Source organism: Xenopus laevis, chromosome 9_10L (assembly GCF_017654675.1).
Source record: "Xenopus laevis strain J_2021 chromosome 9_10L, Xenopus_laevis_v10.1, whole genome shotgun sequence".
Classification (NCBI taxonomy): Eukaryota; Metazoa; Chordata; class Amphibia; order Anura; family Pipidae; genus Xenopus; species Xenopus laevis.
Window position 1 is genome coordinate 85,840,366 of NC_054387.1, and position 60,948 is coordinate 85,901,313.

The 60,948-nt window shown below is 37.0% G+C and overlaps 1 long non-coding RNA gene across 2 annotated transcripts; it reads left to right on the forward strand.

Moving 5' to 3' along the window:
* Positions 1-13,655: 13,655 nt before the first annotated feature.
* LOC108701426 lies at positions 13,656-60,715 on the forward strand. 2 transcript variants are annotated; one of them, XR_005964207.1, is made up of 4 exons: positions 13,656-13,747; positions 39,534-39,593; positions 59,357-59,463; positions 60,119-60,715. It is a non-coding gene; the product is annotated as an uncharacterized LOC108701426 (long non-coding RNA). The 2 variants fall into 2 exon arrangements; XR_005964208.1 differs by lacking the exon at positions 13,656-13,747 and adding an exon at positions 28,043-28,179.
* The last annotated feature ends 233 nt before the right edge of the window (positions 60,716-60,948 follow it).

The window sequence follows — 60,948 nt, forward strand, 5'->3', positions numbered from 1 at the left end:
TTAAAACAGTATATAAATAGATTACAATATGGGACTTTATTTGCTCAATGCTATGGATCAGCACAGCTCCCACTGACTTCTATAGGACCTTGATTACTTTTACTTGGTGTATGTTTGTATGAGTTTTTCGAGGGTTTTACACTTCAGAAATCTTGAATTTTTAGAGTTTTAGAGAAATAAAAAAAAAACACGATTTTTAGTTATATTTGTGAAAAAAATAGAAATTGAGAATATAAGTAAATTTGCCCTAAGAGTCACATAAATGTCCACAATAAATTAAAATCAATTCCTAAGTGGATATGTATTGTTCTGTGTTACATATTCACCCAGCCAGTCAGTTTAACCATGTGAAAAGAAGCTATCTCTGTATTTTTCTCTGCATCAAATATTTATTGTTATAGATAGTACAAAAAAAAAACAAGAACCCTTCTATATGGAATAAGTTCAGCCATATGAGAATCCCCCCAGGATAATTTGCATAATTCATATAAGCCATTAGTCCGACATGAGTATTTTAATTTACCAATGTGGAACAGATTGTACGTAGAGTACAGCCTAACTGATTGGATAACTACTTCAATTTTTCTTCATTATTCTGCGCATGCTGCTGCTCCTGTGCACATACAAAAGTCAGATTCAAATATCACATCAATCATGGGAGGAAAATCACAATTATTTTCAGTGGCTGAGAAAACAAACTATACAAATTGCAGCCATTTCCACTGTATAGCACAATGGAGTGTTTCTCATAAAGGAGCAGATTTCTCTAGTATATATTTTTTCATACGTGAAATATTTCACATTACATTTAAAATGGCTTATCCTGTTGTTCCACTGATTTCCCAACGAGGCACGGGAAACATCTCAGCAGCGTTGGTGGCCAGATTGAATTCAACTGAAGGTCACGTTTGGGCCGTGATGAAGCTTCAGTTAGACAGCCCAGTCTTAAATGATAAGAGAAAAAAGATTTACTTATAGCGTTCCTGGAAATGAAACCTGTTCCGTTTACCGTCACATTCAGGCATCACGAGAAGAGTGTGACATGGAATCCTTTCCAGAATAAAACCTGGTGCACATTGAGACGCCATAAGGAATTTGTGTTTCATTTGTTCTCTGTCAGTTAACATTAGCATTCATGCAAACTCTTCACATAAAACTATCATTGATTTTTCTGAACTGCATTTAAGCCTATACAGCTGCCTTACACAGTCCATTTTATGTTCTTATACCAGTATGAGTTGTAGAAAAGATGATGTGATGTTGCTTTTAAAATGAGGTGAAGGAGCTCTGAATCATACATGCCATAGGGGTCTATTCACTAACATTCAGTACAGCATGACAGAAATGGACAAACCTACTGCACCGTGCTCATTATTCCATATGTGAATTAATAGCCACAGAATGTGAGGTACTATCTTCAAAGCCTGTTGTTAGTGTACCAAGGCCAGGTCTAGTTTAAGGCAAAAGGCTGAAACAGGCACATTTATAGTACATTTAGAAATAGAAAATAGAGGATGTATTGATAAAGCACAAGTGCAGTTGCACAAAGTTTGCTACAGTTGCTGCATGAATGGATGCACAGTTACATTCTTTGACCCTGGGCCTTTCCCACTTTCTCTGTTTAGCGTAGAATGTTACATAATCGTTTATAGTTGATAACATGTATAACTATATTCCCGTGTCAAACACCCACAAATAAATATTGTAAGGGCTCACACACAAAAATTTTTCCCTCTCCCTTTTCTTTTTTTGTCTAACCCTAACCTCCTACCTCCACCTCTAACCTGACCCTGAATCCAAGAAACAAGAAGTAAAATCAGTATTGCCAGGAAGGTGGATCAACCAAGTCAGGGGGGAAATGTTTTTTTCACACAGGGAGAAAGGAGGATTGAAAATCTGCAATTGACCTGGGTACCCAGGCAGGGCTCCAGGAGATCACCCCCATGGTCAGAATATCAGGGACTTTTCGCCTGTAACATGACTGCTTTGCTGGTATTCTGCGGGTACCCAACCCGATGCAAGACTCTAACTCATTGTATAGTCTTCTCTTCCCTTTTTTTTGTGGTTACCCAAAAGGGGACACATCTCTGACCTTCATTAGATATAGCATGGATCGCCTACTTGGCTAACTGAATTTTTAGAGTTTTATGAAATAGTTTAACAGTGTTTTTTTAATTATATTTACTACCATAATTGATGCGACGCCCACCTTTGTAAATTTTGGTTCATACTGAGCAGTCCTATACAGGCTGTGCATCATCAATGGGATTTCTATAAACATTTTCATTTCAACCTTCTAAACAAAGCTCCATCATCTTACTCTACAGAGAGCACTAAACATGGGGACACATCTTGTAATGGTAATATATTACCATATACAGTATATTTGAAAATAATGATATTGTTTCAAAAATCTTGTGTAGTGGACATTTCCAATACCTGTTTACTTGTCAAATCCTTATCTGGGGGGGGGGGGTTTGGTTCTGGCCAGGATATTGTAATGAATCTGTTGTCTTTAAGACTTCACTATGTGGAGGAGTGGAATAGAGGATTTTAACAGTACAGATATAAGATCTATTATCCATAATTCATGAGACCTGGGGTTTTCCCGTATAAGGGATCTTTCTGTACTTTTTATTGCCATACTTCGTCTCTTTAAACTCAAACATAAAATAAATTAGAGATGCACTGAATCCTTTTTTTAGCAGGGTTCAGAGCCAAGTTCCTGGCACAATCATTGAAATCACGTGACTTTTCTTAACACGAACAAGAAAATTGCAGGGGTTTTTATTTGCAATTGTTGCACGTGTGGTTCTTTACAGCCCTTGTTTGTCCCGATTTAAACATGCAAATTAGGATTCAGTCAAATCCTTCATGAAAAGTTTGTGATTCGGCCAAATACCAAAATAGTGGATTTGGTACATCCCTAAAACAAACCCAATAGGATTGTTTTGCCTTCTATATGGATTCATGCAGCTTATTTACCATCAAGTACAAAGTACTGTTTCATTATTAAAGACTAAAAGGAAATTATTTTTAAAAAATTTAATTATTTGCTTAAAATGAACTGCAAAAAATAACCATATTTAACAAAAATAACAAAATTCTGAACTTTCTGGACAATGCATTTGCAGATAATGGATCTGATAATTGTACAATAAAAAATATATATATTACAGGATAAAACGACAGGGCCATACTTTCAGGACAATTTAAAGTTATAACATAATGCTAGCCTATTATGGCCATGGGTATTGGAGAACAACATCCATTGCTCACTATCCAATCTGTGCAATTACAACATTTATTAAATGCATTAAGTATGTGAAGAGTATTACACTGTAAGTAAATCATATCTATTTTATACAGCTTCTAGTTGCCACTGTTTACCTTAACCTAATTTACTTGATTTATAGGTGGGCTTATTCTTTTTCTATGGGATGTCTAATTTTATTTTTAATCATTTACTCCAAATCTGTCAATCCTGGAAATCAAATGTAATCAATTTACCTGTGTACCCCATACAGTGCATCTTAAAAACTCCTTTCCCATTGAATGGTTTCATTGAAAAGTATAATGATGAAGAAAGAACAATAACCAGTTAATTGCAGTTATTTATAATGCCCTTTTCTGAGCGCTCCGTGTCACAAAACTGGTTAATGAAAATACATCTAGTATACAGTTCCACATGAAGAGATTACAGGAGCAGAACATATCTGTTTTATCACACCCTCCATAAGGCAGAAACATCACATCCACAGACTACTTGGTTATTCATTTATTTACTGATCTATTCTCCTCCTGCCTAAAATATGTGCACATTCCCGCAGTCAGCCTGTAATTATATCTATTGACATTATAAATCACTTTCTTTTAATACTGCGGTACGATGTGGTTTCAGCAGTTCAGTAAGCTGAAAGAAACATGATATTTCATGAACCTATTGCTCAGCATTATACTCTGACAATGGCACTGTAATTGCTTGCTTTCCTTCTGCACACCAGATGACCCCGCTTCTGTTTTCTAGAAGATAACCAAACCAGTGGAGAGAGATAGAAAGAAAAAGATAAAGAGAAAGGGAGAAGGGGAGGGGGGGGAGAAAAAAGTAAAAAATAAATATAGAACAGTTTGAGGGTAAAAGGATTTAGCAAAAGAAGGCTGAAATAGAGAGCTAGTACGATTAGTAGGTATATTTATGGTGCATTTACATAAGTGACCTTCATCTGGCGTTGTTGATTTTTTCCCCCTCTCCCTGATAGAGACTACAGGGATAATGTTTAAAAAATGGAGATATAGCATAAAGGCAAGGTTAATGGGGTATTGGCAGCTGATGCAGTAGAACAGCTACATATACAAACTATAAGAATGCCCGAGGGGGGTGAGCAAGGGATATGTGGCATCACAAAGGGTTAAAGGAGGGAAGAAGTGAAGGGGTGTTCATTTTTTCCTTAAACAGTTCCCGCCCACCATCCCAGAGCAAAGGGGTCAGCAGTGTAGGGGGGCAGTATTGGTGTAGTGTCACAGTAGGAAGGGCTTCCCTGGGTAGGAGTCAGTGGTAGTGGGATCAAGTGTAGGGCGGAACAGGGATTAGACCTGAGGGCTGAGGCCAAAGTGATGGAAGGGACAGCTGCTACTAGGAGGGACTACAGGTGGGCTTGTCACTTTTTGGTACACGTGCAGCCTTCAGTGGCTATTGCATGTTATGAACGGTAGTGGTTAAATACTAGTTAAATGTAATTGTTTACATTGCCCTGCGCTTAACTGATGATTTGGTTGTAGGGTTGCCATCTCACCCCTATAAAACCGAACACATATGGATTACACAACCTGCATGGCTAATTAGCAATTCATTTAGTTCAGTCTGCAGCATGTATCTAAATGAATTGCTAATTAGCCATGCAGGCTATGTGTTCGGTTTGAAAGGGGTGAGTTGGTAACCCTGGTTGGTCTTTATTTATGTGAAGTTGTTAATAAACAAAAGCTGTAGCCTTTTCACCCAAAATATCTCATGTGGTTTGGTTTGTTATCCTAAGGAAGGGGGAGGAGAAGCCTGGTGTTGTTGGAAGGGGTGCATTGGATTGACACTATCAAGCACATCTACCAACAAACTGTACTCCCATATCTTTGACACCACTTGATATTACTACCACCATGCCAGAAGTCTAATGAGAACAGGAAAAACCATCTATGGAACACAATGGCAGGACAAACGGTCATGGTTGCACCCAAGAGGGATTAACATTCATGATCATGCTAAATAAAGAGGCATAATGGCATAAGTTATCCTGGTAAATTAAAACAGTCTCAGTGTTTTTGTATCTGAGCTCACACATAATTGTATAAAATATATTTGCATTTAGATCCATACGTAGAATGTGGTTGTTATAGTGTGGAAGACTAATCTAAGTCGGAGGTGAGAGGTGCATGCAGAAGGAAGAATTGAGAGCGAATGGAAAACAGCTGCATCCTGCGAGCATTAAAGCTTTAATTTCCAAAAGTGTCATCGTCCTAGCAAGGTGTGGAAAATAAATTTGCAGGCCGAACATTCTTTTTTTTATGGGCTAATACATAGATGGTGTGAGCAGAAGGACTGTATCGTAAAATTCTATTGACCTTATATTAATCCGCTAGCACAGGAGTTGAGTGTTAATAGCTGGCGGTGTTTTTCCCTGTCAACAACGAAAATTCTCTGACAAACCAACAGAGAAAAAGAACCGATTTTACATAGCTCATTGCTTTGAGTGAGCAATGATGAGTAAATTCTTGTACAAATCATACCTCATTGTTAGTGTATAGGAATAATTATGCACACCTGTCGCTTTTCAGAAACGATTGCATTGCTATTAACTAGTATACCAACAGTTACATGAATCAAGTTCAATGCTGGTGCTAGACTTTTTATTCCTTTATGGTCAGCAAGGCAGGGACCTTTCCAGTGCTCTGCCCCCCAAGCAGGGCCGGATTAACACAGAGGGCACACCTAGGCCTGCTGTCATTCGTCACCCCCGTCCCCTCCCTTTTATTCATACTCATTTTCATCGGAACTGGAGCAATGGGGATTGGCGCACAGGAAATTTAAAAAACTATTTTATCTCCTGCACAACCCCAGTATTTCTGGACCAATGTGGGTGTGGTTGGACAGCATGCCACCCCCTAAAATCATGCTGCCCTAGGCCCGGGCCTTGGTGGCATTTCCACAAATCCGGGCCTGCCCCCAAGCCATGTTTTTTTTTTTAATATTTAAATGTTTTATTAGTTTTCACTGTAACAACGAATTATGTGCAATAAATTACAATATGTGTTCAGCTACAAGTTGTCCATGTCTGATTATTTCGAGGTGTTCCATGCGGAACATTCCCTACATCCGGTCATTTCCACAACCTCTCGGGTTATTCCGTTTCATTACTAATCTTGCAGTTGACCATTAGGTAGGGAAGGAAGGATAGTTGGGGGGAAGGGGAAAAAGAGAAAAAGAGTAACAAATATAGGGAGAAACAGCTATTTTGACTTCAGCATATCATTACCAGACGACTTCTCTTCTGTTACATCGCTCAAACCGTTCCAGACTCATTGGGGTCAGACCCAAATTGTGTTCTTTCCAGGTATTGGGCCCACGGGTACCATTCCAGCTCCCCCTCATAGCTCCTATCTAGGAACTTATCTCTGATATTCTCCATCGCTCAGGTCCAGTTCACTTTGGTTATAAGCGGTTGCCGACCAGGTAGATTTGGTTTTTTCCAATTTGCTGCTAGGAGAGATCTTGTTGCTGTCAGGATGTGTGTAGATAGTTTATGGGATTGTTTGGAGTGTATGGCCCCAATTTTCATGCCTAGTAGAAATGTTTGTGGGGTTGCCTGAATTGTGCTGCGTAGAACCTCGGAGAGCAGAGATGCTACCATCTCCCAGAATTCTTGGGCCACTGCGCAGGACCACCATGTGTGTAAAAAGGACCCTAGTACCCTGCACCCCGGAAAGCAGATGGCATATTCTGGATTTCCACTCAGTTTCCTAATGCGTGTAGGAGTGAAGTACCAACGAAAAATGATTTTATAAGCTCTTTCACTAGAGGTTGCGCATATGGATGTTTTCTTGGCACTGTCCCAAATAGATGCCCATGTCTTATCTGAGATTGTGAGTTCTAAGTCTGTTTCCCATTTTGCCATATAGGGCTGGTGAAGATCAGTGGTATCTGATGACAGTTGGGTATATAGTGTCAATATCAAATGTGCTGGGTATAAACGTTTGAAACACATAGATTCAAAGTAGGTCATGGTCTGAGCATTCTGAACTTTGAGTTCTGTATCTATATAGTGTCTTATTTGTAGATAACGGAAAAATTGAGAGTGGGGAATGTTATGTTGCTCTTGGAGTTGCTGAAATGATACAGTGATTTGGTTTGGCCAATGTCATCTTTACAGACGCTATTCTGCCGAACCAAGAGAGGTTGTATGTGTACCAGACAGATAGGTCTTTTTTAAGTTTGTCTATCAATTTGGGGTAATTTGCTTTGTATAGAGTATCATAGGTGGGCGTGAGATTAATTCCCAGGTATTCTAAGTGTTCACTTTCCCATTTGTAGTCAAAATTGATTTGGAGAAGTTTTAATTCTAGCTTGGGTATTTTCAAGGGAAGGGCATGTGTTTTCGTTGAGTTTCGAGGAGCTCCAGAGGTCATAATACACTAGGGATCCCTGTACCTCCTGCTTACATAAATGATGGAGTCTCAACAAAGTCTCCTTGTACAGGCCTCTAGTAAAGATAGCATTACCCAAAAGTATTGTATTTTTTTATATTAAGTGGACTAATTCAAATCTCTAAAATGACTCTAGGTTCTTCAACAAAATGCAGGGATTGACAGCACTCCAAGGAATTACATCAAGTCAAAAATTCAAATGAAAGTGGAGATTTATTGGTGATCCAACGTTTCGGCTCCGCACAGGAGCCTTCGTCAGGGAAAGACGAAGGCTCCTGTGCGGAGCCGAAACGTTGGAGTGCTGTCAATCCCTGCATTTTGTCTACATACTTCTCAGACTAGCACCCCGGTTTCTGCATACTAATGGTTGTGTATTCCATTCTGTTTGATTATATATATATCTATAGATTTGTAATTTAATACATTCCTTCACTCTTTTACATTTATTTTTTTTATCGCTGCTTGCAGTGTTCCACAGTCTTTCTTTTTCTGAAGAACTCCAGAGAACAAACAATTAGTCTTGGTCTCTGTATTAAGAACACATAAAATGTAATCTTCTAAATAACAATGGAAAGAACATAACAACAATTATTCAAACATTCATTAATGAAATTACAGCAATTAAATGCAAATGCATCCATTTTTCTTAATTATTGTTGGAAAATGGCAGAGCTGCTTTGTAGTTGCATCTTACACTGCGTTTACCAGTCATGTTCCAAGTAGCATAAGGTCTTGTAAACTAGCACAATCACACTCCTAATTTATGTAAGTGGCCAGTAGTCACATTTAGTTCAGAAACTACTGGATATAAAACTGAATATTATCTACCACAGAAAAAAAACCAACAATGACCCAGTCTTTAGCACTCAGCCCATACTAATATAGAATATCATCCTCCATCTTTATCAGTGAAGAAAAGGGGCATATGTGCAATTAATAATATACCCAAACATCTCATATATAAAAAATTGCAAGATTTAGCCCAGTGTTCATTAAAGTTCATAAGAGATTAAAACAGTCCATGTATTCGAGATGTTCTGGATTAATACTGGATCAATGGTAACCCATTATTGTTTAAGGGGGTGCCTTCAAACATCAGCCACGCACATGAGGCCCTACTATACTATCCAGGTCTCACAATGAAGCACAACATTATATCGAAAGGGAAGTTACAGAAACAACTTTTTTAGGTGTTCCGTGGCATTCTAATACAGTGTTACAAATGTCATTTTTCTAAATATCTAAGTTTGAAAACCTACATCTTTAAGTTATTTTGAGAACTGGATTTGGAGCAAAGGAGAATTTCAGAAATGTATTATGGGAACAGAGTCCAAGCTTGATTGACAGTATATACTATATACTTGGGTGAAAATGGCATTTTCCAATGTAGGCATTTCAAGGTTATGTAGCTTTCAAAAATGTTACTAATGTAAAAAATATCAAAGAGAGAATTTTCTTTTTTCCTTTTAAATTCCATAGGCAAGGTAGATGAGCATAAATCAACAAATCAACTGTTAATTGACAATTTTATTGAAACAACATGATGGCTTTGTATATTCCAAAATATTGCTGATGGGCATACCCCAAATTTCAGTTCACTCATTTTGGGGGAAACTTATGAAGTGTTCTTTTGCCAATTTTCAGCCTGTATATCCACTTTAAGAAAAAAGTGCCACCTTTTTTCTTTTTTAAAAAAAGGTACATGAATACAGATGGTGTATAAATCTAGAACACATGTAGTCTTGCGCTACATTATATTCCAATTGATCTTTGGTTTGAGTAGCTTTATGTGTGCATTGACCGAAGAAGGTGACCTGCAATGTTGACATGTTTTTCCAACTGTGCCACTGGCAATGCCCAACCTGTGAGCATCACAAGACATAGCATGACAGGGGGATGGCAACCTTTAACAAAGCAGAATAATAATAATGAGTTTCTTTTCTGAAAGAGATACTGACACCAGAAATTGAACCCTTCTATCATAATATTGTCTACACATGCTATCTATAATTTTGCCATAAATGTATTCACAGATGCTTTTCCATTACCCATCTGATCCCCCATGTTCCTCTGTGACGGTGCTGCCATATTTGTGCTTCAGCAGTCTGTTCGCTTTATAAACTCGAAGTGACATGTTGAGAAGGGACAGTCAGGTTGGCAAAACAGGTTCAAGAACTTCAAGTGACAATTACTTCCAAAACAGCCCTATCAGTGAAAAACAACATGAGCTATTGGTAACTTTTGATGTACATTACTATTTTGAATAATATTTTTTTAGTTTCAGTATCACTTTAAGTATAATATTTCTACGATCTAAAAAATGAGTAACAAATGTATTTATCGAATATCTCAAATTTCCCAGTCCCCAAATTTGACATTTGGTTTCTGGGTTTTTTCCTGCCTTTCTGCTCCAGACAAAGAGAAGATTTTCCCAATTGTCTTTGAATGCCCTTCTGCCTAACTCCTATATCCCCCCACTACCACCATCAGAAAGAAAATCCTGGTAGATTTAGTCTAGGATAGAATTATTACAAATAGTTTAGAAAACCAATACACACATGCCTTGGCATAGAAATCTGTGAATCTTAGTAGATATTAAAGTTTTTGTTTTGTATTTGTGTTTGATTCCCTTTTTAGCTAAAGGTATTAAGGCAGAATCAATTGTTTAATACAGAAGTTGCTTTTGGGATATAAAATTAAGCCTAAAACTTAAAAAGTTATATAGTTATAGATAAAACAATGGGAGCAACTCAAGGATTAGATTTTTAAGCAATAATATTTTGAGCAAAAACATTTCTTATGATCTTGAAGGCTAATGGACAACTTAATTCAAAAACATTTACATTTTATACAATCAGCTCCCTTTCAGTATTTTTATGTGATCACATTTTCATTAAACACATTTTTCTTATCACCAAACTTCTAAACAGCACTAAAGCTATGCATGTTGATGTTTGAGTAATATTGAGATACAGAGTAATATTGACAAACTGAAATGCCCTGTGGCCCTGACTCTTGATGGATAAATATTTTTTATCTGTAATTAATTGGGGAAGATTTCAAGATGTGTTGTTACCTCTAAAGGGGTGGTTCACAATAAGTTAACTTTTTGAATGGCTAATTATAAGCAACTATTCAATTGGCCTTTGTTGAAAACTTTTGTATGAATTCGAACATGTGTAATTTGACAATTTCTCTTCACTTCCTGCTGTTTAAAACAATACAGAGTTGGAACAAAAATGGTGGCCCCTCTTGAATATGCTTATGATTAAGGGCGTGCAGCCCGAAACGCGTCAAGTGTGATGCTGTGTGTGCCTATGACTACCGTTTAATAAAGATTTTGGATCTTTAATCACCAATGGTGTGTGGAAAACTCCATTTCCTTTTTCATGTAATTCAACACGGCGTGGGACGCCAAGGGATTTCAGCACCCGACACTCCGTTTATGGGCAGCCTGCAATGTGGACAGCACCTGCGGTGAGTCTGAGCAGTATTTTTTGTATATACCCCTCTTGAATAAGCAAGCATTTTCTAGTAAATGCTTTCATTTCAACGAGAGGTGTCTTATTATCCAAGTTAATGAGCTGATGTCTTATTTTGGAGTCTTTTTCAGTCTAGGTAATACCTGACTAGAACGCCCTTAATGCTTGTTTTCCTGCTTTTTCAGGGGTTGTGTCGTAACTGTTGTTTGTTAAATTAAGTTTTACTATGTCCTTGAGTTCAGAACAACAAGCAGTTTCTTACAAGCTTATCTTTGTGTGCTGTGACCATAAAGTCTATAAAAGCCCTGTGATTGCTTTGGTTGAGATTCTGACTCTTGGTGAGTTCAGCCTGTGTTAAATAAACTTTGTTTATCCTTTTACCTCAATTGATCTCCAGTTCCTGAATTTTCACAACATTAGTAAACTTAAACTTTTAGTATGGTGTAGAGAGTGATATTCTGAGACATTTTGCAATTGTTTTTTTCATTATTTGTGGTTTTTGAGTTATTTAGCTTTTTATTCAGCAGCTATCCAGTTTAAAATGTTAGCAATCTGGTTGCTAGGGTCCAAATTACCCTAGCAACCATGCATTGATTTGAATAGGAGAGGGCCAGAAAAGAAACAAGAGTAATCAAAAGTACTGTAGCAATAACAATACATTTGTAGCCTTACAGGGTATTTGTTTTATTAGATTGGGTCAGTGACGAGAGTCAGAAGAAGGCAAATAGTTTAAAAACTATAAAGAAATGAAGACAAATTGAAGAATTGTTTTGAATTAGCATGTGTAGGGACCCTTAGTATTTAATATATCCCATGGCTTTAAATCCATATGTTTCCTTATGCTGCTGTTGCTGGTCAAAGGCCATTTGCATATTTCTGTTATTGGCCTTTAGTGTTATGACCACTTCCTGCAACACTTTAATATAGTGATTGGAAAGGGGCGGTTCTAGGAAAGTGAGCTAGATCAGGATTAGTGAGAAAGAGCAGCTTTTTTGGCTCCCACTAGGAGGGATAGCGGGAAGTAGACTCCTGACAGGCTTTGTTACCTTAGTAAAGGGACCCAGTAGCGAGTAGGGTATCAGGCTTAGATTTTATCTCGCTAAACCAAGCACTACTGAACGGAATTCAGGCTTTTGAAGGTCGAAATCTTGAGGAAGTATCTACTGCCTAACTACTCTCCACAGTGCTGCTCCGTTGTTGTACTGTGTCTTTGCTCCTCCAAGTATATGTCCTGCACTATCTCTGTGGATTTGTGAGTATAACCAGGGCCCCCATTAGAAATCACGGGGCCCTGTACAACAAATTTTTTAAAGTGGCATATTTAGTTTATGCTAGTTTCACCTTGAGATGTAATTTTCTTTAATATAATTTGCTGTGTTTACTTTTGTTTTACCTGGTAAATGCAAATGCATCCATTTTTCTTAATTATTGTTGGAAAATGGCAGAGCTGCTTTGTAGTTGCATCTTATACTGCGTTTACCAGTCATGTTCCAAGTAGCAAAAGGTCTTGTAAACTAGCACAATCACACTCCTAATTTATGTAAGTGGCCAGTAGTCACATTTAGTTCAGAAACTACTGGATATAAAATCGAATATTATCTACCACAGAAAAAAACAACGACCAGGTCTTTAGCACTCAGCCCATACTAATATAGAATGTCATCCTCCATCTCTATCAGTGAAGAAAAGGGGCATTTGTGCAATTAATAATATACCCAAACATCTCATATATAAAAAATTACAAGATGTAGCCCAGTGTTCATTAAAGTTCATAAGAGATCAAAACAGTCACGGAGCCCCGTACAACAAAATTTTCAGGGCCCCCTGGGCCCCGCCCACGTCGACCCCCAAGCCCCACCCCAGATCCCGCCCACTCCACACTACAGTTAAAAGACCACATAGACATCAGTGCTAAAAAAGGTAACCCCCCCACACACAAGTTATAAAAAGCTATTGATTGTCAGGCCCCCTTATAAGTTAAATAAAACATTGGCGCCAGGGCCCCCCATAAATATATATATATTTTTTTTAAATTGGTGATAGGGCCCCCTTTACAAGTGAAAAAAAAATTGATGGCCTAGCCCCCTCTCCGCAAGTTATAAAAAGCCATTGGTGACCTCGGCCCCCCCTGCAAGTAAAACAAAAATTGATGGCCTGGGTCCCCCCAAAGGTTATAAAAAGCCATTGGTGATCAGGGGCCCTCCTGCAAGTAAAAAAAAAATTGGCTAGATATCTGTATCCCCAAATTTAAAAAAAAATACTTGCCAGGGCTTTGTGTCTAAGGGGGGGCCCATGCTTCATTTACTTGATTAGCCCCCCCCCCCGCTTTTAGGACACTGCAGCTCTGTGCACGGAAGCTTTTCTCCAATTAAGATTTCCTGTACCCTCGTGGTCCTTTAAAATTAAGTCCCGGTAAAGCTGTACAGGGATTGGACAAGGGGATCCAATCCCAATGCAGATTTACTGGGACTTTTTCTTAATGGACCAATGAGGGTACAGGAAATCTTAATTGGGAAAAGCTTCCGTGCACAGAGCTGCAGTGTCCTACTGGCAGCACGCTGAGCTGAAATCAGGTAAGTGAGCATAGTCGGGTCCGGGACAACTGTGCCCCCTGTGTCCCCCCGATGGCCTCCCTGAGTATAACCCTGTGAGTTAATTGTCTTGGACAATAAAACTTTTTCTGTTATTGTTGCACTACACTGCTTCATGATTTACTTCCATATAGCGAAGGCCCATCCGGTGTTTACCGCATGCTCTGAACATTTCTAGCTGTACAAAGTGGTGTTTCAGCCAACAAGGGGCTACATATTCTATAACATAATGAAAGTTACTGTAAGGATTAACCACCCTTACATTAACAACTACAGTATATCACAGATACTGATTAGTTAAAGGTTTTAAAAGTGTATCTGTCATTTAACTGGTATCATGCATGATACAAAGCATAAAAGATATTGTTACTACCATTTGAGTACTACTGTTGGATTAGACGTCTTCATGGTAGTAAAAAATGTATACCGGTAATTCCAGAAGATTTCTAATTGACTTTTTATAAATATTATTTAATTTGTGTATTTCCAGCTTGATGTTGTAATCAATAGAAGATTTTGAGATATGGCAAACTTGTGCTGCCCTGCTAAAGTAGACAACCTGCGAAACACATCAGCTGTATTTCTTTTCTTTGTGGTACATTTAGGAACTCGTGTCACTTCTGAAATGAAATAGCAGGTTGATTTCATCAGTTGATTAGCCTTGACTTGCAGTATGGTGGGACTGGGTACTCAAAAATATAAGACCATTCTTTGGCTGAGACACAATGTATTTTGTATTTTCTAAAAAAAACATGTAGCAGCAAAGATCAAAGGCAATGATGAGAATACTTGTCCCTATGTCACATCTGTGTAACTGATGCCAAAAAAAAGTGGATGGACAAATTTGAAAATTCTTAAGGCAATTCTTATGCTTGCAACTGGGTATACAATAATGCATTAATGACTGGTACATTATATAGCAATATGCAGTTAAAATGTGCAAATATAAAACTAATGAAGGACTCTTGTAGTTTTAACTGGGATATTTAGTTTATGCTAGTTTCACCTTGAGATGTAATTTTCTTTAATATAATTTGCTGTGTTTACTTTTGTTTTACCTGGTACATGAACACTGCACTAAAATCCTGTTGCTAACACTATATAGTTAACAGTATCCAGACATGTTTTATGACTAATGGTATATGTGCACCCATTCACAGGATGATAAAACACTGACTACTTCCAAACCGTATCGGTAAGCAAAGTCAGCACAAGAACTGTTTTTCCATAAGCATGAGATTTTTATGGCCAAGCAACCAGACACAAGCCTAACATCACCATTCCCAGTGCCAAGCATTGGCTGGATTCTACCATTCCAAAAGGTTGTATGATTTGCTTAAGTATACCTCCCAACATTTTGGAAATAGAAAGTGGAACAAAAAGATTAGCCAACATGTTTGACCACGCCCATTTTTGTTGCCACCCCCCTAATTACCATGTTCATTTTACAAAATTTGGCAGGTTATGATAGTCTGAACACAGTTCTGTGGTTTTTTTTATGTGTTATTATAGTTTTGCTAATGAAGGTTAAATGCCCTTTAAGCTGCGTCACAGTTTCGCCAAGAGATCTGCCTATCTTAAATTGTTACAATTGTTTCTTTGCTTATCTTAAATTGTTACAAAAGTATCTAAGGGCACCTGCCACTTATTCTGGGCTCTCTGCCAAAAGCCAATTAATTTAGAAACTTTGTTTCTTTTTCTGGCTGTTCAGTGCAGGAGATCAAAGAGAGAGCAGGGACATTTCAGTAACAAACCGAGGACTGCGGGCTGAGCTGTCAAAATCGGGACTGTTCCGTGAAAAATGGGTCAGTTGGGAGGTATGCCTTAAGTGCATATCTATAAAATATATGGTGATATTTACATTGAAACCGCCTAGATATCACTTTGTATTAGTGATACAAAGTGATATTTTCAATGGAAAATCATTTTTTGAAACAATGAATTTGCTAGCTGGAAGTTGGTGATGCTGGGAGAATACTAGTAATAATGTTGTGCAGGCCACTTGGTCCAATAAAAGCACACAATGACATTCTTGGCAATTTGTGTTTCCTACAGTGTGTCAATGAATTTCCTGTTTCAGCACCATAGCAGTGAAGGAATTACCAACTTTATTTTTATACCCTTAGTTTTGAAATGAGGAGTTGGACTTCCATGTGTCTAGGTACATTTGGCCACATAGTATATAAACTGTTGTAAACATGGGCACTGTACCTTGTTTTTCAAAGATTCCTCGAGCATAACGTTTTCTTGTTCTAGAAAGACACCCTTTGCAATAGTTACAAATAAAAATGTTGCTGTGGGAAATATTGGTAGCTTAATTGAATTGTTTATTGCATATTACCTGAGCAAACCTGGTGTTTTGGAGATTTGCCTTCTTAGCCAAGTCTTTGGTTTAACTAGCACAAAAACTCTGACATAATGGTCATAATGTGGAAGCAATTTTCATGCAGATTTTTTTTAAATATCACTTCTACATAGACAATTTGCAAGGTTTGCAAGTTTCTCTGTGTATCACAGTTAAAAATGCAACATTAAACAAAATGAAACATGTGGAAATAAAAGGTTGTAAAAGAGGGTGGGGTGCTAATCAGGATTGGTCTTTCAGAAAACTGAAGTATGATGGAAGTATAATGTAAAAGCTGGACAGATGTTTGTATACTCAGTAACTGGTATTGTTGCTTATGATATTCTACTGTTTGCATATCAGGTTTTTGTTTGGTGGAGGCTGATTCTCTGTAGCCAGGCAGATGGTAATCCAACTTTAATTTAAGATTTGGGATTGTTACTGATGCAGAGAATTACAAACTGGGGATTTTTGTGTATAACAAGCTGTGTAACTCTAGGCAGTATCATTCAGTGGCTGCTAAAGCAAATAAAGTACTGCCTTGCATAAAAAGGACATTAACTCAAAGGAATAATGAATAATTCTGCATCTTTATAGGTCCCTGGTAAGGCCTCACCTTGAGTGTGCAGTTCAGGCTGCAAAAGCAGGAAGTAGTGTTCTGGCTATTATGTTAGACATCCAGTCACTCCAGCCTTTATACATTACATTTATGAATAACTATATTGCAAACATTTTTTTAATTTTGCACAGCCAATCTATTTACCTGGTTTTCATTTTTAACTTTTCCTTTTTATAATATTAACATATAATATTAAGCAAACTGTAATTTAGGCTGTGAGGCCAAGTAAGAATTTAACAAGAGACAACTTGATAAACTTTTGAGCCTTTATAATTACCTCCATTTAACTTCACAGACAGAAAGATGATAAATGGCTTTTCTTGCCACAATAAGTCCTTACTTGTGTAAGTTTTCCTTTCTTTCAAAGTTAAGCCTTATAATAGCATCAGTTCTGCAAGTTTGAGGTTTTGGCCTTAACAGAAGTTTTTTTAGGAGCTGGTCCTTAATTCTCACACCCAGCGTTTGTTCATGAAAACAGTTTATATAAACAAAGTAGGATCAGGTTTATCTAACTGTGCAAAATCACCTCTAATGGAATCAGACAGACATCTATAAAAATTTAACTTCTGAGCTGATTGTTCTAGTTTTTATTTGATATTCCACTAATGTACATCTTCTGCACATTGGCAGAGGCCAATAGCAGAAAAGCAGTCAGTTTTTGACTGGGGCCATCACATAACCACAAACTCTGCTGACACCCAGGTCAAGGCTTTCTTTAAGCAAGGAAATGATGAACTCCACTAAATGTTTTCATCTGGAAAACATAACTGCAGTATCTGGGAATGTAGATGACATTGCTTTAGATAAACTCTGAACTTTCAGCGACCACCATTGAACATTTCAGGCAACAGATTACAGTATCTGAAATTTCTCTTTGAATAAATGGAACTTGGGCATTAAAGAGTTATCCTTGAAATTAGATTGCTTGCTCTTATAACTATTATACCAAGCATTGTATCCATTTTTAGACTTTATTATTTTTTATAGTCCTGTAGAAGTTGGTAATTAGGCGGGAGCATAAAGAAAGAGACAACAAAAGCAGTTCATTCAGAATCCCTTTTCTTTTTTCTCAAGCTCAAGTCTTTTTTCTCAAGTCTGTTGTATTTCCAAGAATATTAACCAATTAAGAGGACTGGTTTCATCTCCTAAGTATCCCACTCACTCTTGCTAGATGCCAGAGTGTGACTCACTTGCCAAGACATGTATTCAACTAAAAAACTGTGTAGAAATAACAGATCTGGCAGTTAACTTAGCCTTTCTATTCCATGATTCCAGGTCCAGAATGAAACATATCTGTCAGCATCATTGACATGAACATGTAGCTACATTGATACTTGTAGAGCTAAATAATGCTGATTCCAGGAGAGTTCTCAGATCTGAGAACTGCAGATGGATGAGCATTTAAAATATGTTTGAGCAATCAGTTAATAAATATCAAAGTCTCCATGTGGTATAAAATAACTTTTATGTCATTTTGTTTTTCTTGTATGTCAATCTTATCCAGTATAGGCTCTACTTTCTTGGGTTTATAGCAGTGACAACTTACCTATAAGTAAAAAAAAGATCACATTTAGATAAAACAAAGAAATATGGCCCCTTTACTGACAAATAAGAAAAAATTGGGGCGAGGGCAAATGTGCAGGGGTTAAATTCAAAGCCAATTAATCTCTTTTATTCAAAAGCATTTTTTATTGATGCATTTTTGAGGAAATATATGCAACAATCTAAAAACAATCTAAAGAATTGTATTTTGTTATATTTTCTGTTCATAGAACGACAAAGTGCTACTGCATATACATTTTAGATGGCCTTAACACAATCTACCAGTGTCTTCACTACCTGAAATTAAACACTCAAAACAGGGTTTAAGGTCTGGTTACATCACCCCCTCCCCACATACACATCCACACACACAAACCATAGCAACAGAGAGGTTTAACAATAACAGTCACATTTATTACGCAAAAAGGAACATCTCACGGGGTGACCTCGTATTTTTATTTGCATCATATTTTGGAGTGAAGTCCAGTTTTTGTGCCAGCCTACCACTGAATCGAGAATGGGCAAATAATGTGTTCTTTTAGAATTAAAAGCAAAATATTATTGGAGATCTAATCTTCTAACAGTCTATTAGAATAAATGCTTTATGTTGTTCCCAAGGTCACAAGAAGCTGGCACTATGATCTGAAATATGTTATTTTGCCACAAATCATGTTTTCCTGGAACAATCCCATTTGGCTCTTTTCAGTGGAAGAAAAAGATTTGCTCCAGGGCAAAGTCCTATTTAGTATTTTTATCAAACATACAGTAGTATCTGTTCCTTACAACATGAGTAATATGAATCTGTAACAAATGCTAATGCTAGAGCTGGTGAATTGAAATAAAATCCATAGGTACTGTTTGACATGGAAATATTCCCTTTGTATCCATTATGTATGGTTCAGGTGCACCAACCAACAAGCCTTCATGTGTGGAGGGCATACTTTACAATTATTTACAAATAGAAGACAAATAGAACACTCCTATATTTTAGTAGAAAGTGCTACAAAGTGAACACTGAAGGTGGCCCAGGTGCACCTTTTCTGAGCCTGTAGCAGGAGGGAGCTTGGGCCCCCACTCATCATCAATCACCTACCCTGCTTGTCACTTTACTGGGGTAGTGGAGGGCATGGGAGTGCTTTGGGCACCACTGTCATATAAAGTATAATGCCACTGAAGTACCCTATTTCCAAATACTATTATTATATGCCAAAAAACTGTCATGAATTGGAAATCCTTTAGCATATGGTAAATAAAATGGTTCGCCTCTTCATACGTACCAGATAAGCAATTCAATAAGGTGCGGGGGTCCTGGTGTGATTTCGACAAACCTATCTATCAGAGGTTTCTCAGTGAACTGCTGATTTGTTTTGGTTGTGCTCATATGAGGAAGTACAATTTGACTTTACTTTCAATTTACGATTCTGCCTTGTTATGATATGAAACATGGTTTGACGATGTTTTGTTAACAAAACTCTTTGGGGAAAAGTAATTTAGGTATGTTATGCTGACCAGACAAAAGGGAAGGATGGGGCAAACCATCCTGGCCATCTGCAAATAGACAGTAATAGTGTTACATAGAAATGGCTTTCAATAAGGAAAACTCTCTGTTAGTTATCTTGTAGCTAGTATACTGAGAGCCCATTGAACTAACAGAGCATAGTTATTTAGGTATAAGAACCTTCAAATAGGAGTTGAGATCTTCTGATACCTTTCCAATTATTTTTGCCAGGGGCAAACCTCCTTAGAATACAAATATAAGGAATACAGCTTAGTGTATTTTTTAAAGAAGTGTTTAGTAGTGGGCTGTAAATAAATATATTTATAAACTTCTTTACTTTATTGTTCCACAGGCTTTTAAATTAAAAAGTATAAATTATGTTGTGCACTTCTCTGATCTTATATTGTGTGTAAAAAAGTCATCTCTATTCTACATTCTGTGCCACAAAACCGATACACTTGTTTTTTTATAAAAAACTTTAATGTTATTTTTTACATACAAAAATAAACATAAATAGAGCTAGTAGATCTTGCATTTAAGACTGTGTTAGGCTAATTGTGGTTAATATGGTATGATTGTAAGACCCTCCAATCGTATTCCTAATCTGTAACCCTTGTTTGTTAAAGTATTGTAAGGTCCGGTTTATAATAAAATGTTATAAAGAACTTGACTAAAAATAGCTAAAATTAGGGAAATGTTATATGTGTGATTAAATAAAAAAAAAAACAACAGGCAATGAGAACAAAAAGGATACAAAAGGTTGTGTGTATACTCTACACACAAGGTAAACATAGGAAAAATTGCATGCAAAACATCCACAAATATTTTTGCCCCTGTGAGGTTTATTATATTTACCCCTTTATCCCTTTGGCTCCAAGTAATAAACTATTAACTAAAACACACGAGCACCATGGAAGAAGCATTTTCTTTCACCTTTCAACATTATTTCCAGATACCTTTTTATGCCAATAAAGCTTCACCATTGACCTAAAGGGGAACTATCGCGAAAATGAAAATATAAGCTGCATCATACTAAAATAAGAAACTTTCTAAATACAATCAATTAAATATTCTGCATTTTTTCTGAAATAATCAAGTTTATCTTCACTATTACTCTCTCAGCATCTGTTTCTCTTCATTCTGTCTTCATGCAGCAGTTGGGTGTCAGCTATATTGACAGTTAGATCCAATATACTGTATCTTAGGGGGGTCCTTTTGCTTAGCTTGGCATCTGAATCCCCAATCGATATGTTTCCTAAAAGTCACTTGTAAACAAACACCCAATTTACTGTGATAAACCTGTTGTCGGTCCTTATAACTCAAGACAACGTTGTAATCTCAGCATGTCTCTGGTTCAGTTAAGGGATATACTTTTATCAACACCAGGGACTAAAAAGGAATATTAATAACCTACAGGAATGCACAGTGATTCAACCAGATCTTTTTGACTACGAGAGGTAAAAAAAATTGTGGTTGCATTGTTAAGACGACGGCGGAAATTTTCAGTAAAATGAAAACAAATTGCTGGTAGTAAGGCATTTGTCACAGTCTGATTACTTGGCAGCCACTGTGGGAGCTCCAATTTGTCAAGCTACATCAGGAGCACAGTAGACTGGTGCGGCCAGACAATGCTATTTGCATGCTCATTTCCAAAGCTTGAGGAAAATTGTCGGTGCTATAAATGTGTGCCCCCATTTCAGATATACCAGAAGCACCAGGACTTCTTGTTAAAAATGAAAATATAAATTAATGCACATGTTAGGCAACCAAATGTATCCATACTCTTTCATCTAGATTAAAGGAAGTGTTGCTTTGTAATGAATGTTCTGATATTTAATGTGTTTTTTGGTCATTGTGAAATTCAGATTCACGTATGGGTACTGTTATCCAGAATGCTCAGGACCTGGGGTTTTCCAGATAAGGGATCTTTCCATAATTTGGATCACAATACTGTAAGTCTACTAAAAACTCTACTTTATCTAAATATTAAATAAACCCAGTAGGATTGTTTTACCTCTAATAAGAATTAATTATATCTTAGTTAAGATCAAGTACAATGTACTGTTTTATTATAACACAGAAGATGGAATTATTTATAAAAAAAATAATTATTTGAAAGGGAGTCTATAAGAGATTGCCTTCCTGTAATTCTGAGCTTTCTGCATAATGGGTTTCCGTATAATGGATTCCATACTTGTTATTAACGTTTTATAAATGTGTATCCATTTTGAACTATACAGGGTTTATGAATGTAAACAATGAGCTGGAGAGAGTGCAGAGATGTGCAACTAAACTGGTTAGAGGGATGGAAGACTTAAATTATGAGGGTAGACTGTCAAGGTTGGGGTTGTTTTCTCTCGAAAAAAGATGCTTGCGAGGGGACATGATTACACTTTACAAGTACATTAGAGGACATTACAGACAAATAGCAGGGGCCCTTTTTACCCATAAAGTGGATCACCGTACCAGAGGCCACCCCTTTAGACTAGAAGAAAAGAACTTTCATTTGAAGCAACGTAGGGGGTTCTTTACAGTCAGGACAGTGAGGTTGTGGAATGCACTGCTGGGTGATGTTGTGATGGCTGATTCAGTTAATGCCTTTAAGAATGGCTTGGATGATTTTTTGTACAGACATAATATCAAAGGCTATTGTGATACTAAACTCTATAGTTAGTATAGATATGGGTATATAGAATTTATGTGAAACTAGGAAGGGGTGTGTGTATGGATGCTGGGTTTTCATTTGGAGGGGTTGGACTTGATGGACTTTGTCTTTTTTCAACCTGATTTAACTATGTAACTATGTAACTGCAACTGATTGTAGCTGCAACAATGAAGTTCCTGTAATATTATTTTGGCACAGTATCTAGGATCATCTAAAGAATGAGTTTTCTACCCATATATTTTGCATAACAGATCCATAACTCGATCTGTTCATGGCCATTGTTCACAGGTAGGTATTTTTAAAAGTTTGAATGTTAAAGTTTTTATACCTCAAATGAACTCTAATGAATGTAAAAGTGGAATGGTTTGTTATTTAAGAAAAAACTTAAATGGAAAAATCTCAGTTCTGCGACTTCAAGCTGTGAAACCCGAAAAACTCGAATTGATCAAGTTTTCGGCAAAAAAACTCAAATAGCTCGAAATTGATTGAGATTTTGGGCAAAACCCTCCAAAAAAAACTCAAACATCATATAGACTATTAACATCTTCAAATGGTTCAAGGGACCTCTGCCATTGACTCATACATGACCTTGACAGGATTTAACTGGTGTATTTTTGGATTCAAGAGTTTTGATAAAAAAAAAACTCGAAAACTCAAAATGGAAAACACAATTTGAACCTTCATAAATAATACCCATGTAGTATAATTTAACCTCCCACTCCTAATTGTGTAGGCAATAATGAATATTATATGGTGCCGGTTTCACATTGGGCTAGAAATTATTATTTTTTGTTCTTTTTTTGTTCCTGCCAGTAGCATAGTAGAAGATGAATAGCCAATCAAAGCCCAGTATAAGACACAATCTACCTTCCACTCAACGCAGATGTCCCTGATCCAACCAATCATAAGTGACTTGCTACATTTGTGCATTTGAGTGCCCCACCATAGCCACCTGCACAGGGAGCTCCATCTCACTGAGCGGGACAAAGTGCTTGTTGGGGAGGGGGTTCTTGAAGAAACACACAGTCCAAGAATTATAAAATAAACTAGTTTACAAGAAGGGCGTTAGCCAAAGCCTGGGTTTATGCTAAATGTATGCATGCCGAATATATTGTTAAATGTTTCCACATCAAGTTGCTTTTTTAAGCCTTGGGAGCACCTAAGAAGTGCCACTGGAAGGAGTACTGTCAGGCTCCTGAGACAATGGGCAATATGTACATGTCTTAATGCCTTTGTGTGCACCCAGTGCAGGTTGAAAGGACATCATTCTACTTTATCTATTTTTCTGTCAATGAATTTCCCAGGTTGGCGTATGCTTTGTTGCAGGACCTGCTAAAGCACTTTGCCTTTGGCAATCCTATTGTCTGCCTGTTTTGAGTCATGTCTGCATGTAAGCTGTTCATCAGGAAGGGAACTAACATTAGAGACATGAGATGCCAGGTGTTTCAGTTTAACCAAACTTGTTTTTCAATATTGTCACACTTGTTTAGCACACAAGCAGGAATACATTCACAGGACTCAAATCTCTTCTACTGCCTCACTTTTATAGTACCTCTGATAATTGCACTCAGTCAGGGGCATACATACACTTGGGCACCATTCCAATGTGCTCCTTAATTTCCACTGTGTGCCTTCCCACTCACACCTCAGCCTTCAGTGTCCTACCAGGGGGTCTAGTCAGCAAACCCCTCTCTCCAAGGGCTTTGCCCTGACAACAATTACATTAGGTGGTTCCAGTGGAAGTCTCACACCCTTCACTGGCTTCTCCTCTGGCTTTTCCTATAATCTTAAACCCTGACTGGCAGGATACCAGCTGGGTCACTATGCCTACTCACTTCTTGTTGGGGCCATAGCTGCCAATACTAATTACCCTGTCTCACCTCACACGCCTTTCTTACAACTTGCTAGGTTAAATTCAGTACCTCTCCTGGAAGATGACTGCTTCAGTGGTTCCTGCTTGCTATTCTTCCCATGTTGCAGTCCTGCTCTTTTCCAGGGGCCTTCCCCTTTTATAACTTCCTTGTCTCCACCGACTTGGGACTTTCTCTCACGTTTATGAAACTACTATTACTCTATAGCTCTGTCTGGTGACAAATCCAATTACATATTAAAGGGATACTGTCATAGGAAAACATGTTTTTTTCAAAATACCTGTTAATAGTGCTGCTCCAGCAAACGTCTACACCAAAGTCTGTTTTTAAAAGAGCAAACAGTTTTTTTATATCTAATTTTTAAATATGACATGGGGCTAGACATATTGCCAGTTTCCCAGGTTCCCCCAGTCATGTGACTTGTGCTCTGATAAACTTTAGTCACTCTTTACAGCTGCACTGCAAGTTTGAGTGAAATTGAATCATGAAATTGAAAAACAGTGGATGGACAGCCTATCAATCTAGATTTCAAATAAAAAACAATACTGCATACTGTAATAAGTAATTAACTTTTGAAAAAATAAGACCATCTGACATCTGATTTTATAACACATAATACAATTTAAAGCATTCATAAATGAGAAATGCTTCAAACCACAATTCAGGAGTGGGTAGGCCTACAGTATGTGCCACTCATCTCAATGAGCCCTAATAGCCAATAGGTACTGCTGAACTTTCTTACAATGTATTTGTAGTGCAGGCAAAGAAACAGTAACAGTGACAAGTACAGATTGAGTAATTAAATTGTAAATTAGCCACAAAGTTTAGCAATTCATAGTGTTTCCAGTGTCTGTTGGGTCCCAATTATTTAAAGAGAATTACTGTTTAAATTCTGGTTTCATTCTGTACTGTTCCATCTTCCTTTGCGTATGTTTTTAAGGAATAGTTCATGAAACAGTCAGTATTTTGTACATTATGATAAATGATCTCTATAGAATGATATGCTGACTTTTTGTTGATGGAATCCTTAAAGAAAACACAAAACATAGATCTATCATCAGTAGCCCATTCCCAGAGTGAAAATCAGGGGCTGCACCCTAGTGTGAGGAAATATTACTTCACAGAAAAGTATAAGAGTCATTGAAGAATCACTAAGAGAAGGTGGTACAGGGAAAAAAGACATGAAAGAAAATGAAGACAGAAGGCCGTCTGATAAAATATTTTTAAAGAAGGATAAATGGCTTTCAAAATTGTCAGCCACACAATCCTACTGGAAAGCTACATTATCATGCAGTCTTAAACACAGTCAGAGTACTTCTCAGTTTGTGATTTCTTTAATCTTTCTGTCATGTGCTGATCAAAACTAATTTCTGAAAATTGGTCCCTTTTCACTAGGGATCTTTCTGAAAATAAGTCCCTTTTCACTAGCGATCTATACTGTATGTATCTTTACTTATTACAATTTTTACTTATAGTATCTTTTAATTTCCTGAGAGTAACTGCTTCCATGTTCATGACTAGTAACACTAGTAAAGCACTTGCAGTTCATCTGAATAACTTTTTTGGTGACAAGAATAGGAAAATACCTGCCTGCCATTTACGACTTTGTCTATAGTGTGGAAAACGATTGCTTTGCGGTCATTTTGTAATTGAATATTGTAAAATGACTGTTTCATGAGAACAAGGAAAGCCCAATTCACTTGGTGTACCGTTGTGTTGGGAACCCACCAGTAAATCAAATTTTTTGCCTCGGCTGGTGCTCCTTTTGGGGCCAGTCTGGGGGAAAAAAGCACTGCATTGCCATTTTACTTTTCTCAGACTTGAACTTGAACTTGCACATGCGCAGTAAGTCTAGAATCTAAAAAAATATATATATATACTCTACTGCACATTATCTGAAGAGGTAAAGATGGCCACGCTATGTCATTTTTTTTCCCAGGACCAGTGTAGAAAAGTTTGGGAAAATATATTAAACAGTCAATGATATGTTAAAAAATTACATCTTTCTTTACAATGATGGTTAGTAGTTTGTTCTTTTTTCCACACTAGTGATATTTAGATTTTTCTACACACTATGACTGTCTTAGGAATGTTCTAGAACAAGGTCTCAAGGCTCTACCAGAGAGACAAATTTATTATGATGATATGACAGTAATGCTATGTGGAACTCTAATAACGACACCATGGTATTTTATAGTGGGAGCTCTGTGTGAACTGAACTTTATATTATCAAGGGGACTACTTTATTTGTACTTTGTTTTACCATAACATTATGTAACTATTGTGGTAGAGTGATCAAAGAAAGCACGAGTTTTGCATTTAATTTCTCCCAAATAGGAGATGAAAGCTGCAAGGGATATGTTACTAAATAGAGCATGGTTTCTCTGCTTAAAATTTTTGTTGCTGTCTGGCCCTGGAAGCTATAGTGTTCTGGAAGGAACAGGAAATCCATTCCAGTGGTCCAGTTCACATATGGGAGCTCACTTTCCACAGTAAGGCTGTAGTGAGAGTGTTAGGAAGCTCTCTCTGAGCAGGGCTTAGAACAGGAAGGTTACCTGTCTGTGTTAGGAACTCCCAGAGGGGCTGAGGGTGCTGTCTGCAACTGCAAGGAGCAGAGGGAGATGTGACCAGATGACTGAGAGTCAAAAGTGATTGAGGAAAGTCAAAAGGTGAGACAGGCCAGAGGCTGATGAGCTGGAATGCCTGGAAGGGAGAGTCAGCAGGGTTTAGGGGGAAGGCCAGAATATTCCAGAGTGTGGAAGCCACCCTGAATGGTAAGAACCCCAGAGTGAGGAAAAGTTTTGAATGTGTACTGTTGAAATGCTAATGAACTGTATTCCTGTGACTTTTTGTTGGGAACAGTTTGCCTGAATAAGCCTGTGTTTTTGCCTGAAGGTGCAGTGTCCCTGTCCCTGTCTTCATTATTAATGATGGGTGAACTTATTCACCAGGTGCGAATTCATGGCGAATTTCCGCGTTTTGCCACCGGTGAATACATTTGCAAATTTACTGCAAAAATTCGCCGGTGTCAATTTTTTTTTACGCCGCCAAATGGTAACAATTCGAATGCTGGTGAATTGTCGCCAGTGGCAAAAGCTGCTTTTCAATGCATTTTCGCTCGTTTCCCTGTGAAATTTGCGCATTTTGTGGCAAAGCAAAATTGGACAAATTCGCCCATCACTATGAATCATTATTACCTAGGACTTACTTATGTGAACCTTGCCTTAGGCCCACAACCCTCACACTATGTACACATTGTAAGTTATCCTGTGGCATCATAAGCGCCCTGTATACTCCACAGTATGTACCTGAGATTCAGTAAATGTAATTTAAATGCATGTTAAATGCTTGTGTATTTATTTCTATGAGGAAAAAGTCAACTATGATATTTTTGTGCCATTACCACACTTTATTAATGACATACTCTCTACAGTAGATGTTGACATCTTAAAAACAAAACAAAAGTTGCATTTTGTAAAAATACTAATAAGTGCCCCAGTTTGAAAGTAATCTGAAGCATCTCTTGAATTAATGGGCCCAAATTATTAATGAAAATAATGATGAAGATGTCTCTTTTGTCCTCTCTAATGCCATGTCATGAAAGAACTGTTAAATTCTGTAATTGCTATCCTGAATAGGCAGTTAAGCAGGTTATATATAGACTTAAAAGTTGAACTGGATTGACATGTGTCTTTTTTCAACCTAACTTACTATGTATGTTACTATGTATGAAGGGGATATACAGCAAGATGGAAGTAGAAAGGCACTGCTGAAGGACAAAATTTAACTTACTGCACCACAAAGGTTGTGGCCTTATTCCATTAAGGACTCCAGTCTGCAAAGAAAAGAAACACATTCACACAGTATGGACAAAGGTAATTACTTACATTATCTGGCACTTTTTAGAGACTAACATAAAGAGTTATCTTTCTTTGGCACATTTACCAAGATTATATAGTAGGAAATCATTTAGAATAATTTATAATAAGGCAATAAATGGTGTTGCCAAGGTGTTTTGCAGAAACTGAATAAGCTTCAGGCTTGTCACTGTCACTTTAATAGTTGGAGCAGGGAACAGCAGTGGCAAACAAATAAAGCCATGACTGGATAACAGGTCCCACACCTGTAGTACATCATTTAGGAGGCCCCACTTCATTATGCTATACGGTATATGCTTGGGAGAAAGTTTATCTTTCAGCAGAATGATTATACCAAACACAAGGCCACAGTAACACTAGAGTGGCTCAAGCGCAACCAAGTGAAAGTCCTCTAATAACTCAGTCAAAGTCCAAATCCACTTTGAAATACACAGAACTATTTTAAGAATAAGTGCACAATTGTCATCCAACTTATTTAAAGCATATATGTAAGAAAGAATGACGAAAATAATTCCCAAAATTCTGCAAAGCTGGAATAGTACATACTTACCTCAAAAGACCCAAAAAAGGTTATACAGGTATTGGACCTGTTATCCAGAATCCTCAGGACCTTGGGTTTTCCGGATAAGGGATCTTTCTGTAATTTGGATCTCCATACCTTAAATGGAAGACGGCCTTTCTGTAATTCAGACATCTCTGGATAATGGATCCCATACCTGTGCTACAAAATACTAAAATATGATTGATATGCTTGATTACTTATGGAAAGAGTGTGAGTGTGTGTGTGTGTGTGTGTGTTTTGTATATATGTTGGGGCAGACTTGAACCCAAACCAATGTTCTGGTGCCTAGTGTAGCATGTAATAGCTTTATTTGCAACCAGACCCAGTACTTGTTGGTCACCATAAAATCTGTAACACATCATTATTATAACATAGAAGAAATGTCCTAATAAATTGGAACATGATGTTGTTTGAGGGCAGAGGTAACTGGAATGATGTGATTCACTGACTCACATTCATACCCATATTTGCATTTCATACTATCAGTTCACCCAATACTGATTTTTATGGATAGCAACCCTGCTGCAGAACTTTACAATAAGTTGCTGTTTTAAACGTCCCTGTTGACACTGGGTGCTGAAGAGACAAGCAATAAATGTATGTCTGTAAGAATTTACTAAGCCATTAAAGGAGAAGGTGTGTAGGTTTTCACAAAGGCCCTCTAACTGCAACAGGCAATGTTTGTGCCAGGAGGCAAAGGTTTCATTTACCTTGACTGGGTCCAAAACAACTTATGTTAACTTTATGTTCTGTATAAATGCAGAAAATATGGCTGTAGTGGATACTAAATGTACTAGAAGTTTTTTTTTGTTCCCTCACAATCCTATAGTCATTTCTCTGTGCCTAATGAGTCTGCTTGTTATTACATAATCACTACAGAGCAAACCACAAGAGCTTTATTAAATAATTCCTCTCCTGAGGTCTGTCACTTCATGGATTTGACCTTTCTGTTTAATAAAAACTCCAGAATGTGGAAATTAGTACCCATGTATTGTTCATAGACTGGTATTTAAAACAAGAGGCTGGAGGTAGTGAAGAGTTGAGAGCACTTGCTTAATTAGAACAGTTGGTTTCAGCTTTAAACAGTTCATTAGAAAAAAAAGTATTATATAAGAGAAAGAGGGTTTGTGAAATACCTATAATTTTATTTTGTTTGCTTAAAAAGCAATATAAATATGTCCATTCACTCTCTCATATATGGGTAGCCAAGAGGCTGAAATACTTATTTTGGCATGACTTTTGTTGAAGGACAATAAGTACACAACAACCACAGTCTGCCTTGATGCTGGGGAAACTTATATTTAAAGGGTAGGTTGTGTGGCTGTGTACGGCTGAAAATAGCAAATGCAGCAAAGTAATACTGTTTTCAAAATGATAAGATTGTATTTGTGCCTGAAACCAACATGTTACTTCGTTAAATGTAGTGTAGTATTTAGGAAAAAAACAGTTACCTTACTTACCTTACTTACCTATCAAAATGATTGTTTTTCTCTTTAGCACATGAGTGGGCAAGTTAACTTCTTGCCAAATATTAAAAACGCCCATACTAGGCTAATCATTGAATCCCAGTGAATTAAAGGGGTTCTTCACCTTTGACTTAACTTTTAGTATGATGTACTGATTTGAATAAGAGACTGGAATATAATTAGGGGAGGGTAATAAATAAATAATAGTAATAATAATATAAATACTAAATATTAATAATAATATTAAATAATAGTAATACAAAGTAGCAATAACAATAAATTAGTAGCCTTACAGAACATTTGTTTTTAAGATGAGTCAGTGACTCCCACTTGAAAGCTGGAAAGAGTCAGAAGAAGAAGAAGAAGAAGAAGAAGGCAAATTATTCAAAAATATAGAAAATAGATTATGAAGACCAATTAAAAAGTTGCTTAATATTATCCATTCTATAACATACTAAAAGTTAACTTAAAGGTGAACCACCCCTTTAAATCAGGTTGAACAGCTTTCAAATGCATCTTTATAATTATTTATCAATGTAGAGGGATAAAGTTTTTTTCAATCTTAATATTAAATTGTCCCCAGGAGGGGTTTGGCCAGATAAAGGATGGGCCTGTATCAGTGTTGGGAGGGGGAATATGCCCCTTGGTAGTTCAGTATGTAGTAGGGTAAAATGTTGATGGTTTAATTTTAATGTTAAAGCAATGGTTAATACATATTTTCAGGTTTAACTGCAACTTTCTGCATCATGTGTTTCACTGAAGGTTTCTCCCACACAAAAGAACGGTGGAATACCAAGGGTTTACAACAACTGGTACAGCACAGGAGATATTTGCTCCCATTACATTTGGCATAGTTGGCAGGATCCGACCATTTAGTTGTGGGGGAAGAAGCCCTGTGGACTAGCAAGGAGTGCACAGATGTGTCTTGGAAGCATGGCTAAGCTGCCTGTGCCCCCAGATTTTCAACAAGGAGTGAGGCAGTGTGCCAGGATTGGCTGCAGGTAGTACATTATCAGAATGGGCAAACAAAACTGGATGGTACTGGCCCAGGTGGCTGAAACATGTTTGAGGAGCAGCCTGTGGATTTGCTGTTGGTGCTCAAACCTCTGGAGGGGCCCATGGTTACCACGCTAACAGTAGCACAGCAAGAGGATGAGGGGTTGGTAGGGCTCCCAGCAGTGGCATCAGTAGAGACAGTGGGAGGAGCCCAGAGCTGAGAGAAAGGGCTGTCCTCAAAAGGAAGTGGCGCAGATGGAAGTGGTGAAGGAAGCAGAAGGAGACCGGTTCTATGTATGCTATTGTAGAGACTAGGGCAGCTGCCAAAGTACTAGTGCTGTTGTACTGGGAGGCAGAAATGGAGACCCTTAGCGATCCAGAGAGTGGCAGCTCCCTGCATATTGGAGGTGATAGCAGTGAAATCCTGCAATCTCTGCAGGATTTCCTTGTGCCTGTGTAAGGTGTGTGCGACCAGGAGGGGTCATAGGCCCTGGATTGGCTGGAGGACTAATGCCACAAGTGCTGCAAAAATTGCCAGCTTGGCCCCGTGTTCACACAATGGAGGAGGTCTGCACCGGCAGGTTTGGAGATGCTGGCCCATCGGTTTCAGGGGGTAGGCATCATACACAGCATCATAATGCTATGTACGATGCCTACTTCTTACAATAAAAGCCATGTATATGCTTATGACTGTCATGGGTCTGCCAGCCATTGGTGGCCCTGTTACCTCCCTGAGTGAAAAGTCACATATAACACATGCCCTACCAGTAGCTGCCAGGAATTGATAGCAATTTGACATGAAGTAAGACAGGAGTGCCCATACTTTTCTAATATGATTTCTACTTTTAGTGATGTCGTCAAATTATGATCTACATCCATAAAAGTATTGTTAGCATTCTGTTCCATGGAAAATATTACTTAAATATTGATTTATGAAAAAGCAACAATACTATTTAAATATTCATTTATGAGAAAACAAAAACTATTTCTTATGTAACCTTAACTTAAATATCTGAATGAAAAGCATTAGGAGGGTGATTTGTTGACAGTGTCTTGAGATCTACTGATCACCAGCTAAACGTGTACTGGTAGATCCAGATCTACCTTTTGGGCACCCCTGCTCTAAGGTATACCATTTGGGGTTATTGAGATCTAAGGTACCGTCATGTACAAAAACCTGATACACCTAAACAAACCATCTGAAAATCTGTATGTGCCTCTACCAGGGGCTGCAGAAGATCATTGTGCTGGTTATGTTTATGTGTATAACCAGTTTGAATTTTCTTAAGCCATTCCAAAGACATTAAAAAATGTTTAATCTGGAAAGCCAGAGAAAGTTTTGATTTGCTCACAGGATGCTGTTCAATCACATACCCCTTAAGGGCAACAAGAGATCATGGTGACAATGGCATTCAGCTATAAGCAATATGGCAGTATCAATGTGGATGCTTCAAGAATGGTGAATATAACAACACTATAGACACCAATGGTTATCATGCCAGTATAAATGCAATAGACTCTTAAAGGCATAGCAGCACCATAAGTGTGACTATTAAGGGCACAAAATCTTCAATTCAAGCAGCCTCAGACTGGGGGGCCCAGGGCCCACCGGGTCACAGCCTCAGGGTCCCACCTGCCATGCACCTTTTTCTGGCGTGTCTATAGGCGGAAAGGTAAGAAGAGCAAGTGCAAGAGTGGGTCTGGGGTGGCGGGGCCCCACCGGGTTTTTACCAGTGTCCCGTTGGCCCAGTCCGACCCTGAATTCAAGTATATTTCTTGGCTTGCCCTTCTATGAAGTTTTGTACTGAATGTACCTACTGTGCTGTTGGCCTCTGGTGGGACAATACCGATATAGGATCTATTATCCAGAATCCTTGAGACCTGGGGTTTTCCAGATAAGCGATCTATCTATAAGTTGGATCACCATACCTTTAGTCTGCTAAAAACATTAAAATATTAAATATAACTAATCGTTTTGCCACAAATCAGGATTCATGTGCATGGTACTCTTAGGATCAAGTGCATGGTACTGTTTTATTATTACAGAGAAAAAGGAAATAATTTTCAAAATATTAAATTATTTCCTTAAAATTTACTCTGTGGGAGCTGGACTTCTCATAATTTAGAGCTCTTTGGATAATGGTTTTCTGGATAAGAGACCCAGAACATGTACCTTGCACTCTGTCTGTATAAATGTAATTTCTAATGATCTAATACAATATGTTAAGGGTATTGTAATCCATTTGAGTGAATTACAAAATTCATGTGTGCAGCTTTTTGTGCCCTTTTATATACAGCAATGTCAGCAAACGCCTTAGTAATAATTCTAGGTATTACAATCACGATGCCTGATATTTTCAGGGGTTGTGACTAAAAGCCTGAAACTGGGAGTAATGTATGGTACACTATATAATTCTAGGGGTAATTGAGCTTTGTTTGGCATTTCCAGTTGTTCATCCTACACTGAACTATATTAGAGGACAGTTTCAGCTCCCATGCCGAGCAGTGTGCAGACTTATGTCTGTGTATGATTAATCACTCTCTTAAGGTTCTCCAGCCTCTCGGCCATTCCGGAACTTGGGAATCCAAGAAGCAATAAATATTTCCACAACAGTTTCCAACCGATCATAACATTTATGTGGGTTAACAGTGAGGGCAGTGGAGCTTAGGGAGAGGCAAATTCACTTGTTGTCCTTGAGAATTACAGTGAAGGGCAAGTAGTCTATCATTACTTGGAATGTTTAACAGTACAGACCCACCTAGCTTGCAACAGTAGTATGGCATTATTCATGTTTGTGATCATTTGTAATATCACCCCCATCTGATTTATATTGTAAGACAAGAATAGTTCAGTGAGATTACCTCTTGGTAATGGTTGGTAGTCTTTAGCAATATAAAAATAACTGTTTTCTTTAAATAAAGATATTTTGAACTCAGGTAACCATTTGGATAGTTATAAAGAGCCATACTGCATAGATCTGTTTTGAAACAGAGGTTTTATCAGATTTATCAGTTCAGCACAGGGATATTCCAAAACCTAAGGAATTAATTGAATGTGGGAAAACACAAAGATTTCTGCTGTTTCTTTGTTTAAAAAAAATAAAAGTCTGTGCACAGTAACACATTCTCTCTCTAATTTAATATTAAAATCTCAGCAAATTTGCATAATTAGTAGCACCAAAATAAATCACCATTAAACCTTCACGCCAGCAACAGTATTAAATCTTGTACAAAGGAACATGATAAAATGCCTTTTCTTCTACCTGTGGAAAGTAATTGAATTATTGGATACAGAAGGCACTTAGAGTCTTAGAAGTAAATGCTTTAACAATTTCAGTAAAATAACGTTATGTCCTTAAAATGATGTTCTGTTCTTCTCCTTAATGCATTAATACTATAGATGCATCTACAATTTCAGTGTGGCTGCTTTTGCCAAAGTGCAAAGCATCCTTTACATGTTTCAGTGCAACCATAAGTGCATGATTGTGACTGGATTCCATTTGCTCATGATTTAACCGATAGATGGTACTATAGGTTGTCATTTACAATGCTGAGTTAGAATTGTTTTACAAAAACAAATGTGTATGGATGCTAAATACTATAAGTTTTACAATGAGCTCTGTTTTACTGAACTAGAGGACGTTACTGTGTGCATGGTCTTGCAAACAATCACGTGGGGGGATATATAGCTTGTAATATGATTGTGTGCCTTACAGTTTCTTTTGTGTAGTGTATTAGGCACCAGATGGCAGTAGGTACAGAAAAAGGGGGAAAAGAGTCTCTTAGCATGAGCATATCCTGTGATATAATGCTAGACATTCTGCCAAACACTGTAATATACAGTAATTACACCAGTGGGTCCTGTACAGTTTACTAATGCCATTGCTTATACAAATAGTTCTAAATAAGTAGCACTGCATACACTTAATCCTCCTTGCCTACAGCTATTGGACTATGACAAGCTTAGCATGTCTGGAGATCTCTGGGGGTGTTGGTCATACCAACAAATCAGATCTTTGCTTTTGCTTTCTAACTTGTAGGTCTGTTTAAATTGATGATTGGTTACCATGGGCAACATGGAAATGTCCAGAGATATTTATCTCCAATGTTAGTAAACATGCCCTTTTTACCTACTATGACCCTATAAGGTAGGCTTGGCATTGTAGTATTTCCTGGGTTGCCAAAAGGATCCAAACTACAGTCTCTATCATATGATCCAGAATTAAAATGGATCAAGGGGATTCCCAGAAGTTACTGTAAGAATATATCATTTTCTGAAGCAGCTTTAATTTTATTTGCATTACTCCATTATAGCAACCATTATAATCTTCAATCCCCTGATATCCAAATTCAACTGGTACTTGTCCAGGATTTATAATTCAACAAAATGATTAGAAAATACCTCACTTAAGATGTTCTAGAGTGGACTTCATCCCAAGGTAATATTATCCACATATATATATAAGGTAAGGTCAGGGAAAAGAAATGTAATAATTTGGGGTTTATTAAAAACACACACAACCTATGTGGGCATTATTTTTAATGGAAGTTATTAGTGCTATAACATTTATTAAGTGTTATAAGTTAAAATATAAAATGTCAATAGCTGTAAAGAATTATATGCCGAGCTATAGCATAAAAATGAAACTCTGGCCATGAAAATTACACCAATACTGATATATTGTAGTAGGGACTGTTCAGGCTGTAACTCACATAAAACTCTTCTCTTATCTGTCTATTGCACTGTACCATAAATTGCTCACTGATACAAATGACTCGAGAATAGATAAAACTGACCCAAGCAAATTGGCAAGGTACATGGATAGTCTGTTCACAGTGACATCTTTTAAAATGGGAGTGAAGAATCTTTGGGATAGATGACTGACCTTAAATCCTCTTGTTGAAAGAACATTTTAGGCTTCCGTTGCTGGTTTATAAAAATGCTCTAGCTTTCTGGCTGAGGTGAAATTAAAACACAGCTATTTTATCTATTTTTCTCCATTTTTTAAACTCTGAAACCCCAGAGATCAGGTAAATGAGCTGAGGTGGTTTATTTGTGTATTGATCAAACACAGCTAAATAATCTTTAAAAATTGCTGCAAATGTATCTGTAAAATTGCCAATTACCCTGCAACAGTACTTCCATGAAATGTAATTATTCTTATTCCTATTTTATGTATGTATTTACATGTATATATTTTCCTCTTTTTCATTATAAAATATACTCAATTTCAAGTGCAATTTTGTTATATGTACTATGGCAAACATTTTGCAGATGTCCCTTGCCCCCCCCCTTATAAAATGGCAGCCTGGTAAAACTCTACTTGCTGGGCCCCCTGCAACCCACTCTACACGTAGGGGCATAATACACCACACATTGCCAGGCTTCTCAATCTAAAAAACTGCATAAAAAAACAGAGTCAAATTTTTACATGTTTTTTCTTCTACCAATGTAATATAACTGCGGCAAATCTGACATTCACATGTCGTAAAATTACACACACTTTTATAAATTTGCCATTTAATTTAAACAGCATAATAAATATGCCCCATAGACTCTCTAAGATACAAAGGCCCTCACCATTGACCAACTGAAAATGTTTTAATCATTATATTTTGCCACATACCTGTGGTCACCCCTCCCTCACCCTGCACCACTGGTACCACTTTATTTCGACTGCTGGTGGGGCGAGGGTGCAGTCCTTAGTTGACTAAGCAGAAACAAATATATTTTAATAGAAATTATATTTTAAATAATCATTTGAATGTGTTGCCTAGGGCTACATGTCTGCCCTTGCATGTATTACTATACATTGCCCTTATTGTATTCAATATTCGTTAATTTAAGGTCATGGTATAGAAGTGGAATCTGTGGATGAATGCATTTAAAACAGAATGCAGGATTCTTACTGCCCAGAGTTAACAACCAGCATATAGAGACAGACTGCCCATGCATTCCTTTTCACTCTCATTTACTTTGTGACTTGCATGGTATCAATATTATTTCATTAAAACTGTCCATATTAAATCACACCACACAATGCTGTGACAAGGCAGTAACCAATGTTGTACTCTTGCAATTAGGTGTTTAATTAACATGTAGTCTATACCGTAGCAGCATGTACAGATGACAATGAATGCCATATCCCTAGTGAGATGTTAATACGGTGCTGTTTTCCAAACAAATAAAAGGAGCAATAAATGCCTTGTTGAAAGAAAGTCATCTTAAAGTGCTCTTATGGGAAATTCCCCAGCAATGTATTTCAAATTGTTTTATATAACGAAGCTTAAAAGACTCTTTTCCTCTTCTGTGAAATTTTAGGATCTCTGCAGGGCCAGCAAAAGACGCCTTTCCACAGAGGCATGATAGTGAATATCTGTGGGGTCAACTGGGAAAGGAAAAGTGCAGCTTCTTCCATCCTGGCCCAGCTCTGTGATCACAGGCACCCTTCTTCAATGATAGACAACCAGCATTTTCAGTATAGCACATTTAAAGAAGTACTGTTTCCTAAATAGCAAGTCAATGCTGAATTAATCACACATCCTAATGTCTCAGTGCAGGGGGATTATCAGCAATCTAAGATGGCATACTCAACTTGGACAATAGAAAAAATAAATAATAATTGAAAAAAATTTCAGGAAAGAATTTTTGTCACAGTAGCTTATATTTATTTTAATGGCATATATCAACACATATTCTTTATAAATAACAGTATGGGATGCAAACTGCCTCTGGATTATTATCTACTGGTGACCTTTAAGTGATCCTAATCTGGCATAGTAACGTGTCTGTCCTATTAGAGAGTATGCATTTCAGAGGTTTTGATAGTTATTCCAAGAAAGACAACAGTGTATTCTCCAGGTGTGTCAATAAATGGCTGGATAGTTTTGACAGATCTAGCTATTTTTCTGATGGATGTACCCAATCACTCCTGTCAGTTGAAAGGACTGTGGCTACTCCAGTGAAACAAGAGAATATTCTGATATAGCAGTGCTAACTGTCATATAAAAGCTATTCCAAGAATGCAATGGTACCATTACTGTGTGGTTCTGTAAAACACATGGTGCAACCAGGATTTGTGCATCTGTAATACACAGTTGCATCTTTTCCCAAAATAAAAATAGGCGCCAATTTGCTAGGGAATGAGACAGGCGCTAGTGGTCATTCACACTCTATCGCCAGGCGACTTTTTGCTCTGGCAAACGGACGTTACTCCGCAAATTCACTAAAATGCGGATTTTACTGAACGTTACCTCTTTCGCAAAAGTTGCCTTCGCCACCTCAGACCAGGCGAACTGCTATAAAGCAGCTAGATCTTCCGCAATCTTCTGTCACTTACAACATATCCTGTGAGCCGAAAATGCATCAAAGTTCAAAAAACATTGGTGACTTTTCCTTTTTTTAAGCGGCATTGGCTGCAAATATCCTAACTTACTTTTTTGGGTAAGCGGTATTCTCAACACATTTTATAACATATTGAACATTCATTTTACAGTGGGCTCCTGTGTAGGGCATTATATTAACTCTCTTGTCTTTATTAAGGTTCCCTGGACATGTGTTGTATAAACCAGTAACTTAAATGATTTGAAGCAACATTTATAATAAAACTTTACATTTCCTGCCCTATGCAAATTAACCTAAGCGCAAGATCACTAGTGAAGTTTGGCTAGGCACAAATGAATGCTAGCGCATCTTCAATATGAGATGCTTGCACAGCCGAAGTAACGTTAGAGGAAAGTCGACAGCGTTCGAAAAATAGTTCTACAGCGAATCTGCCCCTATGTCTAAAGCCTGCTGGTGGGGAGGGGATGCAGTAAACATTGCTGAAATATCCCATTTACAAGGCCTTCTGACCATTATTCTAGAATTAAGCACTTGCTTTTTACACTTGAGGTCTCGTGAAGACCACTTATCCATTTAATAATCCACTATCTATGTTATATATTTCAAATATAATATTAAATACCCTGTTCCCAGGATGTGATCTTACCTAACATCACACTGAATATACCGTACTGTATATGGAGTACTTATATGCATAAAAAAAATCTAAAAATCTTACTGTCTTACTATCTTACTTTCACCCAACTCCTTTGACCAAGCACATTTGTGCCTATTTTAGAAGAACTGCCACAGTTTATTGCAGTGTATTGTACAGTATATTTAAAAGACAGAGAGGTCCTTGTGAAACAAAATTAAACTCCATAGGTTACACATTAAAAGGCTAAATCAAATTTCATGTAACAAAAGACATCCCTTATCCTCATTATACTTTATGTCAGCTGAACATTTTAAGACATCTTACATACTGTATTCTTTACTGCAGATTTGTGGATAGTTGAAAAATAATCTTGAAGAAAGAGATGAAAGGAGCCCGTAGTAAATGGTATGTGCCTACGTGTAATGATGCTGCTGTTATATTTTAATATGATATTTTAAAATCCTATATTTTAGCATAATGTTTATATATATATATATATATATATATATATATATATATATATATATATATATATATATATATATATATATAGAATCAAAAAAGGTACTACCTTTAATTGTAGCCTATTATTTCTTTTTTTTTTTTATTTAAAGTTTTTATTGATTTTCAATTTTCAGGTGGAAAACAGATTACTGTTGACAAAGGTAACAGGATTAAATATAGCTAAATACTATATATATAACTGACTGAATGGCATCATCAAACTGTCTCATGACATCATGACATTTTATTCCTCAATTAGTAGGCATCTGTGCCGGGGTGAGTCTCACTTGTCATGGTATCATTGCGTCAACAGAAATTCAATAAAGGTTTAAATTAGAATAAATAAGAGGGGTGTAGTGAAGGAAAAGAGAAACGGGGGGGGGGGTAGAGAAGAGAGGGAAATATATCAGGTCCTAGCTATATAAGGTCAGAATATCTTGCATTCAGCTGGTGGTACCTCTAGGGGGGTTCTCCAGGTGCTGAACCCACGGATACCACCCCAGCTCCCCCTCATAGCTTCTGTCCTGAAGTTTATGGATTCCATTGCTCTGATCCAGTTTATCTTTGATGTCAATGCCTGACTCCCTGGGATTTTGGGTAGTTTCCAATTTGCTGCTAATAGAGATCTTGCTGCAGTGAGGATGCGAGTAGCTAATTTGCAGGATTGTTTAGAATGTATGGCTCTAATCTTCATTCCTAATAGGAATGTGTGTGGGGCTGCTTGAATAGTGCAGTGTAGAACCTCAGAGAGAAGAGTCACTACCATCCCCCAGAATTCCTGAGCTACAATACAGGTCCACCAGATGTGCAGGAAGGACCCTCTTTCTCCGCAAACCTCTGAAGCACTAAACATGATCTGGGTTACCACTACGTTTACTGATACGTGTGGGGGTGTAGTACCAGCGGAATATAATTTTGTATGCTCTTTCATTAGAGACTGCGCATAATGATGTTTTTGGCTGCTTCCCAGATTGCTGGCCAGGTTTTCTCAGAAATCCTGATATCTAGAGCTTCTTCCCATTTTGACATATAGAGTTGATTGTTGATTGTCTGAATTATCTGATGCAAGGTGGAAATACAGTAATGAGATCAAGTGTGATGGATATGAGTGGTTGCGACACATTGTTTCAAAGTATGAAAGGGTCTGATCAGTTTGGGTTTGAAGTGAAGTTTCCACATAATGTCTTATTTGTAAATATCGGAAGAGTTGTGTACTTGGGATATCATGTTCTTCCCTATACTGCTGGAGTTAAGTGTCTAATCCGTTGTAAAGTCAAGCAGAGCTAGTAAGTTTGCTGTAATCCATGGTCTGAATTCCATGGGGGAGCATCCTGGTGGGAAACCTTTATTACAGAAAATAGTTCTGTATCTGGTAGTGGGGGCACTTAGCTTAATTTTGATTGCTATGGCGTCCCAGAGATCTAGTGCTTGTTGTGATGTGGGTAAGAGGTCTGGTGGGGTAACTCTAGATGTCTTGGGTATCCAAAATAAGTGAGCCAAGTGTACTGGGGCTGTGAATTGAATTTCAATTTCTTTCTAGGGTTCCCCTGTTGGGGCATGGATGTGCACCATTACTTCTAATCTGCTAGCCAGATAGTATCTATATAGATAGGGTACTCCTAGTCCTCCTAATGATTTTGGTTTGGTCATGATAGCTGCTTTAATTCCAGGTTTCTCCCCCCCCCAGATGAAATCTGATATAGCTTTTTGAAGCGATGAGGCTATTTTTTCAGGGAAGTGTACTGGCAGTGTCCTAAATAAGTATAGCAGTCGAGGTAATAGTGTCATTTTAACAGCTGCTATCCTGCCAAAATGCCATTTTGTCAGGTCCTTTTTCAGCTTGTCTATCAAGTCAGGATAGTTGGCCTTATATAGGGTGTCATAAGATGGGGTAAGGTGTATTCCTAAATATGCTAATTATTTTTTTTCCCCATTTATAATCAAAATTAAGTTGCAATAATTTTAATTTTGTTTTGCACATTTTTATTGGTAGTGCATGCGATTTTGTAGGATATATTTTGTATACTGAGATAAGTTGGAAGCGTTCTAGGGTCCTTAATAAGTTTGGTAATGTGGTTTGGGGGGATGTGAGTGTGAGGAGGATGTCATCTGCGAACAGGTTAAAGGGATACTGTCATGGGAAAAAAAAATGTTTTCAAAATGAATCAGTTAATAGTGCTGCTTCAGCAGAATTCTGCACTGAAATCCATTTCTCAAAAGAGCAAACTGATTTTTTTAATTCAATTTTGAAATCTGACATGGGGCTAGACATTTTGTCAATTTCCCAGCTGCCCCAAGTCATTTGACTTGTGCTCTGATAAACTTCAATCACTCTTTACTGCTGTACTGCAAGTTGGAGTGATATCAACACCCTCCCTTTTTCCCCCCAGCAGCCAAACAAAAGAACAATGGGAATGTAACCAGATAACAGCTCCCTAACACAAGATAACAGTTGCATGATAGATCTAAGAACAGCACTCAATAGTAAAAACCCATGTCCCACTGAGACACATTCAGTTACATTGAGAAGGAAAAACAGCAGCCTGCCAGAAAGCATTTCTCTCCTAAAGTGCAGGCACAAGTCACATGACTTGGGGCAGCTGGGAAATTGTCAAAATGTCTAGCCCCATGTCCGATTTCAAAATTGAATATAAAAAAATCAGTTTGCTCTTTTGAGAAATGGATTTCAGTGCAGAATTCTGCTGGAGTAGCACTATTAACTGATGTGTTTTGAAAAAAACATGTTTTCCGATGATAGGATCCCTTTAATTTTGTATTCTTTGTCTTCCGTTTGCAAACCTCTGATGTTGGGATGTTGTCTAATGGCGTGAGCTAATGGTTCTAGAGATAGGGGGGACATGGGGGACATGGGGCAACCTTGACGTGTTCCTCCTTTTATTTCAATATGGTCGGATTGAAGCCCCATGCTAACCACCTGAGCTGAGGGTGCCGTGTAGAGTTGTTTTACACCTGTAAAAAATGGTTTGGGTATGTGTAATTTATCTAAAACCGTGAACATACAGTTCCAATCTATTCTGTCAAATGCTTTTTGCGCATCTAACGAAAGAAGGAGAGAGAATGGGGTCATTTTAGATGCCCTACTGATCAATTCTATTGCTTTACGGACATTATCTGCCACTTGGCGTCCTGGCACAAATCCTACTTGATCATGATGAATGAGTTTAGGAAGCACCACTGAGAGTCTGTTAGCTAATATTTTTGCGAACATTTTTATGTCAGTATTGATTAATGGAATGGGTCTGTAGCTGTCACAGTTTTTGGGATCTTTTCCTGGTTTTAAAATCATTAGAATGAAGGCCATTTACATATGTTTTGTAGGGGGGGAGCCCTCTATAAACGATTTATAAAGGTCTTTCAAGTGGGGGGCCAGGTTTTTATACATTTTGCTAGTATTTTGTCGTGTATCCATCAGGACCTGGTACTTTACCCGGATTAGAGTCTTTAATTACCTTTTCAATCTCCTCAATGTCTATTGGCGCAGCTAGCATTTCTTGGTCTTCCTGTGGTATGTTAGGTGGCTACCACTTGGTTAGAAATTCGGACTTGCCCACGTGGGCTGTTTCAGGGGCTTTATCTGCCGTATATAAGCTTGTGTAGAAGGTTTTAAATGTGCTCAGTATTTGTTTGGTGTCTCTCGTTATTGTTCCTGTGGGGATGCGTATGGCATGAATGGTTTGTGAGGTATGTAGCGCCTTCAATTTGCGGGCTAACATTGTATGGGGCTTGTTGGCATATTCATAATATAAGTGTTTCATTTTTCACATAGTATAGGCTGCTTTGACTGCAAGTACCTGAATCAGTTGAGTTCTCGTGTCCTGTATTGCCCTGTAGGTTTTGTTTATGTGTGATAGCCAGGTTGTGTAGTCTCTGTGATAATTGCAAGGTGTTCTCCTCCATGCATGTCAATTTAACGAAAAAGCCTCTGAAGAAGGCTTTCCTAGAAGTGTTTGGGGCGTACACTGATGCCAGTGTGGTTAAGTGATTCTGTAGTAGGCCTGTTATGATTATGTATCGTCCTTCTTGGTCTGTGTATTAATGTTTGAGTTGGACCTTGATCTGTTTGTCCATAAGAATTGCCACTCCTTTAGTTTTGGTTTTGGAGCTGGCAAGATATACCTGAGGGTAATATTTCGATATGTATTTAGGTGTTGATGTCTTTCTAAAGTGTGTCTCTTGTAACAACAAGATATCTATTATTTTTTTGAAATAGTCAGAGAAGGCCATTGTCCATTTTTGTGGAGCATTCAGGCCGTTAACATTGTGTGAACATACCTTTAGATCAAAGGCGTGGGCACTGGAGTGATTCACAAAAATTAACCACACTGTAAAGTAATTTGGAGTCTCGTAAAAATGAGACTAGATGAAATTTCCAGATGGGGGTGCAATTCTATTGCGCCCCAATAGGAAAGCTCTTTAATTGGGGGGGGTCACGGATCAGTGCCGAAACAGGAGGCCTGTCCGCGTGACCCGCCATAGATTTGTTCTGTAAGCACGACTTTCATTTATACATTTGTACAATTTTATATTGATCTCTTTTGAACCGGTTAACCATAACTTGACTTATCATATTGTGAAAATTGGCATAGATCTCAAAATGCCCTCTGTTTGATCACTGTTGATCAAAGTTTGGGTGGGCCTCAAGGGGTAGCCTATTATTTCTTAAAAGGTATTGCCCAAATCATATCTTTACAGTAGTCTTTACAGTTGATTTTACACCTTACTTCAAAGCTTTACCTATATACTTTAAAATCTATGATATAAGAAAGGAACTGTTTGTGGAATAGAGTTATAGAGTTTTATTACATATTATTTCCCTTAGATCCCCTTCCTAGAGGCAGTTGTTAGTTGCATCTGGACTTTTACAGGGAAGACTTAAGAAAGCCATTACTCACATTAATGGTGTAGGATAACGCTAAACATTATTAGTAATGTGCAGTAATGTTACGGATAGCAAATAAAGGTAAGTGAGGATACAACAATGAAAACTGAGTTTTTATAAAGCAACAATAATGTAAAATCCAAAGCTTTTTAATAAGGATTACATAACACTGTAATATAATGATTGCTTCCTTTTCGTGGAGATGCAGTGTGCCTTGTCCCAGGGCCAAAGGATTTGTTTCATAGCATACTGTTTTATTGCTTATTGCACACAGAAAAATAAAAAGATTTCCTGCCTAAGATTTGATCAGCGTATTACAGGCACATGGCTAAATCTACACTCTATTTTTATAACTGTTACCAGTAAGACAATGTTTATATAGTGGAATTGGTTTAACCCTGTTGTGTACTTAAGGAGATGACTATGAAGCTCAAATAATAGCTGATGTGCTGTAGGCGAGAGGGCTGCAGAAGAGAAAATGTGATCTCCCGTGGAGGGAAAACATTGTATTGTGCAAGGAGTATACCTAAAATTCATTGGAGAACACCATCTAAAAACACAAGTATTAATCACAGGAGCTCGGAGATACATATTAACATTACTTCTCTCAGGCTCATCTGAGACCAAGCTCAAACAACTAGCAATAAAGTGTGAATGCCGCTAGCCTAGAATGTATCTTTCACCTTCTGATTAGTTTAGGGAGTTTCAATGACAAAGACAAAACTACTGGTTTTAATGTCACTCTAGCTGCAAACACTCTTTCATCCAGTTTCGGCTGTATTGTTTTGTACTAGAGAAAAAATAAACTTAAAAAAGAGGCAAAAGGGACCATCATTGTATCCAATGTCCTAGAACAATAAAATGCACAAAAAGAAAATGTATTTTGTGCCTACAAACAGTCTTTTAAAGAACAGCCAGAGTAGGTGGTCAGGGAGGAGTCAGGACTTATTGTGCCCTCTTAGTGTGCCACAACTGAAATGACCAAAAGGAAAAAAGTAGTTGGGGCCTATTTGTAACACAGAGACTCATCCATGGTCAGGCAGAATGTACAGTATGTAATCCCATGAGTCAATTTGAAGGGACATCCACCTGAATGTTTGGTCCTCCATTGTAGTAACTGGAAGGGGGATGGTAAAGTTATTTGCTGAGTTATTTGCTGAGTTATTTGCTGATGACTGCAGTGTCAGAAAGAAAAACTTACAGTGAAAATAATGGCCAAAACACTTAAAGGGGTGGTTCACCCTTAAGTTAACATTGTAGAGCCAATTTACTAACAATCCTGTTTTTTTTCCATTTCCCCCAAATCAAACTTTTCAGTGCTAAATATCTAATTGCTCTAAACCACTAAAATTGATATTTTTTAAGTGTAAAAATCATGAAAAACTCTAATACAAAACCTCTCCTTCTAAAGCTGGCAAGGTCATGTAGAAGTCATTGGGAACTGTCCTTTGCAACATATAAACTTGTTTCTTTGCTTTGAGCTGTTTTTTTTTTTGTAAAAGCACTAAAATGTCTTAAGAATAAAGGATTTCAAGGTTTTTGTACTTTTTATATTTGGATATTTTAATAAAAACAAAGTGGACATCCACGCTTTTTTAAAATGTGAGTTTGGTTGAGGTTAAAAAAAAATTCTAAAACGTCACAAATACCAGTTTTGTTGAATAAGTCTCCATGTATGTTTTTAAAAGGCCAATCTAAGCAATTTTTCAATTGGACTCATTATTTATTTATTTATTTATTTTTATGATATGCCCTTTTTCTATTTAAAAACAAATGCTTTGTAAAGCCACCAATTTATTGTCATTTTTTATTTTTTTATTAATTCTCATTCTATTCAGGCCCTCTCCTATCCATATTCCAGTGTCTTATTGAAATCAGTACTTGGTTGCTACAGTACTTTGGACCCTAGCAAGCAGATTGCTGAAATTGCAAACTGGAGAGCTGCTGAATAAAAACAGTTAAACAACTCAAAAACCACCTGTTATATAAAATGAAAACCAATTGCAAATTGTCTCAGAATATCACTCTCTACATCATACTAAAATTTAGCTCAAAGGCAAACAACCACTTTAAAGATTGAAATATATACATGATTTATTGAACAATTATTATTCAGGTGGAAGTGGTAAGAGTATCTAATGTGGGATTTCATAATTAATAGATAGCTTTGTTTAAAGTGGGTCAATGCCAGCAGTAGAAAGGACACCAGTGCAATTGAAGCTATCTAAGGGAGTGTTGATCGCACAGGTAGATATGGATCCATTATCCATAAACCCATTATCCAGAAAGTGCCAAATTACAAAAAGGCCATCTCCCATAGACTCCCTTTTATCCAATAATCTTTTTTTTTTTTTAATTATTTCCTTTTTCTCTGTAATAACAAAACTGAGATATATGTAATCCTTATTATAAGCAGAACCAGCCAATTGGGTTTATTTAATGTTTACATGATTTAGTAGTAGTATAGTAGACATAAGGTATGAAGATCCAAACTATGAAAAGATCCATTATCAGGACAACCTAAGGTTCCGAGCATTATGGATAACAGGTCCCATACCTTTATTAGCTTTCCTATATATTTCAGATAAATATACATTAGGTTGGGTGTGCCCTGTTGTATTTACAAACCCAGAATTTGGACTGAAGTCTTGTTAGCAGGTATAAAAATGATCTGTACACTTTACAAACTGAGCACAAAGAAAGCAAAAAAAAGAAAGAAATCAATACAAAAGATTGTTGACATTTAAGCATTTAAGAAGAATGTTGAATGATATATAAAGTTATAGATGCACACACCAGTAAAAGGAGAATATTGACAGTGAGGGGCATATTTATCAAGGGTCGAATTTCAAATTGAAAAAACTTCAAAATACAAATACAAAAAGACCAAACGAAATGAAGTCGAAGTTTTTTCTTGGTTGAATAGGTCCTTTTTGAATCGAATAGGTCCATATTCAGCCAAATTCGAATCGTTCGAATCAAAGTAATAGCGCATTCGATAGAATTAGATTCGAAGTTTTCCCCAAAAAACGTCCACCAATTGACTCCAAATAGGTTCTAGGAGGTCCCCCATAGGCTAAAACAGCAATTCTGCAGGTTTTAGATGGCGAATGGTTGAAGTTTAATTTTTACATGATAAATTTTCGAATTCTTTTAAAATTCAAATCGAATTTGGACTAATCCCTAGTCGAAGTACACAAAAAATAGCTCAAAATTTATATTTTTTTCATTCTAAATTTCATCTGCCCCTCCGATTGTGTGGCAAGTTAAATGCAAACACCCTCTGAGAAGACTAGGTTTGTGTTCCCTATGAATATGTCTACATAAAATAGGAATCTTTCAGCAGTGTGGCAAAGTAACCAGAGGCACAACCTCAAGACTTTTAGGGGGTTATTTATTAAGGTCTGAATGCAAAAAACTCAAAAAATTTAAGTTTTGTTGTCTAGAAAATCTGAAGTTTTAGTGGAAAATTATTTTATTTTTTTTCGAGATTTATTATACCCAGAGTATGGAAAAAGTCAGAATCCAAAAATCCTCCATCTCAGACCTGCTGACATCCTGTGCAAAGATCAAGTTGCTATTCGGAATACACAAAAAGTCTACACCATTCTGGACCACTATTCGTGTGCTTCATCCAATGTGGTATACATGATTACATGTACTAGGTGCTCTACAGGAGGCATATACATTGGGGAAACAGGACAAAAATTGTGCATGAACCATCACAGATATAAAATCAACATCAAATCATGTGATACACCAGTGGGGCAACACTTCTGCAGTCAAAATCACAGTCTTCAGGACATGCAGGTCTTAATTCTAAAAGGGAACTTTAAAACTGAACAGGAAAGGAAGATTTATGAATTCAAATGTATGTAGTTATTTAACGCACCAAGACAGGGCCTTAATTTAGGGTCAGGTTTCATGTCACACTGTGATCTTACTGAATCCAGACTCCTGGACTATATAAAACCCACCCTAATTCATTGTATTATCTCTACAATTGATCTCTCTATCTATCTGTAACTTCCTAATTTATTGCCCATGAATACCTTTCACTGATCTAACAGTATATATGCTGTGACTTTCTAGCTTTTGTATTTTGCCTGACGAAGGGGCCTTGGTGCTTCGAAAGCTTGCAATGTATTTTTATTTTTAGCCAATATAGGTATCACTTCTACAATACTTTTTGTATTTGTTTGTTTTTTTATTTGTTATTTTTGCTACTGGCTAACACGGTACCACAGTTTTTGTTTTGTGCTTGACTTTTTGGGAAAAAGCCCAAAAAAAAAATCAAGCATTTCTGGAAAAAACTGAAAAAAAACATAGGATGAGGAATTTAGTTTGATTTTATAGAGTTTTTTTCCCGATCCAATTAAATTGTGCTTTTTTAATAATAAATAAGGTCAAATTGAGGATTCTAGTTTGCTCTGACTTTTTTAATATTTACAAATAACTACATTCTTATTGTTTATAGTAGCTATAGTAACACTTACAGAAGAGATGTGCCTTCATTGTTCATATACAGGATATGTACAAAACACAACTGGAAATTAATAGAGTTTATATTATTCATTCCACAGGGTCCAGCTCATACAACAGAACTATTGTTAAATACAGGAAGGGCTGGGCTGTGAAATCTTGTTGTGGTTGATCATTTGTTCCCTTTTATTATGCAAAACTGTGATATTTTTTTGTATTCACAAAAACTTTAACAGTGGTTGTTTTATATTTCCATTCATCCTTTCTGGATATCTTTTTGAACTATTATGATAAAGTGCCTTTTAGGTGTACAGAATACATTTAGATTTGTGATATGTAATTGGGCAACTGAAAAACTGCTTTTCTTGACAGTGTTAATATTGTGTAGTGCCGTTCACAGTATTTTTCATATGTAATGAGTCCCTTGTTATTGGCAATTTTAAGAAAAATGTTATAGGCGGCAGGGGATCTCAGTCAAACTCACAGGAGGAAAAGTGATATTGAACACTCTGTAAGGTTCTTTTAAAAAAAAATCAAAATATGACATCACTTTGCCTTTCATTATTTCATCACCCACATTGCTTGCTTGCAATACAAGCAGAGTTTTAAATTAACCCATCTGCCATTATACACGGTTAAAATATGGGGATGATTTTGAAAATTCTAAATATATATAGAAGAGTCACAAAATGACATTGGTTCACTAATAGTTTAGGAATAAATGCACACATAACATATGATACAGGCATGGGATCTGCAATATTATCTGAAGAGAAAATATTATGCAGAAAGCATGTGTGACAATGCTACATCCCATCCTATCCTTCATTTTTGATAATTAAAATAGATGAGGTTAGAAACTATGATATTTGTTTATAAACAATGCGTACAACATGCACACTTGTAAAGTTATTGCATCAGGCTTGATGACATTTGTGCCAAACACCCTCTTAATGGACCTGCCGGCCAGATTGTCCAGAGGTAGAGAGATGCTCTTTCTCCTGTAAAAATGAACCACTTTTTATACAAATTCTGAAAACAGATTCTGGGCTCTCATAATAAAGCTATATAAAACTAGAAAAGGAGAACCAATGTCCTACTCTCTTGAAATGCCAAATTAAGCTAAAAGTTCATTCTAAAGTAAACTTTCCCTTGACCTTTCTTTTGAGCCTCCAAGGTTCCATTTTTGTTTATGGTGCTTACATGCTTTACCCCAGGAATAAAATATCTGCAATAAAAGCCTCCGTGTGGAACCATTTCTACCTACTGTGAACCTGCTTTAAGCTGTAAGAATACTTATTTTCTAGAGAGCGTGTCTGGAATTTCTCCATGCAAACTGAGCCAAACCTCCATTTACTTACTCTTACTGGTAGATGTTTGCTGGTGATTAATTGTATGTCTGTATAAATGAAATGCAAGCTGACCCAGTAACACTGCATCAAGGACTGACTTTGTAATAGAGACAAGACAGCAGGACAAAGTTGGAGGACATTTATTATGTAAAATAGACAAAGTTTTCCTATTACTTTCAAATTGTCTGCAACCAGCATGTAATTGGCATTTAATAAATGAGCTATTAGTGGTTAATTCATTAGATGCTGGCTGTTACTAGAATGCAAACTAATATTTATCGCAATTTAATTAGCATGCCCTACCTAACATTAAATGCCTCTGGTTGCCATATAATTGGAATTGATGAAGTTGGTTAGTTCAATTAAATGGTGACAATCTTGCTTGATTGCTAAATAACATACCCTTTCCAGCCTGCCTTACTCTGACACATTTTTGCTTACCTGTATCTGTTTGAAGAATTAGAATAATAAGCAGACAGAATCTCTCTCTGATATATTCACGACAGAAGTCCTGCTTAAACAATGTTATCAATAAAGGCTAGACTAGCTAGATTTCTGTGTCAGCTCTTGGCTGATTTTTATGGAACTACTAAAGCATCAAAGTCTCAATTCCTCTTAGTAGTCTCATACAAAACTTTAATAAGTACAGTTACGTGTCCTTAAATACTGCTTTTGAGTACAATCCAACCTGTTCAATTGCTGCATTCACAATCATGGGTGTAAGATGCCAAATAGTTTATCTTTTCGTATTAAAAAAAAACATGTAGAAGTCAATAACAGAGGTCCCTTGAACCATTTGAAGTTGTTTTAGCATTGATTTTTTATATTCAAGTTTTTTCATAAATAAACAAACATTCGAGTTGTAAGTTTATCCAAGCTAGAAAAAAAAGTCACAAATTGACCTTTGATAAATAACCCCCATAATTAGATCATTTTAAAACATGCATTTAAGTAAATATAACCAGTGATGACAGAAATAGTAACCAGTATGATTAATCCCATGTACCTAAAATATATGGGATGTACTGAAACACTGAAGGTTCAGAGCGCTCATATTAACTTTGATGAAGAATACAGGTAAAGAGTCTCAATAGGAAGAAAGGAGTTAATAGAAAAGCGGATACAAGGGGAGAATTGCTCTGCTGCAAGACCTCCACTGTAGGGAGTTCATTTCATTTATTCCACAAGCCCAATCCATCACATCCCTCATGGTGTCACCAAAGCCAGTCACTTTATAATGAAGAACCAGCAGCTCTCCCATCTGTCTGCTAACTAATGCCTTTTGTAAAAACGATGCCATCCTTAACCGAAAAGGGGCTAAGTTGCAGATTGTCAGCCACAGTGGCAAGGATTCGCTGTCATGAGAATCTAAATGGTGGTGGCACATCTCAAGGAGACCTTCAGACTGGGACGCTTGGTGATTTCTTGCTTTGCTAATTGGAGCAGACAGTTAATTGATCACGGCAATACAGCTACAATGTAAATGGGTATCTATGTCGCCCCCCGGGGGAATGAAGTTGACTGTTTCCTTTCTTCATTTCCTAACAGCTTGTTATGATTGTATGAAACAGCTATTTAAAGGGAAGCATTAGCAATTTAGTCACACAGAAAAAAATTATTTATTACTTGGTGGAATTCATACAGTTCTTGTAGGTGGAAACGCAGCACTCAAAATCAGGCTCTGCTGGCTCACATGAATGACTGCACAAAGTGTGTTGCTTCCCATAGTTACTCATTAACTAAATAAAATGCAACATGGTTGAACATCCACAATGATTTGGGGAAAGCAACACTTTTTATTCACACATTATTAGATGTGTCTAAGTTTTAAACTTTGGATTAGTGGTAGGAAAGTGGAGATATTTAGATAATGAAATGTGACGAAAATGCAAAACTGGATGCACCTTTCCTACATGTGTAGACAAAGACAGTAAGTAAGCTTAAGTATACAGTAAAAAACAAAATGGCAAAAAGTTGAGAAATGCATTGAAGCCAATGGCAATTTTACTATAAGACCTTTTTTTTTTACCATTCAACTTTTTTAGCAGCCATTGTGAGTCTATGGGGCAGATTTACTAACCGGCAACCAGTGCCACACAGTGCAACACTTCGCCAGCCACAAATTTACTCAGACTATGCTAATGCACTAAAATGTGGAGTTTCGTTGTTTCGTCGTTTCGTCGTGGACGCTGAACGCTGGCCACAAAAACCTGCTGAAAATTTTCACTTATTGCTACTGATTTTCTTTTGTTAGCTGGTGTCACAATGTGCATACAGTACATGCATGTGAATACACAACCTAAAGGAAGCACTGGCAACTTCTGATGAGCGAATTTTTCACCATGCATGGATAAGCACATTTCACATTTCACCTATTTTTTGCCACATTTTCGGCTATTTTTTTTTTTTTTAAACTGCATAAAAAATTTCTGTTTAAAAAATTTGCTGAGAAAAAACTCCAACGCAACACTTTGAGGCAGATTTATCATGGGTCGAATTTCGAAGTTAAAAAACTTCGAAATTCGACCATTGAATGGGCCAGATTCGATAGTCGAAGTTTTCTTTTTGAATATTTTGTCAGTTTTCGGTCAAAGTAAAATCCTTCGATCGAGCGTAGAAATCTCTTCTACTTCGACTTTTTAAAACATAGCCAAATTTTGGCTCTAGGTTGTAGGAGGTCCCCGTAGGCTAACATAGCAATTCGGCAGGTTTAAAGTGACAAAGTGTCTAAGTTTTTTAAAGGGACAGTATTCTCAAATTCTCAAATATTCAAAGTATTTTCAATTCGAATCGAAGTTGAAGTCGAATTTGGCCTATTTGATGGTCGAAGTACCCAAAAAATACTTAGAAAGGAAGTTTTTTCATTCGAAAATTCACTTTGAACCTTAGTAAATGTGCTCCTTGGAGTAAGAAAAAAACCCATTGAAAATGCATTTAAAGTAGAAAAAAAATTTGCCCATAGACCATAATTTATTTTGCAACAAAAAGTCGCCAATAGACTTTTATGTGTTTCGTGAATTTTTCAGCAGTTTCGCAAATTATTGGGGCGAAACAGGACAGATTTGCTACTGCCAATAGCACCACTTACCAGGTCAGCTTTATAAATTATGTGCAGAAGATATAATTAATGGATAACATCTGGTTGCTTGCACATGGATAGTTACTGAACTGGGGCAAATGTTGCCCATGTTGCTATAGCAGTAGCAGCCAATGGTGATATAACAATATGAAGTACCAGCTGGAACAGTGGTTATTAAGCTGAGCTCACCACAGAAAAACTCGCCCACTTTTTACTCATTCCTATGGAATTTTTAGAAATGTATTTATAAAAGTTAGAGTTCACCATTTGATAAATATATTTCTAAAAAACCCATAGGAATGAATAGAAAGTCTGTGGTGAACTCTAATTTCCCACTTTGATAAAACTGCTCCTATGAGGCCCATTTATTAAAGGTCAAATTTTAGTGGTATTAGAGCTTTTGTAAGCCGCAATTAAACTCTATTTCTATAAAACCAGAAATACCATGAAAGTTAAAAGATCCAAATATAAACAGTATGAATGGAAAAAAGTGCTGAATGATCCAAAAATCTACATTAATTTCTCTAAAACCTCTAAAAATCTGAAAAATGTCTAAAAACAATGTCCAGTAGGATTAACACCGCTCCCATTGACTTCTATGGCACCTCAGGTGCTTTTACTTGCCGAAGTTTTGTATTAGAGTTTTTCATGGTTTTTATATTTAATAAATCTCGAATTTTTAAGTTTTAGAGAAAACTTGCCGAAGTTTTGTATTAGAGTTTTTCATGGTTTTTATATTTAATAAATCTCGAATTTTTAAGTTTTAGAGAAATAAAAAAAACATGAATTTTTTAGAGAAAAAATACAAGTAGTGAATTAGGGAAATCCAAATGTTAGTAAATAGGCCCCTTAGTGTCAGAGGTGAGAAAAGGTTTTGGGTTAGTTGACCCCCTGTCACCCACACCCATGGGTAACACTCCCCCTGTGGAGGTGCATCACAGGTCCTTACCAGGCTCCTTCTATTTGCAGGACCCATGGGAGCCTGTCCCCAACTAGTTACACAGCTATTGGCAAGGGTTGCTTTGTTGGGTAAAACTTTGCCTTTGTAACTACAGTATAGTACATGAGCCCCATAGTCTCTCTCTTAATTTGTTCGCTGTACATTGCATATACATATAGCAGCATGAGGGAGGACCCATTATATGTCCATGCACTAAGAAGAACAATGTTATTCCCTCTCCTCCCTCATTAAGTATCAGATGGACTAATGTACACTGTTATAGAAACCTGCACAAATTGAAAATTGATTATTTAAGTGACAGATAAGGTGTAGATATGGTTAAAACTGTAAGCCTATTCAGCACTGTAAAGGAATGTTATGGGAATAGCTGATGAGAATCTCAGCTATAGCTTCTGTCAGTTGCAAGGCAGCCATAGGCATAGGGTAAGTACAGCACTTATAGGTGCTGGTGTTTTCTATATTCACTATATTTCTTGGGGAGGTGCAGATTTTTGCACTACATTTCGCAAAGTGGCATGCAAGGTGCAGGGAAAAAGTGCGGGGGGGTGGGAAATGTACATTTTAGCTAATTTATTAAGGTATATTATACCCACTTTATGCAGATTTGCTCTGGTTGCCATCTTTTTTTGCAATTATTCTTGGTGACATATGGGCCATCTCAAGTGAACTGATGATGTATTGTAGATAAAGACAAGAGGACCTCTGCACTCAGGGGTGTCCTTAATATATTGATAATGGATGGAGAACAGAGGACCTCTTGTCTTTGTCTGTATGGATTCTGTGCTCACAGCCTCATGGCACCCCTGCCTAATGGTTTAAAATTTAGTGGTGAGCACAACTTTTCCTTGTTTGTTATATAACTAATTATGTAATTTATGATTCAATTGGCAGACCATCTTCATCTTTCTGTGTGGGAGGGCCAAACATGAAAATCTACTTGTTCATTTGCGTATATCAAGACTGCCCAAGATTTAATCAATTGTATTACACAAATTTTGCCCTTGACTAGTAAGTTCTAAATTATTTTAATTTATGTCAAGTGAAGAATTCACTTGACTTATTTTAATCTATTGAAAAACTTAGATGGCTTCACCAATCATATTTACTCTTCATTTTCCTATTAGGCATTAATGCTACAAGTTGTACTGGTGTGCCTCATTGTTCTGCTTTGATATTTTGTTAAAATTCCTGCTTGGTAAACAATAAAAACATTTTCATATATGAATTCACTTGACATAGACCTGTTTGAGTTATAGTAGTATGTACAATTTTAAAGCCAATATGCAGAATTTAACTTGTATCTACAGTAAACCATGTTTGATATTTTATACACAAATATCTACTACAGTAAAATAAGGGAAAATTCACTATTGTTTTTTCATTTGCAAATGTGGCCAATGGCTTTCAATAGATGTCTGAATGCTTCTATGTTCTTGATTAAACAATCTATTTATACAGGAGCCAGTACAGAGCACAGCAGTAAACCAAAATGTTAGAGCAGGATTATATTAATGAAACATTAATAAGGGATCTCTCTTCTCTTATTCATCTTTTTATGTTCATACTGTGTATAAAGCTCCAAAGTCCAATACACCTTTCTTCAGATAGACAATATTTATAATGCACTGTATTAAAAGCTTTTGTATTGTTCACACTTTTTCTCAAAAAGCTGGTAAACATGACAAGATGTGTGTTTGAGAGTCATAGTTTTCTTTAGAATATAGTACTGTATGTTTTCTTCATAACATTATATTGAAAATAATGTTTTAAAAATGTTTAGAAACATTTTTCCCAGAATACAGACTTGTAGTTTCAGGCGAAGGACTGAAAACTAAAATTATGTTTTTCTAGAATCTGACCCTACCACAGTGGAGTAGGCCATTTACAAAAAGAGGTAGAAAATGCCATGTATTTGCCCACAATGCACCTTGGCATCCCTGAGTTCACTATGCTCAAATAGGAATACTGTGATAATACCGAGAGGTCTAGTGATGCGGTTGTGATGCCCGCCACGCACTGCGTCTGACGTCATTGTGTTTGGAGCGAAATTCAAATATTTAAAGGCCCAGCACCCAATTGTTGCTTGCCCAATGTAGGTCTAGTTTCAATAGTTCCTGGTGCGATTTCCTACTCTGCTAGTATGTTCTTGGCCTAGTCTGTCCTTGATAATTCTTAGTCTACTGCCTGTCCTGACCTTTGCCCGTTTACTGACCATTCTCTCGGATCCTGTTTCTGTACCGCAATTCTATTGATTTTGACCCAGCCTGTGACCTTGACTACACTCTTGTCTCCAGATTTTGTACTGCTCTGCCTGATTGGTATCGACTCGGCCTATCCATTGACCAAGCTCTTTGTTCCCTGTTCTTCCTGTAAATGTTTAGCTCCCATGCCTGCCCAAAACTCTCTCCCTGGTCCTCTAACTATAAGACCTGGTGGCATCTGAGTTTTGAAGGGTTCCAACCAAATTGTAAAATGGTTGTTATAGGTGGAAGCTTGAGCTGAGGCTTGGACCTTGGGGTTGTTCTAGGTTTGGGATACCATTTGTAACAAACACATACTGAGGTAACATGGCCTAAAGCATGCTGATTCAATCCATTTTGAATAGGGGTTATAATTTTACAAGTCCACGAACAGGCCCTTTTTAGCCCATGCAGAAAAGTTCCAAGCTTGATATATAACATATAACACTACTGCTGTTTAGTCTTAAAAAAAGTTCTTCCTCTTCACTCTATTGAAGAAATTATTGGCTACATCTTCTTCATGCATCTGTGGGTCCCAGGTGTGAAGCATAGGACTATATTAGTCATAGTGAAGCTAACCAAATTATTTTTTTTTAAAAAAAAATGATGTGTCTATTTAATGTTTATTGAATCAGCCCCAAGTTCTTTATCATTGTATCAATGTCAGCATGAGGTTGACTAACTACTGGACAGCAGACGGATGGCATGGTCACCTGCATTCCATAAGGTATCTCTGGTCATGTTAGACCTGGAAAATGTTGCTATTTCTATTTATTACTGAGTGGGTAAGTTAATGCAATATTGTGAATTTCCCATTATTTCCCAGTGGGTAGATTTTCTTAGTATCATCTGTCTGCTAGACACCCCTCACTGCTCACTACTGTCAATATATGGAATAGCTCAGAATACATGTAACTTCATTAATGCTGTGCCCTCTCCCTCACTGACTCTACTGCTAACTAAGTTACCCAGAGACAAAACAGTCTGTCTTCTAACCATTTTTGGCACCAAAAATACACAAGACCTTAGAAAAAGACCAAAACGTCAGGCTGTTTTTGAATAACGATTCAAATAAATTTAGCCTTTTTTTTTGCGAAATGTTCCTGGTGTGCGCTCATACCCTTTGGACTACTGTTTGATCAATGCAGGGCACCACCCAGGTTGTTTTTTTGCATTGATGTGCTGAAACCACATTGTATGATCTATATTTATACATAAAGTATACTGTATATACAGTAATACACAAGAGCCATGAATATCCTGTAAATTCTAAAGGTGTTTAGTGATGTCATTGGTTATAATCAGAGCTTAATGTAATTTCTGTCATATGACTTAATGAAACGTGTGTATTATAATAAATAAAGTAACCCCTGTTGCAGAATATGAGGATATTAGTAGTCACCTCAGTGTTCCATGACCTCAGCCTTTGGCCCCATGTTTATATATGGTCATAGAACTCCTCTGTAACTTATAATATCCTTACATTTTTATATATTTTACAAGAAGGGGTACTTTATTCACTATATACAGTATTTAAACATATATGCAATAGTTGTCTGCAGAAGGGGTCAAGAGGGGGGCAGTTGCCCAACTTCAGCAAGTTCCAAAAAAATATTTGTGAATTTAATTCCCAACAACACAATACATTTTTTATACTTCCCACCTCAAGGCAATCCTTAATCATCTTTAACTCACACAGTGATATTGGAAGGGGCTAAGGAGAATTTAAAGGGAAGCCTGCAGTGGCAGTAATAAAGTTAATTGTTAGGTAGCAGCTGAAATGTAGCATTTGCAGAGGATTGGCTGAGCTAAAAATATGTAGCAGTAGGGAGTGTTCATTGGCTCTTACCATGTTAGTGGGGGGCTTAGGATGGAGGAAGTGTGTTCCTGTTAACTAATTTATGTGAAAAGCAGGTTTTAATTAGAACCTATGCTGAGTAGAGCAGAGAAGCATTAAATAACAATAACATTTGCAAACATTTTCATAAATGGAAATTAATTTACCTAGGAGTGTATTAATTTATTATTATACTATGCATAATTAGTTTATCTACTGCATTGTCATGAATAGGTTAATCTTCAGTTGAATGCTACCCTATGTGATATTAGCTAACTTGCTCCCCATGGAAAATTTTCTGCGGACGCCCATATATATATATATATATATACTTACCCCAATAATTGTTCCTATGAAAAAGGTCCAACTGTGGACCGAAACGTCGGGCATTTGATACTATGCAACAATAAACTATTACGTTTCTAAAGGGAGTGCTGGTCTAAAGATAATTGGTATATACAAAAATTACCATGCACCCCTCCATTTGCAGCAGCCTTGGAGTGCAGATACTCATTGGAAAGTATATATATATATATATATATATATATATATATATATATATATATATATATGTGTGTGTGTATAGAGATGTCATTATATTAAATAGGCACATGATACATATTCTTTCAGTTAACAATATATTTCACAATTCACATGCAAAGCAACGGAACTGAAAACATATAACTACATGAATGAATCACTTCATTTATATCCTGTTAGCCTAGAGGTTAACTATCGAAAGACAAAGAGAGACCTGAGGAATGTCACTGTAGTAGAGTACCCACTACTTCATTGCTTATTCATAAATTCCAGGATAACATCATTTTCTTTCCAATCGCCAAAATCAATCATGGCAGGATTACAAATGGAGAGATCCCAGAACGACACATCTACAGTTCCTGAAAGAGGCCATCTGACAGGTAAATGGCAGATGAGATTACTAGGTATTGAAATCCTGCAACTTTTTTTATAATAATAATGAGTAAACAGTATATAGTGAAGAGAGAGAGTTTAACCCATTAGTGGCAGGGGCAGCAGAAACACTTTCAAGAGATTATGAAGTCTGCCAACTGCAATGATAAAGAAACACACCCTATCATTTATTTGAGAAAAGTCTAGTTAAATAAAATAAGCATGTTTCAAATTGCACATAAAAATAACATATAAGTCCTCTGATCTTCAAGTTTGCTAGCAGTGTCCCTTTTAGCATCTTACCCTGGAATAATGTACTATATATAAGACTATGGTGAATTGTCTTGATTCAAATTATTTGCCAGGTTACAGAAAAATTATATGAAATGATTCCCACTTCATTCTTCCTTGGATTGCTAGTTTTCATAGCAACACTCACTGGTAGGACTTTATGAGCACAAAAAAATTAAATGGGGATATTTTAATGTCAAAATACTTTTCACATGATTGATGCAAAATATGAATTTCTTTGTGCGTTTTAAGATACAGACAAAATTCCAGTGTATGAAAGAGAACAAACCTGAACAGCCATGTACTTTTATTCATTTTGCTGTCCTACTGTACATGCTTTACCTTCTATTCTTTATTTGCCCTTTTTTGCAGATGTAATCCCAACTCACTCCAAGACAAGAACATGGGATCTGAAACCTTTTTACTGCTTTCTGACAACTGCACGAGCCTCTCTCTAATATACCCAGCCTGCTTCTGGGCTGAATTGACTGGCAGTTGATTTTAATGAGCTTCAGGAGGATCACGGATGTTCTCATGTTGGTTTTTATGCTACACAGCAGATTTAGATTTTTTTGTATAAATATTTTTTACATGATTTTATAAATTGTAAAATTAGTTTACATGGGACAAAATTGAAAAAAATGTTGCTATGCAAAACATTTATAATTCTGTGTGGATATAATATGCTCAAGATAATGATAAAGTGGTTGTAATGCATCTCATAAGCAGCAGGCAAGTGGCCTCTAGGGAGGCTGCGGGACAATGTAGTAGTGTGTGGAGAGAATTTATATAAGGCAAATAAAGACCACTGAAAGAATAAGAGAGATGCTAGTGAAGGAATTCAAATGATTTAATATGTTCCAGTTATGTTTACAGATATATTTTTTAATTTCTGTTTTGACCTATTCTGTGTTAAAACATTTGATATCTGCAGCACAAATGGCATGTATTCCAATAAGTTATGTATAATATGGAGATGTAGCATACTTTATTCAAGCCTCCGTCAAAAAGATCACTCCATTTATTTTGGAGAGGGGGAAAGGGCCAGATTTACCAGGGTTTGTAATAGAATTTGTACCCTCTGTGTGATCATGGAGCTGCTATCAAAGCTAGTGCTAGTGAGGAGTAGGCTGACCCAAAATGTATAGGATCTGCAGGTTTACTTGCAGGTTTGGTAGGATGGAGCCAAGAAAGTGCCTCCC